The sequence below is a fragment of the Magnolia sinica genome, chromosome 10 (genome assembly GCF_029962835.1).
Source record: "Magnolia sinica isolate HGM2019 chromosome 10, MsV1, whole genome shotgun sequence".
NCBI lineage: Eukaryota > Viridiplantae > Streptophyta > Magnoliopsida > Magnoliales > Magnoliaceae > Magnolia > Magnolia sinica.
In genome coordinates, this window is record NC_080582.1 from 81,664,618 (window position 1) to 81,736,706 (window position 72,089).

The following is a 72,089-nucleotide window of genomic DNA, read 5'->3' on the forward strand; positions in this document are numbered from 1 at the left end:
TGTATGCCCATCCAATCCAGGCAAAATAAGTGCAGTATGCATACCACGCAAGTACATATTTCACACATAAAATTGATGTGCGGAACAAGATAGATGGGGATACTTGCCATTTTTGAAGAATCCAGTGTTTGTATATTCAATATCCATCTTAGGCTAAAAAAATCTTCTCGAAAGATAATATTTTGATGTGATGGTCTCATTTTTACAAAAACCGCTCATTTCAAGGTATGAAATTTCCCAAAATGATTGATGGAAGGGGAAAATTTGAAAAAAGAAAATCACATATAAAGACAGAAAAAGCCACACATAGTATGTCACCTTTATTGAAGAGAGCCCAAAAGTACTCTCATGTCTTGGCAACAAAGTCACCTTCCATTATTACAATCTAGGCAAAGCTTTCAAGAAAACATGGAAGAAACAATCCCATCCTTCATCCAAACAAGTAGAGAAAAACAAATAAAGAAAGAAACACTGCTACCATAAGGTAGCTTTGGATTGATAGAGGGAGCTCCCTCGTAGGGTTTCACATTTGATCCATCTTTCCTTGTTAAAACCCTGCAAAACCCATTTCTCCTCTCTTTCTTATATATAGCCCATGTCATAAATGAATGGAGTTAATGGCATCAAATTCAAGTAAAGAGAATCCACTAATTTAAGGAGGCATTGGTTGCCTAATGATAATAGGAGTCTTTTCTAAGGCAATCCTAGAAATGTGTCTTCAAGGTACTTTCTCTAATTTTGGCAAAGGCCATTATAGCGAGTGGAAAAGAGGGGGTGAAACAAACAAAGCTTGGAAAATCACAAAATCTCTACCCTACACATGGCTTGTCTGTAGCGATTGAACCGGTCCACCAATGGACTCTATTAAGGATGAGGAGCCAAGGACACCGATGCATGGACCAACCGGTCCACCAATGGAATCCATTGAGGATGAAGAGCCACCAAGGCATGGACCAATCCAGCCATCCAATCGATGGAGTTTTGCCTGTTTCGTCACAGGTTATTTGGCTACTTGTACTTCCACTGTCCCTTTGCAGACAATCCATCAGATAGTTTGCATCATCTGTGATTTAATAGCTAAGAACCAAACTTCCTTTTTTTAAAAATCAATGAAACAAAAGATTACATCCAATGCAAACTATCCTTTCAAGTTTACTAGGAGGATAAAAGTTCAATGCCAAGATAAGCCACCGAGATACTAGCCATGCAACATCATCTTCAAAAGCATAAAAAGCAACTCCACACAAGAAGTTTCTATCCTTATTCAAGCAATTGCCATTAAATGGCCTGCAATGGCGATGTGCTAGGAGTTGTAATGCAGTTATAAAAGGCTGTGGTAACACAGTATAATGCAGTAAAAGCCTACTGAGAACATTAAGCACGGGTCATGTGAGGGGAATATCTTATCACAAACAATCGGTACAAATGGTAGAATAAACCCCTCTTTAACAACAATTCACCACTCTTATAAAAACAGACCCAGCGTCATCATGCCTTTCATCTCGGGGTCATTCATTCAGATACAAACCAATACCAGAGTTGAGTATATCACTAATATGGAACCCAACTCGAGAATCTTTCATAAAAACCAGAATGGATGCAAATAGAAACACAATCATAATAAGAAAACAAGAAGGGTTGATAAAGGAAGAACATTACTGTACAGGCGAGCATTGTACAAGTGGGTCTCCAGCAGCATCCAATGGCTGTATAGCTGAATAAACCCAGCTCGATCAGAATCCCAACACTAGTAGAAGCCGAGCAAAAGCATATCCCCGAAGCCAGGATCTGATAGTTTGAGTTGAATCCTACAGCCTTTGCTTTTGATTAAACTGAGGGCCTGCCGCAGATATGCTGAGCCATCACACCAGGCCAAGGAAGACGTGCCCAATACCACAGCATCTGCCAGCCCACTCTGCTAATCGTCCAACTCGACAAGCTGAGCTCGCTTCTCAGCTGCTTTCTTCCTGATAAAGATTCCCCACCTCAGAGCAGCCTTGAGCTTGAGCCATCCTACCACAGCTTTCCCCGATCGGCCACGGTCCTCATCAAAGCCGTAGTTTGTCGGTGGTGTTGGCATGTACGAAGAATACACATAACCATCTTCGGACATGTTAACGTTGCTCCCACCCATGCTGAAGACGCGTAGCAGGTGCTGCATATCTTCATTCTCAATCATTTCGTGGGTCCTCATGCGGATCTCATCCTCCGAGAAGAAATCGTCGACCACCCTGTGGTCACGCTGGCGGGGCCAGTCATCGTACGAATTGAGATTTGATGAGTTGACCGATGGGCCTATAGACTGGAACCCCATGCCAGATGATTGTGGTGGGCCCAGTGCAAGCCCAACCATGTTATCGTTTCTTGTGACTTGATTTTGATGGGAGGAGCTCATCATCTGGTTCTGCCGCCCAAATGACGTGTTCTCAACATACCCTGTGGCTCCTGAGAAATGTGGATAATAATAAAAATGAAATCTGATGTGATTCAGTTGCTGTTGATATGCATGTTTTAAAGCGTGTGTGGAACTATGGACAAGTGTGCATGTAAAATCCACTAGGTAAAAACTTTCCCGAATTAATTAAAACTGTTTTCCTCAATAAAGCATAGAATAATGCATAATTTACTTTTAACTACCATAAAATGAGGCTAAAATTGGTGAATATAAATGCCCAATACTTTTTATACTTTTGAATACTTAGTTGTAACGCTGGGACTCCTCATTTGACATGTTACATTTGATGTTTTGCAAAAATGACCAGGTACCTAACTAAGGAATATGATTTTTTCGATTTTATCTTTTATTTAATTACATTTATTATTTAGAACCATACAAAAGGCATATTTCTAGTATCGACCCGAGACCAGATCCAGGTCTGAACATGAGCTTCTATACAAAGGCATATTTCTAGTATCGACCTGAGACCACATCCTCAAAACTAGACAGCCAATGATTTTAAATATGTCCTATACAACTCGGTATCGTTCAAGTTGTATCAGTTTCAGTCCGAAATGATACTAGTCACCACACCAATATTGGATCGAAATAAGACCGGGTTAGGGCAAGTCATACTGGTTTTGGTCCCCAAGTGAGTCGCACTCTGGAACTGGTACTTAAATCCATTATGGGTAAATTGAATCAGATTCAGATCAATATCTGATATATTGAACCTGTATCTGAACCCAACAAGACTTCAACCCAATTCTATTAGAGTCCAGATATAGGTACAACAGTGCCAGACCTAAACCCAATCAATTGACAGCCCTAATTTGTGATACAGAGTGGTCATAGCACCTTGTCTCTGAAATTATTGTCATCTTCAGCTCATTTTTCAAGCAAAACAAAGACAACATCAAATACCCATTTTTTCAGTACCCTCATGGCCTCATCTTTTATTAAAATCTCAGAAGTATCCCACGTATTCCCAAAGTCAGTATGCATACCCTCCCCCTAACATTGAGGGGTATTCGAGAGGGAAAATTGTAACGGTTGAAGTTCTTACCCCCAACATTTATTCCTGAATCCATGGAAGCATGCTCTGGAGGAACCGAAGATGGCAGATGTGGTATAGAGACTTGTTGATTAAAGGAGGGAGTATAATCTGGGGGTTCCACTGGGACTTCAACTCGGGAAGTGCTCACCCTCTTATCCTGTTTTGAGTTCAAAAGTGCCCCGCCATCATATTCTACAACATGCATCCAGTTATCATACGCCTTTTTTACCAATGTATCCACATAGACCTGCCAATACATTAATCAGCTTTCTCAAATTTTCTGTTGTCAATTGCTTTCCAATGCACAAAATTTAGAATTCAAGGCATATACCTGTGAGTAATTATCTGATCCTCAACCCTAGAAAAAATAGTATCCTCAGATCTTGAGTTACCATAGGTAGGGTCATTTTTTAATTGACCCTAATATATTCATCTGATTGATCCCACTGGTTGGCCGATGCCCAAAAATCTCCCCAAAATACAAATCATGGCCACCAATAGAATGCTTAAGTCTTCCTATCTGAGAGAAATTTGATGCATGCATCATCCATGTTGGGACACATTAGATCAAATGTACAGTTTCTCAAACACCCTGTAGTATGAACTCAAGACCCTAGGATAGAATTCATATTCCCAGATCGAGGAACATATGACTCCACTATAACTTGGAAGATCCAAGACGAATTGCATGAAAAGATGATGAAAAGAAGTACACACAGCACCGACCTTCTGACTGTCAGAAAGAGTCTCAGCAGGATAATATTGTAAGCCTGCAATAAGGCCACTCAACTCATAGATATTGTTGAAAACAACACCAGTGTTCCTCGTGTTGTCGGGATAGTAAACATAAAGCTTCCCACTAAGAGCACAAGTTTTCGCATGCTCTAGAAGGACCTCCCACATCTTATTCGACATGCCACTTCCAAGGATCTACAAACATAGGAAAAGACCAATCAGAGTAATACAAGCACAAGACATGGAGTTTTGTCATTCAAAAACTAAACCCCGTCTCTTACATTCCGCAATCTTTGAGGATCCCTGACTACAATCCGAAGAAAGTCTTCCACAGTGACAATCCCAGCCTTATGCAACCGCTTGTGGAAAGACCCATCTTTGCCAATCTTTTCCAATCTCCACACCTCATCATTCAAAGCAGGCGGGTAATGTTTCTTGTATACTGTAAAGATAAGAAAAGATGGAGATTTACAAACAAAGAATCTGATAGAAACTAAAGAAAATAAGGAATGCCCCACAGGATTAGATGGGACAAGCTGTCCGCTGACCAAAATGAAAATGTGATGAAAACTGCTAGGGGTCATTCAAATCACTTCTGCATTTTGGGCCCCCTTTTTTCTTTCTGTTTTTTTTTTGGAAAATGAGAACTTGTACATCCCACCTGTCTGCATTTTATGGAATGCACACAGCTGACACACTCCCCCAAAGAGCAGATGGCAGGATGCACTTTTCATCCCACAAGCACTTTGGATACATCCAAACAGGCCCTGAATATAGATTGAATGCAGAAAACCTACATTCGCCTCTGTGATCCTTAACAGTGAAAGCTTCTGTTTTTGCCTCACGAACTCGAACACTCTCACAGAAGCCGGAGGTAACTTTCAGGCCGAGTCGGAATTTTCTGCTTCGTATCCAGCTCGAATTGTCAGTGAATGTGAGTTCTCCAAGTGTTCCTACGCCCTCCTTCAAGGAAACCTGCAAGTCCCCGGTCAACAGCGGTCTTTTTCCTTCACGCTCTTTCACTACATGACTTTCAAACTCTTCCTGAGTCCAGTCATCATCATCTTCATTGTTGAAGTCGCCTTCAAGCACGACAATGTCTAGTTTCACAGATGACTCTGGCCCAGACGTTACGACACGGCCAGTGTTCGCATCAAGCAACACCACGTGAATCGCAGAACCCTGCTCCCCTTCTACTTTCCCTCCAGTGAAGAGAGGAAGAGATAACCCTGACCTGAAACGCAGATGCAAGTTTCTTCCGTCGGGCCCTTCTATTCGTTTTGGGGAAGACCTGCATTTTCTTGCAAATCAGAGGAAAACCCAACAAAGACACAAATACAGGGCGTGTGACAAAATATAGATATTTAACAGCTGAACACGGCAAAAATCACCATCGAAAGACAACCAGAAGAGCAAGTTGAAGACAATGAAAGCTTTCACATGGCAAACACATAAGATAGCTGACACTTGCTACACTATTGGAATTTAATTGGCTCCATGGCTACAGTTAATTCACGGATCAATATATTATTGTAGTATTACGATACCAGAACGTGGTTTCTTGAGGAATTACATGATCCTCAACACAGGGCTTTGGACGATATATTCACATTTTCAGTTCTGGTAAGTGGGATTCATGGTTCGGTAGTCCAGACCCTTGGTCTGTAGCATACCACCAAGGATGGTCAACACCCCAAAAATCTCCCAGTCCCAGATATGAAGATCCTAGCCACCAATTTGGCCCTCTTCAGTTCAATGTGGATAATTGCTGCATTTCTCTTTTCAACCATGTCAATTTGTAGGCTGTGAACCAAAAGTTTAGGACTATCCTACCAAGGAGGTTTCCGGGACATGATCCATGCACACTGGAGCTCCAAAGACCCACTGTCTGGATCACTGAGCCATAGGCCAAAGCCTGTTAGTAAAAATATACCGTCCAGAGTCTCAGGTTGAGAATCCTAAAATTCCTCATATTCATTTTTTTTTTCAATTCATGATGCATCTGTAACTATCATATTTCCCAAAAGAAAGGACACTATATAATTGGGATAACCTTGGTCCCATTGTAAGTTCTATCTTCTTCTTTTGTAGGGATTTTGAAATGATAGGCCAACTCATACCCTATTGTCAAACTCGTTATACAGGCTATTCGTGTAGATGATGCAACCGGGCCCTCTTCAAGAGGGAATTGAAAGAGGTTCAGGATGGCCTCAACCTGAACACACGTGTGCGTATGGGGCCCTATCATCACATGAATGATGGACTCAGTGTTCGAAATATTGGTATCGCATTACGTATTGCACTCTTGGGATGCGGATACATATCAGTTATTGCATGGGATGTATTGATTGTATCGCGTAATGTATTGTTGTTGTTGGCAACACAGGGAAAAATTGGAAAATTGGTTGAATTTTTCAATGAAACTTCAGTGATTGTTCAAAAAGACATCGAGACACACTTATAAATCAAAACATTACAAAAAACAAGTGCACGTAATAGGTTTTCTTTGTATAGGGTCCTAATCTATGTGTTATCTAACTAAATTGATGCAAGTATATTCAAAGTCTATTCATATCATTTATAAATGTAAGAAGACGTGTGGAAACAAAAGCAATGCATTCAAAAGCAAAAGAAGAATCACTAGATCAGGTTACATAAATGTTTGATTTTATGTTTGGACACAAAGATTGCAACCGATTTGCAAGAAATTAGAATTTTTTTATTTTTTTCAATTTTCCACTACTTGGTCCATCTCCAAATCTCGAAATCAAAGCTCCCACTCTTGATTTTTTATGTAAAAATCATAGATTTGTAACAATTTGACACTGATTTAACATGATTTACGGAAGGGGAGGGGGAGGGGGGAGATCAAAAATCGAAAATGCTCACCAGATTGAACATGTGAGATATATCTTACTACTTGTGCGTTTCGTATCACATAGGTGGGATACAAGATATATAGTGGGATATATCGGCCGATATTCTCAATACTTAAAATACTGGATGGACTTAATGCTCTCTTCTTCTTCTTCTTCTTCTTCTTCTTCTTCGCTGTCGTCTTCTCCTCCTTACTTTTGGCTTTATAGTTTAAGTCTCTATAGGCATCAGCATCAGCGAAGGCAATTTTGTCATTTCACTAGTATTAGGTTTCTCTCCTTTCATTTAAGCCTATATAAGGCCTCTATTGGAAATAGGGTGTTATTATGCTTGGTAGAATAATATTTCAGCTTTGGCTTTTGGCTTTATTGCTTGGCGGAAGAGAGTAGGATTCAATTGATCTAGTACTTAACTAGAGGGTTGAGCTTTCCCGAAAATGAGGCTTTGAGAAGGCTACACCCTTCCGTTGGAGCAAAAATAGAAGCTCCACCTGATCTGATTCCCTACAAGGACCTGAAAAGTCAACAAAAAACCCCACTATTGTCACGGAGAATACCCTGAATCCCAGACTGTTTTGGCCCTTGGGCATTCTCCCACGACCACAATTTGTTTCTCCTCATTGTTCGAATCTGGGCTTTTTGTAGCTTTCGATTTGAATTAGACCAGCATTCAAGATTGAAGATTTGGATTAGCGAAGTCTAGATATGAAGTTAACGACACTGCAGTTGAGCCAATGGATTTAGGACATTTGGAAAGAGAGGAGAAAAATAAACCCTTAAGGGGATGGATGCTACTCTTCAACAGTTTTAACAGACATGAGGCCCGATAAGGCTTATTAGATTTCAGATCATGAGTTCATGTGACAGCAAGGAGGTTATAATGGTTTGGAACTTCAAGTGCCATGAGAGTAACAGTGAAACCAAGATGTTAAGTTGGGCAGTTTTTCCATTAAGATGTTAAGTTGGGCCGTTACAGTCTCTCTTCTTCTTCTTCTTTTTGAAAAAACTGTGAGAAAAAAAAAAAAAAAACTGTATTGGGCCCATTACAGGGGTCATAACAAGTCTTTTTACCATAAGATAATGCGTAATGGTTTACTGTTATGTAACGCCCATTACAGCACACCATGCCAGCAACCCTATGTCTCAAGTTATCGGCAAGGAAAAATCTTCTTTAGCTAAGTGGGCTTCTTGTATAAATTCGTTAAAGGGCTGTAATCTTTTGTTTGCTTAGTGGGTTGTTGTCGGTGCACCATCTCCGCATTTTTAATAAAATTTCTTTTCTTTTCTTTTTTTGTAAAGTTGGGTATTTGAAGGCAGGCTAGTCAGGCAGTTTCCAGAGTTTCATTCATCTAAGGAAGCTAGTTTGAACTTTGAAGCTCTAATTACGAGAAAAGACTATTATATAGCGACTGTGCATAGATTTATCGGATCTGATTCTGATCTTTCCAGTTTGTTACTGGACTTTTGTAAGCCTGGAAATTGGCACACTATAAGTAACTTGGGAGTCAATTCTTCAGAATTTCGGCCACATTTTACTGTGTTGGACATCGCCCATGTTTCTCTATGTGAATTTAAAACAAACACAACAGCAAACAATGATACTTCTGGAACAAAACAAGCGCATAAACAGAACATGTAATACATTGTGTTTCAAAAGGCAAGGGGAATAAACTATTCACACGAACGCCGCTAGAGATATCCCTTCATTTATTGTAGTCATTTGATAAAATGAAGCTCTTACCTCCCACCAAGTCTAGCAGGGCCAGGGCCTAATTTTGCTAAAGCGCGCTCTACTTCTTCACTTACCTGTTTACTCACGCAACAAAAGTAAAACCAAATTAGACAAAACATGCCAATGCATGATGTGTTAGTATCAAATAGACAACAAAATTGCTAGAAGCTTTAACCATTTATCAAATGTCTCACTAGGAAATTCATAAAACAAGGACAACTGACTGTCATTCTCATCAATCACTCCATGCATTTGGCATTGAAATTCAAATGGTACCAAACACCAACAAAGAAATGATGATTGTATCTTTAAGACTAATATTCATAAGCATATTTTGAACACTAGAGTAACTGAAGGAAATAATAATAATAATAATAATAGCCCACGTATATTGGCTCTGATGACTTGCAATCTTGTAACTAATTTGACGTGAGCATTTACAACAAGCACTAACAAAAGTTTTCTATATACTGCTGTTGAAATTAGCGGATTAACCAAACAAACCTAGTTTAGAAGCAACAACCAAAGCATCTTTTCAAATGAAAACCATTAATGGCTGCTGGAATACCATGCCCAAATCACTCACCAGAATAATCAAGAAAACAGACTTCTTAAACTATCAAAAAATGGTACCAAATTCTGTAAGGGATGTTCATCAGAATCTTTGCAAATTTCATATCTCATGCTTATATTGAACCCTGACAATCATTTACATGTAAACTTTAGATCAAAAGTACAAGCTAGAAGAATTCAACATGAGATTCAAGTGGTGCTTCTAGAGCCTCAAACTGTCAAACATGATCATGTAAGATGTGAATAACCTTTTTTTTAATAAGAAATGAGAAGAAGAAAAAAACCATGTAAACATGCAAAGTTTTGGGGTTTGAACGACAGTCGATGTGCACCTACAATTTTATGGTCATGACCTGTGATTCAAGTCATAAAATTGTATGTCCGATTAGAATCGGAACCCAAATAATCAAATTTATTGCACCCAATGAGGAAAAAACCATATCAAAGGTTTCGGGTTGTCAAGCTAGCCATTTGAGTTATTTCAATTCTTGATATCATCACAAAAATTAAAAACAAACGAGTCTTTCCATTAGTATCAGTTGGATAACTCAAACATGAAAGAACAACACATATCAAATCCACCATAAACAAGGAAAGAGGATGCTGGAAAGTAAGGTCATTTATCTTACAACTCTACGGAGAATAGGCTCCAGTGATGAGCAAAGTTTCTGTAGACTGTCCACCTTGAGAGCTTCCACTATTACGCTGCACAAATTACTTACCCTTCAATAAATGGTGACTTAGATGCAGATCAATGACAAAAATAAAACTAAAATAAGCTTCAACATAACGTTGCGAGAACAAGAATAAATAGCACAACGTCTAGGAAAAAAACTGCTTTCACAGACATTACCAACCTGAAACAAAGATTATAAAGAAGAAAAACATATTTGGACATGGATATTGTTAAATTCAATAGACTGCATTGGAAGACATGGAGGGGAAGAAAGATAGAAGAGGAGAAAAAATTTATCCATCTCTCTTCCTCTAGTAGCACTTATTTATAGACCATTTGTTACAACTGATAAGCTCAAAATAAATGCAAATAAAATCTAAAAAATATATCATTATCTCCAAGGATATGGTGCAGGCCTGCATCACACGACAACTAGATATTTGTGTACTCTCACACTCAAATACACTGCAACATACGTGCACTGAAGACTGTGTAATCTTACACTCCCCCTCAAGCTGGAGCATGTATATCATACATACTAAGCTTGTCGATGATTCCGGAGATTGGGGCGAGAGGCTGACTACACTTCTGGTGACTATGGTGTTTGGGATTTGAATCATATGCACTTTCGGTGACTAGGGTGCGAGTCATGGGCATTTCCAGTGGTTGGCAAAGGATTGATCATTCTTCCAATGACTATTGTATTATACAGGGACACTTCCAGTGGTTGGAGGACATTCTCACAAAACTTCCCATGGCTGGAGGACATTCCAACAATACTTACGGTGGCCGAATGATGTTCTGGTAACACTTCCAGTGGCTGGAGGACATTCCGGGAGCACTTTCGGTGGCTGGATGAAGATCCAGCAGCACTTTGGGTGGTTACCGGCACATGACAGGGCCCTTCTTATTTCCAAGCAGATCTAGAGAGGCCATTAGATCTTCCAGTGAAGGAGATCCCTTCAAAACTCCATGAAAATGTTGCAAGAAAGGAAAAGGAGGGAAGGAAAAACAATAGATATTGGGAAGAAAAAAAAGAAAAAAAAAGGACGTTATCAGAACTCCGATACCATGTTAAACTCAAGAGACTACATTAGAAGATGTGGAGAGGATGAAAAGGGAGAAGAAGAGAAAACTTTCTTCATCTCTCTCTCTATCTACTAGTTCTTATTTATAGACCATTTGTTACAACTGATAAAATCAAAATAAATGCAGATAAAATCTAAAGATACACCATTATCTCTGAGGATATGGAGCACCATAGAACAACTGAATATTTATGTATTCTCACACTCAAATGCATGGCAATGCACAGACATCGAAGGCTATGTACTCTGACAGATCATGATCATCACGATCATCATCTAAGCCTTATCCCAATTACTTTGGGTCAGCTGCATGAATCTTGTTCCGCCATTGTACTCTATCAAGGGCAAAGAAGCCTCATTTGACTCATATATTGAAAGTCGGGTGTTGGAGATGGAACACAGCCAATTGACTCATATAGTTAGAAACCTGTCTCTCCAACATACTGATGGACCTTCTCTCAAACCATGAACAGAGCAAAGTTGCACAGATCATGGCAGTCCATTGCTATGGTCCCCATAAAAATATATTTAGCAGAACATAAATGTGAGATGCCTGGAAACATAAAAAAAATACAATGAAGCAAACATGAAACATACTGCAGATATGATCAAAGTTAAGAATGGAGTAAACATCAAATCCAAGACCTGGCAGAGAACAAGTTAGACTGAAAAGACTATTAGACAAACCACCAAAATAAAAATTAGAAACGTGGTTAAGAAAAACAGAGGGTGAAAGTATACTTTTCTTCCAAAAAAGGCAACCACAATTTATAAATCCAGTTTCTGATTCATGCACCTTTTTTCTACTTTTGTTAGCAGCATAGTACTATACTAACACAAATAGAGAGAGAGAGAGAGAGAGAGAGAGAGAGAGGCTTGCGAATAAAAAACATGGGGCATAAATATCATTTCCAAAGAAAATTTTCTTTCTCATTTCCCTATTCAATGATTTCTTACAATATCAAACTAATGGTGCATTTGGATTAACCACTGAATTGAGTCACAATTATTAGTCTCATAAGGTGGAAGTATCCAAATTGTTATCTGCTCTCCCCAGCCTTGATATTGAAGGTCGATCTCCAAACTGCAATTACATTAGTTTCAAGACCACTTGAAAGAAAAGCAACCGCAATTAAAGGGTTACTGATTTGTTCTAAACACTAAGAAACATTATTATATTTTGTTGTCACCTCTTAATTAAAGTCAATATTGCAATTCAATTCACTTCTCTAACCAACCTCAACCTAAATTTCCTACATCCAAACCAAGGTGTTCTGTAACAGTAACGGTGGCCGTAACGGCCACCACCGTTACCTTTACGAAACGGGTCGTAACGGCTGTTACGGCCCCCATAACAGCAATTACAGTCTCTTTTTTTATTGGGAAAAAAAATAATCTTGAAAAACTTATATTTGCCCCATAATGTTGATTAAAAAATATGGAAAACCTATATCTGCCCCATAACAGACAATTACGGGGCTGTTATGGCCTTTATAGAGGACGTAATGTGCCATCAATGGCAATTACAGGTCATTTTTTTCCATAATGGCTGTTACAGCCATTACGACCCTGTAACGCGTAACGGTTGCCATCGTTACCTTTACGTAACGGCCTTTACGACACACCATGATCCAAACAAATAAAGCACGTGTGCAGGTTGGAGCATAAATATTCCTTTTCTAACATATGGCTGAGGTTGTCTAGCCCCATATCCTTTAGATGCAGCACATGTGCAAAGAGAGCATAAGAGAGACCCTTGTAGATGATCTAGTGAAATACCAGTCAGGTAGATCACTCCTACACAAAAAGATTTGGGTGGTTAAGAAAAAAAATGCCAACGGTCCACATTCAACACAAACATGTAGCCCACCTGATGAATGGATTTGGGAGATTTTGCACCAGGCTAGGCTATCTTCGTGGTGGAGACCATCTTAAGCATTAAAGCAAAATGCCCCACACATGTGCCAAGTTGGCAACCACATTTAAAGGATGATAGTGGTGCTGGCAAACCTAAATATGTATGCACTTAAATTTAAAGCTACTTAGTGATTCGCCTAGAAACTGCACCTCATCACCCTTCATGATGGGAATCAGAAAAATCAAAAAGAGGTGAGTGACAGGGAATTACACCCAATGTTTTAAAACCCAAACCAGATTGGGCAATATGACCAATTAGGACTGGGACGGCTGGCTGATTAAAACCAAGTCAGTAATGGGGAAAAGTTTTTTGGTGAAGCAAAATGCCATTCCATCCGTCAAAGCTCAAACGGCACAACTTCTACTCAAAAATCAAACTCTAACTATTAGAGTAATAGGTAAGAGCAGATTAGCTGTTAATTCCCTCCGTCTTTTAATTATTGGGCAGATTTATGGGCCGAGCAGGTCTGACTGGGTAGGCCAACCCACCCACAAAAAACATGTTGATATCCAGTCCAAGCACTGGGGCACTGCCTCACCAAAAGCCCATTGCAAGGCTTGATCCCTGGTCGTACCTCAGGAAAGCGGTTACACTCACCAGCTCAGCTACCAAGCTAGGTGTGTCGGATGCAGGTTTTAAAACATTGATGATACCACAATGACATTGCTTGACTCCCAGTTATCCACTTAGCACGCACCTGACCTCCAATTAACAGACATTCACTGGTTAAATTTGGACCATTTAGTACTTCTATTTTTACCATCCATTAGAAAGCCACCAATATGCCAGCTAGGATCAAACTCTCAGTGTAACTTCTGGGTGGGCCCACTGTTTTGGCAGTCAGATTCGAGGCACACACCACATGTATAGTAGGGCAGCGACCACTGCATTGTGGCAGTTGTACAACACCCAGCACCCTGTCATTCCCCTCAGATACGATAGCCACATCAGTATTAGTCTATCTTATTATAACAGAGCCTGCACCCATGCATCCTGACATCTAATTGATGGACATTTGTTTGTTGAATTTAGGCCATTTACAACTTTGAATTTTCACCTTCCATTAGGCACCCACCAACCGGCAAGGTTATAATCCATCTACAGTGGGTCCCACTATTTGGGCGGCTCAGATTGGAGGTGTATGCCACATGTACAGTAGGAACTTCACTTACTCAACAAATAAAATATCCAAACGAATTCCATTCCATCCCAAATTCTAATGTGGGTCCCACCATTTGGGTGGCCCAGATTTGAGGTGCATGCCACGTTTACTGTAGGAGACTTCACAATTACACTGCAATTGAAATGTCAGAAATACTGAAAGAATCCGATTCCAGCTCCCATTCTAATCCATCATCACTACAAAATCTACCTTTTCTCAAGATTTCAATCAATTCAATGAAAAACCACATCAAAAAATTCAATAAAAACTCCATTTTTTAAAGAAATTCTGAAAAGAGAAGACAATCACCTCGCAAGCGCCGGAACCTTCTGCTTCTTCGGCTCGGGCGGCTCCTCAGCATCAGTCGTATCCAACCCTCGCTTCTCTCTCATCAGCACAGAATTCGATCGATCCAAGAACCGATTCGGCCGCTGCATCTCTCCTACCAAAAACCCCCCAGATCTGAAAATCAAAGCATCCCTCCAAATGAATAACACTTCCAGATTTCTCAAATTTCCACAAATTCAATAATAATAATAATAATAAATGATAACTGAAAGTGCATACACCGTAGCTTCAGTGTATATCTTTCTCAGAATCCAAATCGGATGTAATTTCGGACAAGCAGATTCTGAAAGTGTAGGGTTTCGATTTCGCTACTCCCGCTGTTTCTGCGATCGGTATTTGGGGGTATATATCAGCTGCGACTGACGGCTTATCTGGTAGGCATCTTTTACCTATCGGCGTTGACTAAAAAAGACTTGGTCTGCCGATCGTGCGATCTGGGCCGTCCGTTTTGTCGAAGTTGCCGGGGGTTTATGTGCTTGAAACTTCCTTGAAACGAGCTTGTACCTTCGCGGAACGACACACGTGCCTTCCGCGAATTTTACGGTGGACGGCTATGGCAGCACGTGGATTTTCATCCGGTTAATCTGGACCGTTTTTATTGGCGAGGGATGATGTTGCATGTATAGGAAAGCCAGTTTGTCCATCTCAGTGAAAGCCAGTCAAAGGGATTTATGAGCCATCTTATAGACGTGCACAGTGTGTTTGGAGATCTGTTGGTACGTATGGATATGATTATGTAATAATAGAGCTGTGACATTTTGTGTAATTAATCTACTTTTCTAGTGAGGTAATTACACTTTAAGTATAATCCTTTACTCTTTTTTCTCCGTACAATTTATATTTTAGAGTATAATTCATATTATTAACCAAGTAGTTGTTAATTTAAATTGTAATTTGAACGAGTATAACTCATATTATTAATCAAGTAGTTGTTAATTTTAATTGTAATTTGGATCTACGCTCATATGTTGGATTTAATTTTTCAACCACGACCAGATTTATAGTTGTCTTATATGACGGGCTTTAAGGATTCATTTTCTACTTTTCTTTTATCGATATTAAAAAGTCATTTCATATAGAAGACAAATGTATAACATATATGTAGAGGATTAATCCTGCCATCTGAATATCTATTGATCGTATTTACATATTAAGCGAATTGCTAAATAGGTGGCTGCTCATATCTAATCTCGGTCACATATCACGTATCTACTTATCTCAACACTTAGGGCTACAATTGTTCCGTTTGAATTGAGCTGCAAATCAACTTTGACATTCTCACACTTACCCACGACAAAGGTACTAAAAACAATGAGCAACAAGTTTTTGGCATGCTCAACTTTAACTTACCAGTATAACATTGCCACACAGTAGCAAACGGTAGAGAGAGACGCCCACCGTTGAAATCTTCCTGGCCTTGCCTTTATGTTAAACATACCATTGATGAGGTTACTTCTTTTGGAATTAATTGAAAAACCAAATATTAGCCTAATCTAAAACTTTTATGGGGCCATGAAGGTTTAAACGGTGGGCAGTGAATCCCCACTTATTCCTGCAATGTGCCCTGCTTAGGTTTTGTATCTGTTTTTTTTTAGATTCGTGTCCTAGCATGGGCCGGAGAAACTGATAGATGGGTGGATTTTGCACAGACATCATACTTCGCATTGCAAAACTTGTGCACATAGTTGGAACTTGGTGCCGCCCAGGTAGGTGTCCAGTGTGGGTGGGACCCCTTATTGTGGGGCTCACAGTGATGCGTGTGTCTTAAATCCACGCGGTCCGGCCATTTTGACAATTCATTTTAGGGAGTGATCCTAATAAATAAGATGATCTAAAAGTTAGGTGGGTCATTAAAAAATTCATGGAGTACACAGGAATATTTATTTGCTATCTAACATGATGATAAGTTCACGGAGACTTAGACGAAGAGACTACACGAGTATTATCTTCATCCAAAGCTCTTGCACTCAAAAAAGTTTTTAGAGTGAATTCACATGAAGTTTTTATGGTGAATTAACATTGTTTCCATTGCCGTGGACCATATGAGAATTGTGAATCTAATTCATTTTTTAGCTTGTGGCCTAAAATGAGCTTTCAATACGGATGGCCGGCATGAATGTATTAACCTACATCATGATGGCCCCCACAATCAAGGGATGCAGATTAGCTAGTGACAGGTTTTTTTTTTGTTTTTATTTTTTTTTATTTTTTTAAAAACACATGCACACACACCCTACACACTCATGCCGTAGTGGGATTTCACCATGTATGGATGCTCAAACCCGACCCGGTGTTGAAACTCCTAAGGGCCTGTTTGGCCAGACCTATCCCACGGTATGAGGATGGATGGGATCACGATATCCCGGGATATGCATGACAAGCCAAATGGACCGGTGAACCTGTCCTGGTATATAAGCAATCCCATGGATCTTAAAACAATCCATTGACATCACCATCATTATCTTAAAATTGATCCCATCTCTTGGTTGGACGGATTGGAAGGTAAAATCATGGGATACGCCGGGGCGTGCCAAACAGGCACAGTGAACTTGTACAGGGATATAGCAATCCCATGGATCTTAATCCAATCCACTGACACCACCATCACTGCCTTAAAATCCATCCCACCGAAGCAAAAGCAAGGAGCTACTGACAGGTTGAGTAGCCAGAGTTGCCACTGAAGTGGCCTCACCAACCTTTGTGAGTCCCACCATGGTGTATATTTTGTATTTACCGTGTTCATCCATTTGGGGATATCATTTTATAGCATAAGCCAAAGAATGAGCAAGATTGAGAGCTTGACTGGACCATACCACAGAAAACGGTGGAGAAAGTGACGCTCATCGTTAAAAAAGGGCCACGAAAGTTTTTGATCAAGCTGATATTTGTGTTATACCTTTGTTTATGTCTGTGTTAACTTACTAAAAGGTTGGATCTAAAATAAACATAATGGTGGACCTTAGGAAGATTTCAACTGTGAGTGTCACTTTCCCCACTGTTTTCTGTGGTGGGCTCCACTCTAGCTTTAGAATTGCCTCAATTTCTGGCTCATGTCCTAAAATGATCTCTACAAATGGATGAACGGTGTGGAGACAGCACATACATTACCGTGGGGCCCACATAACTCGGTGATGTCACTTCAGTGGCCGAGCCTGGCTACTCAACCTGTCATAGCGAATCCGCCCGAAGCCGCGCCCTATTTCACTCGGTTGGCGAGTTATCTAAATCGGGACAAATCTGTCCAAAAAATTAGGACGTGGATTGCCAAATCGTATTAGGCAGTAACACTACAGTGGCTAGTGCGATTAGAGGCTTGGCTGTTACGCGTAATCAAGCCATTAAGATATATGTTCTTAATTAGAGATTTTTATACCATTAGAATTTCATTCAAATCACATGGGGTCTTTAATTTTTTAGATGCATCAGGAAAATCATAGTCTTTTTTTTTTTTTTTTTTAAATGTGGGCCTTGCCATGCTATTTCACGTGGGGCATGATTTTTTAAAAAATTGAGCCTAGAAATAGATTATGTTAACTGATGGCCGAAGACGATTGGACATTTGCACCGTGGTAGGACCCATAGAAAATCAAGGGTGGGCGTCTCCCTATCAACCATTTCAACTGGTATGGCCCAACCTGAATCATGAATGTGTCTGATGTTTCGGTATTGGTCCTAACATACCTGACACATCCGATTGTCAAAGTGTATTTCAGAAACACATCATGGTGGGGCTCACACGAGCCTACCACGGGTAAGTGCTAAGACCGCAACCATATACGGATGCCGATTGTTTCCTGTGCTGGAAACCTAGATGGTCCATGCGTTTTTAGAGATCATTTCAGTACATGGGGCTGAAAATAAGCCAGATCCAATACTCAAGTGGTCCAAAAATGCAAGGATTGGACGTCAATATTTGAAATATTTGTGGGGCTAAAGAAGTTTTTAATTAGGCGTGGACCATCATCAGATCAGCTCTCTTTATGAAAGGGTTGCCGGGGTACTCAACGCATGCATGAGATATGGGTCATTAGGTGTGGGCCATCATTAATTTTCAGTCTTATTATCAAGAAGATCTATTTTAGGTGGGCCATTATCAATTCCATTGTCCATCGTCAATTCCTCTGACTTACGATTCATAATGACCCACTTGATAATGAACGGCCTAGATCTTTGATGCATGCCCCACGTTACCCCACATGTCTTGAACCGACTCTTTGGTCTCTCCTCGCAGAAATCTTCCTAACACTTTCTTTCTTTATAAAGGCACCAGCATCTCTTTTTTCATGAGGCCGCATAATCAATCGTGCGTACAAAATTCAATCCGTGCAATATACTTTACATTTGTTATACGACCTTATACGAAAACTCGCCTCAATCCAAAACTAGTGTGGGCCAATTCTCAAGGAATCATTTAAAAGAGATGAAAATTATAGCTTTTATGTAGGGCCCACCGTGCTATTTATGTTCCATGAAACCCATTAATAAGGTAAATCTCACGAGGATAAACTAATTTTATAAACATAGTCTCGGTACATGATTTATGAAGTCCATATTGATTGAACTTAAAGGTTTTAAAATATTTACTTTTTATTGGTTTTATTTTTGTCATGTACAACAAAATTCATAATTCTAACCTAATAAATGGAGTGGATCTTAACAATCAATATATGATGTGTGGCCCAAGGATCACGAGTGATTTTCCCCGTGCATGCCTTGGTGTTGTAAGTAGAGGTGGGCATTGAGTCGAGTCGGACTAGATTGGGTCCAACTCAATTCGATTCAATTTTTTTAAGATCTTGACCCGAACTCGATCCGATTTGGGACCGAGTCCAGCAGGGCTGACTCAATTCGATCTGAAGAACCGAACGGGAACAGTACTGTGAAAAACGGTTCGATTCTGGATCAGTTCCACAGTTCTGGGCTTTAAAAATCCAGCCCAATTACTTGATTTGGGGAAAAAAAAAAAGATGAAGAGAGAGAAGAAAAAGATGATCAATTATCCGTATTCGTTGCACCCATGCCACCTACTTGTTGAGTGTATCTTGTTGACTTTTGGGCAGCTCATATTCATGGTGTTGATGAGTGGCTCAGATTGCACACACGTACTATATTGGCATTGTGCTGCAAATTACAAGATGAAGACATTTCTGGCTCATTCCCCCATTCACGCACAGGTTGATACTTCTTTAGATAATCTTAAACTTTTGAAATAAATTTTGAATAAAAAGATGAAACCATGATTTTATGGACCGGTTCCCATACAGAACACCATTTAGTAGAAAGCAATATGAAATAGTTGAACAATTATGATGGAAGCAGGACTAATCACCATTAGAATTGATAGCAATGGGACCTTCCGTCAAAAGGAAGTTTAATACAACATGCACAAGACCCATCTGATATCATCTATTACCTTACCTAGCATATGAAGCTGGAGAAAAGCAAAATACCTGAAAATGAGAGAGAGAGAGAGAGAGGATTCGGATCAACGGTTCAGGTCATGGTTTGGATCAATGGTTCGGATCAATAGTTCGGTTCAGTTTTACAGAGCCTTAAACCGGAACCGATTCGTAACCAACGGTTTTGGAAAATTTGGAACCGGAACCGGACCATTAGCACCCTAGAACCGGACCAAACTAGACCGATCCAACGGTTCCGGTCTGATTACACGATTCCACCGATTTAATGTGCACCCCTAGTTGAGTCTAGGGAGAGAGAGGGAGAGAGAGGGAGAGAAAGAAGGCGGGAAATGAGGATAGAAGGAGTGAGATGAGGAAAATTGGGAGAGAGAGAAGGAGAAAAAGGAGGAGAGATGGGTGGGTGTGGCGCCTCCTTCGGGTAGAAAAAGAGGGGTTAGGATTCGTTCAGATTTCGGATCGGATCGGTTCGGATTAACCACGATCCAAACTCGATCCGATGTACAATCAGATCTGAGTGGTCCGATTCGATCCGCACCGATCTAGGCCTTCGGTTCGATTCGGATCAGGTTAGATCTACCGGATCGGGTCGGATTCTGCCCAGCTCTAGTTGTAAGGTGTATGGTCTAATCTAAAGTGCGCACAATGTGCACTCTAAAAGAATAAAAGAATTCCATCCATCTCCTTCAACTAGTTATAAAAATCTCTTATGTTAACTCCACTAAAACTTTATATTTGCAAAAAGTCTCCTATTCCAATAAGCAACCCAGCAAAAGTCTTTTACAAGATTTCGTGAACTAGAATTTGTGAATTGAAGTAAATGAGAAGTGAAATTGGAAGTAAATTAACTGGGAGCAAATGACCAATTAGTTGTGTTTGGATGAGAGTAGATGAAATGCATTTGAATTTAAAATATCATATTTTGATGTGAGTAAATTACATGAATTGGGATGCATTTGAAATTTTTTTATATACTCATGGAAACACAAGCGATGTTCTAAATTAAGTTTAATAGAATAGTTGTAATAAGTCTATTAATAAAATGATTGTAATAAGTCCATTAAAATATATACTTAACTAGAAATGAGAAATCTTTAAACCTTTAATGGGCCACAAATGTAATGATCACCAACAAGCAACCTGCCAATGTTTTTTAACCATTCGCTTAGACGGCCAACCTTTGGACAACTAAGATTATTTTATTGTTGTAATTTTAATGATATAGTTGATAATTAAATTGCTTCAAAGTATCATTCCTATACCACATGTGTGTTATATATGTGCGTAGCGACACCATTATTCACTCGTGTGACTTTATAAGAAAGTTTACAAAGGCATCAAACCCATTTACTCGAGAAATTATTTCATTATAGGCTTGTTTATTTCAATTTCGTTTAATTTCCATGAATCTGCTCCCATTCAAATAATCACAAGGGTGTGTTTGGGGCATCGGTTTATCCGGTATTAAGTGGGATGGGATTGTGAGATCCCCCATTCGATCCAACGGCCGTGTTTGGTCCAATGAACCATCAAAGTACCACCATAACCTTCCTTTCAATCCCAGCTTTGTATCCATCCCTTGTCCATCTCACTGTTTCGAGAGAGGGACTTGGAGAGATTTCCAAATCCTTCCATCTCTGCTCAAGGGATTCACCTAGACCGTCGGCGGATATACGTTAAGTCGACTCGGTCACCTTCTTCATGACATGGTGACTATCATCTTGCAAAGCACCCTCTATATAGCAATGACCGACCCTTCATCGCAAGGCAAGATTTAGTTTCGCGAGGAACTGACAGAGAGTTTTTGTTGTGTGTACTTTGGTGTGGAAAGCTTTGGGTGGATTCTTTCATTCTACAAATTTCATTTATTGCAATTTGTTGTTTTGCTGTATAGGTCGCCTGAGACCCATCACAACATGTATGTATGGGCCCACCAATGATATTACAATCGATATGGGTGGGGCCACACTAAATTGAAGCACTATGCAAATTGCTAGTGAAGTTTACATTTGCCTAACCCATCACAACATGTGCAGCTACTTAGATGAGGGGCCCACAATCAAAGACTACCATCTCAACATATGCGTCAGACTAGAGTAAAATACAAGGTCTAATGAAGAATTGTTTTCAAAGTATGAGAGCAAGTCTAGATCTATAAATTAGAAGTGTATTATGAGATAATTTAATAAACCCAATTCTACATGAAAAGACGATAGATTGTAATTTATTTGGAAATGAAGATGCAGATTATAAAAGGTCCCTTGAATTTTTGTTGCTTAAACTTCATGTGGAGAGACACCTTTTTAACATCTCATATTATCAATCATTCCCAACACTCATACTCCATATCTATGAGATTTGACTGAACCCCACGTTCACACCAAACGTGTATAAACCCTGAGCTGATAGGATTCATTGTATCCCACGAGCAATCCAAACATGAAATGGCATCAAAATCACTGGACCTGTCTAACAACTTCCACTCATCCAAACAAGCCGGCTACAAATCCATGTTCTCAGCAATCCTCCTACATCCACTGACATCCCGTAACGATTGCATTTTAGCAATTCCATCCCTTCAAATCCCATGGAATTGGACAGGCCAGACACGCTTGAGTGAATTAAGTACGGGGTGGTATCTTATTAAGCCCGGTGAACCCAGCTAGAGATAAACCGTCCCACCAGGGGTTTTATAGGGCCCACAATAATTTATATGTTGGGAAAAGGTTCCATGCGGCCGAGCTCATGGGAACTTCCCATGAGGTCAAACACTGTGGGCTCTACTGTGATGCGTGTCGACGATCAACACCGTGCATTTGATGGGTTTCCTTTAAATTATGGGATATACAAAAATCAGTCGTATACGGAACGCAGGTCGGCCATACCATCTAAAATCACGTGAAGACATGCTTAAAACATATAAAAGAACTTGGTGGGGCCCATATGAAATTTGGATGCATCTGAAACTTGTTTTGACCCCTCATCCAAGTGGGAAACACATAATGAATGGGCTGGATTTGTGAACCACATCTCGGTGGGCCCAATAAATGATTATTAATGTTTTAATGGACAGTAACCCCTCTCAACTTTTGTATGTGGTGTGGCACAAAAAAGTCACTGATTGACTTGATTTTTAATGGCCAGCCCCTACATGGAATGGTTCATCTGACTGATGGGGTAGATGGTTAACACACATTACGGTGGGCCCCACACAGATCAACCTTATAGGAAGTTCCCATGAGCTCGACCGCATAAAACCTATACCCTCGTATGTTTTTTCCACTATGTCTATCTATTTTTATAGATCATTTTAGGCGATGGGACCAAAAGGGAGAAAATTGAAGGCTGAGGTGGACCACACCACTTGAAGCAATGGGGATTAAAATCTTAACGGTGAAATTTCCTGAGGCCCACCTTAACGTTGAAAACTTCCTAAGGCCCACGGTGATGTTTCTTTGCCGTCCGTTGGTAAGGTCACACGTACATGTGTGAATGGAAAACATGAATATGAGCTTGATCCGATACTTCCGCGGCTCTTAGGAATTTTTCAACGGTATGCCTTAAATCCACGCTGCTTCGTGTGGTGAGGCCTACTTGAGATTTAGACCTGCCTCTTTTGAGATCATACCCTAAAATCATCTGACAAAATAGATGGACGGTGTGGATAAAACATATAGATCTCAGTAGGCCCCACAGAGCTCCTGACATGACAGTCAGTCTTTAGGGAGGTCCTGGTGGAAACGGATTGGCTACTCCCCCTGCCAGGCTGCCACCAGCCATTGGCTGACGGTCGGTACTCTGTCGGCCCCACCATGATGTATGTGTTTCATCCATTCGGTCCATCTATTTTCATACGTCATTTTATGGTATGAAGAAAAAAATGAGTTATATATCAATCTCAAGTGGACCACATTATAGGAAAAAGTGTTTAAAGAACGTTAACCATTAAAAACCTTTTGGAAGCCATAAAAGTTTTGGATCAAGATGATAATTATTTTTTCCCTTAATCTGCGTATTTATGACCTAATCAACAGATTGGATTTCAAATAAACAGTATATTAGGCCCTAGGAGGATTTTAATAGTGGATATCCAATCATTATTTGTTTCCTGTGGTGTGATCCACCTAAGATTTATATCCCTATAATTTTTTGTATAAATCACTAAAATGATCTGTAAAATTGGATTAACGGAATGGATGAAACACATACATCATTGTGGGCCCCACAGAGCACCGACCACCAGCCACGGGGCTGGTGTCAGGGGGAGTAGCCAATCCGTCTCCGGTCCTGGTGGGCGTAGTACCCGATTCGCGTCCTCCAAACCTACCTGGATTATGGGTTTACGCGTTTACTCCCGATTCTTCTATAAAACCCTAGGGGCGTTTTAGCAATTTTCCAATCTCCCTCCCAAAACCCTATAAAATGATATTTCTTTTCTTTCAAAGCCGTAGTTTTTATTTTTTTTATTTATAGCAATTTCCTTCTTCCGCCAAAAACCTAGAAATCCATCCAATTCAGGAAATCTCCTCCCGTATTCGATGGCATCTGAACCATCCGAACGGAAGAGCCGTCTCTATCATCCCTATCAAGATCTCGAAATGCCAATCCAGAACCTCTACCATCTCCCAACCTCACCGGAATTCCTCTTCCACGAGGAAGCCGCCGTCCAACGCCGCTCCTGGGGCGAGAACCTCCAGTACTACACTGGCTGCGGATACCTCACCGGCGCCATCGTGGGCGGTGCCAAGGGATCGATTGAGGGGTTCAGATCCGCTGAGCCCAGCGACACCATGAAGCTGCGGATCAACCGCGTCTTGAATTCTTCCGGGCATGCTGGGCGGAGCCTTGGCAATTCACTGGGCGTTGTCGGGCTGATCTTCGCCGGGCTGGAGAGCGGTCTTGTCGCGGCCAGGGGGACGGACGATCTCATGAACAGCGTCTTGGCAGGGTTGGGCACGGGCGCGTTTTACAGGGCCGCATCTGGGATGCGGTCAGCTGCAGTGGCTGGTGCGATCGGAGGGCTGGCTGCAGGCGTGGTTGTTGCGGGTAAGCAGGCAATCAAGAGATACATTCCTATCTAGAGATTCTCCGGTCATTTGAATTCCGATGGAATCGCATGAGGTTTTGGGTTTTCGGGGTGCATCCTGGATGTTTGATATTTGGTTTTGATCATTCGATGGGATTTTTATTGCTTTAATAGTAATATATGTAGAACAATTTGCCGATTTGACTTTTTGATACTGAAAATTTTGGAGGGCAGCAGTGCTTTATATTGATTGAGTTTCATGTTTTGGGAATTTGATTTTATCTGCACATATTGGATTAGGGCCTGTTTGGATGCGTGTCAAGATTCTCAAGAATGAGAACTGAATGGAATGAGGTGTGACCAATATGCGAGACAGTTTGGCCTACCCCGCAAAATGTGATGGTAGAATGCGCCGAATGCTCCGATCCTGCAATATCTGCTTCAGAGTGAGAATGTAATGACATCAAGCTGGCTATCATTGCATTCTCGTTCTGGGTGGTTTATGCATGGTTCGCCAAACAGTTTGAATCTGGTTCGAGTGTACATTTGTGTTTATTGGAATGAACTACTTGCTTGGGAATATGGTGTCTATTTTATAAGATATGAGATTAATAAGCTTGATTTATGAGCAACTGTCGGATAAGACCATTGCTCCGAGTATCGGCAATATTATCAATGAGATTGCCGATATTATATGGATATAGGTGACATATTGCCGATATATTGCAAAGTATCACCAGTGATATCACCAATGTATCGTGATATTTTTGACATACAAATTCCATATGTCACTTGTATCGCCAATATATCAGTGATATTATTGATAATACTGCCAATGTATCGATTGCCAAAAATCTATTTGGAATTTTTTTATGGGTTCATGGTTGTATGATGAAATGTAGGTATGCATGGATGGTTTGTTAGTAGGATGGATGGTTAGTTGGTAGGATGAATGGATGTGCATGTATGCATGCATGGATGGATGGATGCATATATGTGTGTATGCATGCATGGATGGATGGATGGATTGTGTATGTGTGTGTGTCAATGCATGGATGGTTGGATGAATGGTTGGATGGATGGATGGATGGATCATGTATGTGTGTTTGTATGTATATATGTGCATGCATGGATGGTTGGATGGATGGATGGATCTACCATTTTCTTTCTGTTTCCCCAATGTTTTCCTGAGTCAGTGGTACATGCTTTTATGCCACTATTAAAAGGAAGCTTATTATGTATGCAATTTTTTTTTGCTATTATTTGATTCCCAAATGTGGAAATATGTATATTTTAACATTTGTTGAAATATCATTGCGACCATTTTCCCCATGTTTCCGTGAGTCAGCATTGCATGCTTCTTGTTTCCGTGAGTCAGCATTGCATGCTTCTTTTAGGCTCCCATTAAAGGAGAACTTATTATATATGCATCTTTTTTACAATTATTTGATTTCTAATATGCAAATGTGTAGTTTAGCACCTCTTGAAGTTTCATTGAGAAATTCCCCCATTTTCCCCATGTTTCCCCAATGCTTCCCTCAATCAGCGATATATCTTCGGGTATCGGGGATAATATCAGCAATATCCTTATGTGTTTTCGTATCCCCTGCCAATGATACTGATACTACGAACACTAGATTGGACTAGTTTGTTCAATCTTGTAGCTTGCTAGTCATGCAGCAGTAGGGGCTTTTTCCTTTGATGAATTGCAGCTGGTGGGCTTTTATTTATTGAAAAGAAATTGGCATCCAACAAGACTAGATTCCTCATGCCACTTGCGGTCGCCAGTGCAGCCTCAACAAATTCGAGGTTCAGAAGAGGCAATCATCATCGAGAGACTGGTGGTCGCTAACAAAAATCAGATCCGCAGAAAAGACCCCCTTTCAATCTATTTTTGGATTGGATTTCTTGGGTTTTCAATGGAAGTATCAAGCAGTCATCAATGACATGGAAATACAACCAACAAATCACTACTACTAAAACCTCGCTGACAATCAATAGGTAATGTGCTGTAAAATGCCATAGCTTCTCAAGATAGCTTTATCAGAAGTTTAATAAATACAGTTATCAGAAGTTTAATAAATATAGCTTCTCAAGATAGCTTTATCAGAAGTTTAATAAATATAGCTTCTCGAGATAGTTTTATCAGAAGTTTAATAAATACAGTTATCAGAAGTTTAATAAATGCAGTTCATACATAGAAATGGTGAAAGCCTTTGGGTGCCACTTGTGTTGCAATAACAGATGAATTGCAAAGTGTTTTATCTCCAACAATTACTGACAAAGCCTCCAGTTAGACTTCTTCTTCTTCTTGTTTTTTTTTCTTCGTCTAGGGATGATAAATTCATCAAGCTAAAGCAAGAAAGGCTACACCAAAAAATACCGAAAGAGGGGGTAGTTGTGACCTCTCATCACCCCACCCTATGAAGTAAAAAAAGAAAAAAAGAAGGAAAAAAGAAGAGATCAGAAGGCCCAAAGGCAACAAAATGACCCACCAAACTAATGACCAACAAAAAACAAAAGACAAGCAGCCTCAATCCAATGAAATTTTTTTCCAGTGCCTCAAAAGCGATTGGAATGAGATCCCATCGAACTCCGGTAAGCCAACACCCACTCAACCGCTAGGATGATGCTGCGACAAACTACGGATTCCACTGGGGCTACTTTGTCTTCAAAGATTTTAGCATTTCTTTCTTTCCAAATTGTCCATAAGACAGCAAAAGGGATCAGCCTCCAATTAAGATTTTTTCTCAGTTGTTTAGCATGAAGCACCAAAACTCAACGATTTATCTTTTCTAGGAGCAAGATGGAACTAATTGACCTCCCTGGGCACCTCTCGGCAAGACAATTGGCATCAAGGTGCCACATTGTAAAAAATTGTAAATTTTTTTTTTATTTGCTTTTGTCTATGCAAACAGAATCTTGCCCATGTTTCATGAACATGAAGGGGAAAGCAATGATGTTTTTAGGAGGGCTAAATTGTTTGGAATAGATTGGGTGTTGGGATCAGATAGTTTGTTCCAATTCCCTATGGGTTGCTGCCTTTTGTTTTTGTTTTATTATTTTGTATATTTTGGCTTCTGCCCTTCAATGAAATGATCATCTTTAAAAAAAAATCAGAATCTTGCCTACAAATTTTTTTAACACCATGTTCCTTGAAACATGCAAAATTATCAGTGATCAGTCTATTATGCATCTCAGATTCTCCTACGAAACTGCATTGCAAAATAAGAATCGGTACTGGCTCTACTGTGACAAACGCAATTTCAAGGAGACCAAAACCATGATGCCTGACTCGACCCTAAAGACCTACCAAGGTGCTGCATCTGATCTCTTCCTCCAAATACCACTAAATGTAATGAGAAATGTGCAACCAAATTCAAAGTAAACCATTCCTAGTTAATTTTCTGAATTCCCATAAAATATTTGGAGTATGTGGCCACATTCACTCACCAAGATTTGTGCCTAGTTGTAATTCGCATATCAGCCAAAACCAAGGCTGTATAGTGGCATGGTTCAGATTTCACATCATATAACTGAATTAGGGTGGTGTTATCCAGAACTCTAATCTATATAAATTAATCAGAGCGTATCTGCTTAGTACTACAATTTTCAAAATTTGGTATTCTAAGTGCTCAAGTATATGGAACGTTTAAAAAATGATTTGCATACCATATTCAGCAGCTCTCCGATGATTAAAATCTGTACGTTTGTCGGTGTACAGTTCTAAATGTTCTGTAGGGCACCCATATTTGATGAATATCCATTAGATTTACTTGTATCTTAGGTTAAGCCTATCAGTATTTTATTATTATTATTATTTTATTTTTACAGGTTAAGCCAGTCAGTTGTAACAACCTATTCTATAAACAGGAGATTGTGAACAGGCAGAGATTATCAAATGCTCTCTTTCAAAAGAAGAAGAAGAAGAAGAAGAAGAAGAAGAGATCGAATACTCTTCCCTTCTCCCTGCAAATATTTCTCTTTCTTTCCTTCAACACTTCTTCCTTCATTTTCGTTCATCTCTCAATCAACAAAATCTATTCTTAAAAAAATACCAATGAGCAGCACAAAACACCGACAACAAAAAGATATCAACGGTTGAAGTCATAATTTCTTTGGTTTTTGAACAATTCGTGATCATCATTACCACCACCATCATCATAGCCTTGTCCCAGCCACTTGGGGTTTGCTTTAAGAATCCAATTTCTCCAACCACACAAGGTACCGTCCTTGATAACTGAACAACCCTTCATATCCCTTCGTAATAGTCACTTCCTCTATCCAAGTCCTTTTAGGCCTTCCTCTCATCCCCTTTTCAGGTCCTCAAAAAATAATCAATGTTCCCTCCTTACCAAAGCTTAAAGAATCACAGTTCACCAATCATTCTTAAGGCTGAATCTTTGGTAATTGAACAACCCTTCATATCCCTTCTCACACCACCATCCAAGTCCTTTTTAGGTCTTCCTCTCATCCCCTTTACAACCCTAATCAATGTTCCCCTCCTTACCAAAGCCATCACTAGTCTTAGTTGCAAATGACCAAACCATCTCAATCTAATCTCCACCATTTTCTCTCTTTACTCAGACTATGCTAGGCTATTTTAGACTTTAGAGGACCTCAGTTTTTGTTCTGTCACACATCCATCTCAACATTGTCATCCTGCAATACTCGATCTCGGCTCATGTTGTCTTCTAACTGCCCAACACTCAACCCCACATGGCACAGCCAGTTGAATAATTCCACTTTACCCACCTACTTATGATTCTACCGGAAACGTCATAATCCATCTTTCCATCCTTCTGAATAACAGGGCCAAGGTAATAAAACAAATCATTTTCGAACCATTGATTTTAACTAAATCGCCACTTCTGTAACAATTCCTACGAAAGTTGCATTCAAAACACATCATCTTGGTCATGCTAATTTTTGAGCCTCAACACTCTAAAATCGTCATCCAAACCTCACCTCTATAATTATTCCTATGAAACTAGCATTACAAATACTCCGTCTAGTTCTGCCATTTTTTTAGCTTCTAGATGCAGGAGTCTTCTTCCAAACCTCCAAGTAGCATTTCCCACTCTCTAATCTTGTCAGCCAATGCCATGTTATCCACAAACAACATATACCACGGGACCTCATAATTGAAATTAGTGGTTAATTCATCCATAAGTGCAAAAAAGGTTTGTTTCAATCAATGCATTAATAAAATATAACAGATGGTTATGTATTCCTTTGAGTTACAGTGTTTGATTTATATTAGTCCCAGTTCATAAGTGCTTAATTCTTTTCACATAATATGTTCGTCAAATTCTTCAGTTTACACAAGATAAATCTATGGCAATAATTCATAAATGATTCACTAAATATGGTAGTAATTCATAAATGTGAAGTCTGTTTACAGAGTGTCGATGGATAACGAGAGAATATGGCATTAAATTTTTTTTTTTTCTTGGATACTATTTACTATCTTTTACATTTCATTACCTGTACACTTTTTTAAAATAATACCTAAAAGTAACTTCATTCACCAGGGATTTGTTAGCCACGGCTATTTTTCAGGCAAAACAATGGAAGCAGTGGATGATCATCCAGCATATAATAAATAAATGAAAAGTTGGTCAAGAGACGTATTCGAGACTAACAGAGCTTTCATTTTATTCTTTCTTTGGTTGATAATGATGTGGGGGTTCTTGGAAACCTTTCCAAGCCTGGGTAAAGGGGGAGGGCTCATGTTAACAGGGCAGTGGATCGTAGTACTTTTGTCAATCAATCATGAGAATTCACATTTAGATATGGTTGGCAAAACAGGCTTTGTAAAGAAGCTAACAAGTGATTTATCCGTTTAATGACTTGTTAGTAGCTTTCAATTGTACTTGGCAGGAAGAAAGGAATGGGAGATGTTTCAAGGGGGAATCCAACTCGGTTGGGTCCATAGTGAAAAGAGTCCATTATTATATTTTCGAGTGGGCCTCCAATGTGTTTTGTTTCAAGGATTGTAATTTGTTTTTGTATGGTTGGTAATTGATCCACTATCTCAGCAGGTTGATCCCCTCCTTGTAATCCTCAATCTTTTAACGCAAGTTTTCTGTTCCTCTATCTTTTAACGCAAGTTTTCTGTTCTCTCTCAAAAGAAAAAAAGAAAAAAAAATTACTTGGCAATTTCTCTCGAACAAAGAGTCACTAGTGAGCCAATATTTTCTGAAATCATCAAGGTGTGTTTTCAACTTTAAATCAAGAAACATCATATATATACCCATTATAGAATGCATTTGTCCTCCACTTTGTCATGGTTTTCTCTTACTTGTGCATAAGTGTAACAAAGTCCATAGAAGTTCCACTTTTCACTTCCCATTTTATAGCAAGTGAGATAACTATTTAAATATCTTCTCACCTCCACTTTTCACTTCCCATTTTATAGCAAGTGAGATAACTAATTAAATATCTTCTCACCACAATAAGCACAAACTACAATTTGATTCGTAAAATACTGCTATAACATCCTTTTAAAGAAAAATAACTGAGACAATCAGAATATTTTATGAGATCGCAAGGAAAATGCCTTCTATGAAGAATGCCTATCCCTAACACGCGTTTTATGGGCCAGAATCACAAGCAAAACATTGTTCATTTGTTTCTCCACTGTGATGTAGCCAAGGATATTTGGGGCAAGTACCAGTGTTGTCAAAATCCTATGATTTAGGATTTGAGTCGAATCTTTAGCAAAGCGATTTAAATCCCACCTTTGAATCCATTTTTATATGAATCCTACAATTTTATAACTTAAATCTTGCTATTTACGATTCAAATTATACTTGTTCTCTTCTATTTTAAGCTTCACTTGGCTTTCATTTTATGACAAAAAGAAGGAGATATTTCTTATTAAGTTTTCTTCTATTTTAAGCTTCACTATTACTTGGTGCATATTGATGGCAAAAAGGATGATTGCTGAGTTTTTAAAATTTTCCTATTTATTTATATTTTTCATATTTTAAGAAAATCATAAAAATCTTACGATTTGCGATTTGATATGATTCAATCCCTTTTACGATATGCGGTGTGATAACGATTTTGACAACATTGGCCAGTACCACCAGTCCTGTTTTTTTTGAAAGATCAGCTCCTCCACTCATTCAGGAACTCCCCTATGGCATTTTGTCGGATCTTTGGCAGAAAAGGAATGGAAGAGTCATTGACGTACAGCTCTCCTGAATCACCGAAGGGCACTACTTCCACGATCAGTAACCTGGCCCTATTAGGCCTGAGTTCATGCGCTGGTCCTTCAGGGAGTTTAGGAGTATTTGGGCCACCACTGAATTGCAATGGGGCAGCATCTGGTTGTTTTCTGTGGGTCTTTTTGTTTGTCTGCTGTATGTTTTTGTTCTTCTTGCTTTGTCAAGTTACTGATGAGAGGATGACTAGCTTTAATGAAATCTCATCATTGCTTTTAAAAAAAAGGACGACTAGCTTTAAGCCTGTGATTCTCGTCTTCTTTGTTCAATCAAGTATCTTCCTTCTTCTTTTGATAAGTGTTCAATAAAGTGTAACCATTCAAAAAAAACAAAAAAAAAATGATGGGAATTAAGCTTAAGAAAACCAACACAACAAAGAACTTTGCTATACTGATATGTAGCTGAATTGTTCAATGAAAAGCTAGTACTTAGTTATTTAGTGCCATAAGGATTGGATGATAGTTGCATGTCACCCACACAGATATTTCAATGCATTACATGCTAAAGAATCCATATATGTTGTCTTCTTCAATAGGCCCACTTGAAAAGGAGTCTACTGCATATGCTCCCATAGAGGAGTTTTAAATCATCCGTCTGTCTTGGTGCATGCTTTTAGGCCACCACTAGAAGGAACATTGTTGTGTATGCATCTTTTTTGCTATTATTAGATTCCTAAATATGGAAATGTGTATTTTAGCATTTGTTGAAATATCATTGAGAAATTCCACCATTTTCCCCATGTATGCATCTTTTTTAGGCTCTCATTGAATGAAAACTTATTATGTATGCATCTTTTTTTACAATTATTTGATTTCTAAATATGCAAATGTATAATCATCTCTGAAAAAAAATGCAAATATGTATTTTAACACCTCTTGAAAAATTTCCCCAATGTTTTCCTCAATCAGTGATACATCTTTGGATATCGATGTGTTTTTGTATCCCTGGCTAGTGCTACATGTAACAATGCTGATACTATGAACAGTAGATTAGACTAAGTTTGTTCAATCTTGTAGCTTGCTAGTCATGCAGCAGTTGGGGCTTTTTTCCTTTGACGAATTGCAGCTGGTGGGCTTTTATTTATTGGAAAGAAATTGGTATCCAACACGACTTGATTCGTCATGCCACCTGTGGTTGCCGGTGCAGCCTCAACAAATTCAAGGTTAAGAAGAGGCAATCGTCATCGAGAGATTGGCGGTTGCTAACTAGAATCAGATTTGCAGAAAAGACTCCCTTTCAACCTATTTTTGGATTGCATTTGTTGGTTTTAGGAGGGAGGGAAAGTGATAACCTGCCCTTTTGGGTCCTGCTTATCACATTTAAACATTCACCTGTCCAGTACAAAACAGGATTACCCCATCTTCAGATGTAACCGGATGGCAATTTCAGGCATTTCCAGGCTAGGGTTGCAACTCGGGTGGGTTAGGTCAAGTTTAGAATTAATCTGAGACCAATCTGACCTCAAGATGACACCAAGCCACAACCCGACCCAAACCCAACCCAACCGAAGTGAGGGAGGGAAGCCCATCTGCAACTGCTGTAGTTGAGGTTAGCCTACAGAACTAATGTTGCATGTGAGATGTATTTATAGACATCTAGAATTTATTAATATGCCTATAGAAAGTGCTTATTCTCATTTTTTGGCTGGTTGTCCATTGTTTTCTATGCTGTGGCCCAACTGTTGTTTGGATGGGCAAGGAGGGGTTCAACCTGCATGGAAGCCCTACACTATGGTGGCCCCCACATGCATCTAGTTTTATTAAACAATTTTTATTTTTTATTTTTTTTTAATGGAACCATTTTATTAGTGATTAGGCTCTTTTGCCCCTTTTTTTTTTCGTTTACATATTGCCAGGGACTGTATGCATGGATGGATATTGAAAACATTTTGAATATTGAAATCTGTCCAATCTGGATTGGGGGCTGTTTGGATTTATGGAAAGTGAAGGAAAGGAAACCCGCCTTCTCTTGTTTGTCAAGACTTTCCTTCTTGGAATTTATGAAAACACCTTTTCCCACTCTTTGTTGAAAAATAAACAAATGTATTTTTACCACCTCCGTCTCTAAGAAAGTTACTTGAAAAAAAAATTACCGTGGGAAGAAAATGGAATTTTCAAGTGTTAAGTCGTCCAAGTATGCCACTATCTTCAATTGGCCTACATGTGGCACATTGTGCCACGTGTCAATGTGCCAAATGAGTGTTTGTTTGTGTTCGGTTATGCCCAATGTGTTACAGTGTCACATGTCACCATCCATCTCTTCTTGCAGCCCACGTGTAAAGCATTGCATGTGTTAATTTGACACCATTCATCTCAAAATAATAAAATAGGCAATTAGCCTTTGTTTTTAATTCATTATTCCATTATTGTTTTATTGAGAAACTTGAGAACTGTGATTAACATTGAAAAAAAAAGTCTATAATGTAAAAAGATCCCATTCAGAGTGATCAACCCTCCCCCCTCCCCTTCTAAATTGTCTGATAATCATGTCAACTTTCACAAGTCTGATACTATAACATTGGTGGTTGGATAGTCATGTTGACCTTAATAGGTCTGATACCATGATTGGTTTGGAGCTTGAGGTCTTAAGCATTCAATTGAAATCGAGTTAAGTACGACTAGCAGGCCCGACGCTTTCTTAATCACACACGTTTGATTGAACCGTGTTTGATTCAATAACAACATTAACTATCTAATTTTCAAAGGTAGTTACCTTTAAATTGTCCATTTAATATCCATTAATTAAATGGTTGGGCTTGTCTGATCAATGTGACTTCAGATATTTGATCCATCCACAATTGGACGGTTTAGATGGTTAAACATTGGCCCGAATACGAGGAGGAAGAGTCACCACCACGTTTTAAATGGTGCAAGGTCTAATGAGACTAGCAGTGGACATTTAATTCACATCCCGTCCAACCAGCCTGATTTTTGGGCCACCAACATTTACGATTGGATGGGTCACCGGATAGCTCATGGATCCGTTGTTACAGATCATTTTATGGCATTGTCCCAAAACTGAAGCAGATCCAATTATCAGGTGGACCATACCATAAGAAACAGTGTTGATTGACCGTCCCACAATTAAAAACTTCTTAGGGCGTATTTTAATGTTCTCATAGTGTTTATTTACCATCCAATCTGTTGATAAGGTCACATATGCCTGGATGAAGGGAAAAAATAAATACCAGCTTGATCCAAAACTTTCGTGGCCCATTAATTGTCATTTCCCACTGTTTTCGATAGTGTGGTCCACCTGATAATTGAATCTGCTTCACTTTTGGCATAGTGCCCTAAAATGATCTAGAAAAATGGATGGACGGCGTGGATGCAGAATACATACATCAAGGTGGGCCCCCCGCACCGTCTTGTGTGAGCCCAGGGTCTCACCTAATCCGCTCCCTCCGGGGAGTTACGTAACAGACTAACAGCTAACATCCCTTGTTACGGAGGTCTTAGACCATAGTGCGATCAGATCCGCACGTGCCATTGTGGCACTCGTGTGCAAGATCCAAGCTGACAGGCAGGCAGGCCGCATCCTGCAGATGATCTGACAAAATCGGGACAGGTCGCTCACCATCGATTAAGTTAATTAGCCTTCCCTCGGATGCCGATTGACTTCGCAGCCTCCCGTGTAAACTTCGTGCAACAAGAAGCTAGGTGGGGCCTACTTTTAGGTGTACGCGAGTCGAAACTGAGTCGAGCTTGGCACAGTTTTACTCGGCTTGGCCACTAGCTGACCCCAGCTCAAACACGGTCAATTCAAGTCGAGTTCGAGCCAAAATCGAGTCTTTGCAGCATTTTCTCAAACACATAAAGTACACCTTCAATTTCTCACAGAATGTAAAGCAACAACATTGGTTTACAGGTATTTCATCAAACACTTGGTAGACAACATAAAAATCAAGATACAAGGGTATTTGTTTCATATCCATACCTTCCTCATCACCAACCGACACTTTATTGAGTCATTTCATCAAACACTTGCTGAGCAACATCAATATTAAAATAACCGAGGCACCAAACTGGTTTGATTCGAGTCAAGTTGAGCTCAGGCAAGCTTGAACTCGGCTCAAAGTTTTTTTGAGCTCAAAAAATCAGCTTGGCTCGAACTCAGTTTCGAACGGAGCCAAATTGAGCTTTTTCAAGTCAAGTCAAGCGAGCTAACCGTGCTAACTCAGTTTTTGTACAACTCTAGGCCTATCATGATGTTGTGAGAAATCCACCCGTTCATCCATTTTTTTATATAATATTAGGACATAGGTATGTAGACACTAGGATCCCAGGGGCAATTGACTCGATGCCGCTTTTTCACTTGTTGTCTTTTTTTAGGGCTTTGTATTATGATTGATTGATTATGTTTGTCGAGATTTGCCACTAACTAATTTTTTCGTGTTTACAGTCGATTAGACCATAAAAAAACATTAGGGTAGGGATTCAAATATTTATTGACCTAAGATGTCTCTTTGGTTTTACGATTAGAGATTCTGAGTAAGGAAATACGGTTACAAAGAGGAAAATTGTTAAGCACTTACTATGCTTGTACATATATACGGCCTTTACTTCACAGGATTTGACTGTTCTTGAGAGTTAAGATTCAGTTCTCATATGCGAATGCATACAATGCTTATGACAAAATGTAAAGTAATTGACATGTTTTATGTTAGGTATGTTTTGATTAAATTGACAAGCCTCAGAACATACTTTCGAGCCAATTTAGTGTAAAGTGTGTTGAATGATGAAATGAGTGTTGCACTATACAAATGCTATAGTTAGATGAAACTTGATTGAAAATAGTTAAGTGAACAGTAATGTCACAATGATCATATCAAGTAGCTTGGATTAAACTTGAGTCTGACTCAAAAGGCTAATGTTAAGGCCGGACCTTGGTTAAAATCTCTTCCTCACTCTTACTCTCTTTAGTGGGGTGGATGCTTGATTGTGGATGGATAATGATTATTGTGGATTGGTAATGAATGATAATAGATGATTTGAAATGTGAATGGAAGGGGTATATTTATAGCCTTTTAGCATGGTTTCTGATAATTCATGCAAAGCTTGAGGTTAAAAAGGGTTTGGATGGTTGGGATTTGAGATTGCTCTATGGAAAAATCTCATATGTTAGTTTATATGGCATAAGACGTAATTTTGGCTTAAGTGAGGGGCATTAGAGCAATTTTTAAGTTTTACACATGCATGAAATTGGCAGGGAGGACAACTGCACAAGAGTGGGTAGCTGGCCAACGTACGGACCTACGGCCAGTGTCACATGGTGAGTGGCACCTAGGGTGCCGCTCATCCTTCCTTAACTTCAGAGGAAGGTTCTTCCTGTACACGTGGACAACTTTGATTCCTTGAAGTTACTTTATTGTCTCCCATTTTTTACGAATTGGGCTTTGAAATGGGCTTGGGCCAAAATGGGTTAAGAACTTAACAAGGTGAGTTGACCGGGTAGGCGATGTGGGTTAATCAGCTGAGTTGACTCAGTGGGTTGACTTAACGAATCAACTCAATGGTTGATTCAATGGGTTAGGTTTTTCCAAACATTTAGGTTCGGGATTAGTTTTAGGGTTGGTTTTCAGGATTTAAAAGTTTGGATTAAGGTTTTGATCAGGATTTAGTGTTTAGTTTCTGATTTGGCTTAGGGTTAAGGGTATGTATGTAACACGTCGGATTTTGGGGACGGAGTAGATACTTGGCTCCCGATATCCCGGGTGTCACTTATGCTTTGCGGACGCGGGGTTCTATACTTCGTTTTACCTAGCATTTGAGCAATTTATGGGATTAAAGTCGACTATGCAAAGTACTCTAGAATAAATGTAAATTTTAACACAAATAAATCAACCAACAAGTAAAATATGTTTATCCAGAGTATGAGACTACAAATGAACAATTTATACAGTTTTAAAAATGTAAAATATATCAACTCAAGAATCTCATCGACGTCCTAAAAGTGTCCTACATCGGTCTATCAAGCTACTGGAAGTACAAGGACTCCTCCGAGTCTGTGTGAGCCTCCTCCAACGCATCAGATTCCTAGTACCTGTATCTACGAAAGTATTTGGTTAGTGTTTTAAAACAACGTCCCAGAGTAGGAGTGAGTGATCAACTCAGTGGGATCCATTAGCAATAATTACACGAGTTATCAATTCCACAGGCGCAATTAATGAAAAGCATCAAATACAAATTTCCTAGCTACTTTTTTTTAATGCATATGCATGTTATTATGATATGATGCATGCCCTCACCATCCAACACTCCCTCGAGAGACACTATTTAATGTTCACAATGCCCAATACTCCTTCAATGTGACCTTGACTGCCGAGTCGCCAACTTAACTAATGCGATGTGATAGTGAATATGTTAGTCGAGTGCTTAGTTACATCCATTCATCCAGCAGTTTGGGACAACTGGGACACCCTAACAGGGTCAATGCCCTATCCTGATCATGAGACTCAGGCGGCCACGGTGGCCTTGCGCCTGCGTTCCTTGATCCGTTTGGGTTCGTCACTCCCAGAAAGCGCATACGAAAGACAACTTGTAAAGTAGGTTTATTCGCAGTCACTATGAAGAGGTTCATCACCCCAGCGTAGGCCGACAGTTCGAGTATTGTAAGGCCCGTATCCTAAACCGTATCGTTCTGTAAGCTTCCGCGGTCCTCACGGTCGAATTCCGACAACCTGCGACCTGTAATCGGCATTTAAGCGCAACCCTGAGTTGTATCCCATATTCCAGAGTTAGCTCAACTCGAGACTTGTATCCTTGCGACCGCGCCGTCGCCGCGGTTTCAACGCCGCGTCTTGCACATCGATACGATACCCAGGCCAGGAGATGTGGACACGCATTCATTTCAAGAAAAACGTCACGCATTTGTAAAATCCAAGAGAACCTTTCAAATTAATCCTATCGATCAAGTACACATCACACCTCAAGTCAAGTACAAGCAACCTATACCCTACCCTTACCTCTCTCTTTCACAAGGACCCTAAAGTCAACTCTTTCTCTCTCCACCCATCACTCACTCATCACTCCATACATCACCCATCCCTTACATCACCTCTCTCTCTTCACTCCCAAGTAACCCTACAAAGATCATCTCAATCATTGAAATTCATCCCTTGGAGCTATAGAATGCATCGGTGGAAAGATGAGTCCAAGATCTAACAGTGGGTGATCTAGAATTTTCACCATGGATTTGTATGATTGAGGGACCACTTGTGGTGGGACCCATTTGTGTATGCATTGTATCATGTGTAAGAGGGGCCCATAGTGGTAGGGTCCCTCAACTTCATCGTCTCTCTCTCTCTCTCTCTCTCTCTCTCTCTCGTATGATGGCCCACCTTGATCTATGTGTGATATCCACACCGTCCAGCTTCGATATCCACACCGTCCAGAAGCTGGATGTGTGGGGCTTACCATGATGGACGTGTTGTATCCTTACCGTCCAATCTCTGGATGGTGGGAAGTTTATTGGCCGAAGCAACTCACACCAGTAAAATAGCTGCTGTATTGGTATCACCAAATTCTGTGGGTCCCACGTGGATCTGTATCCAGATCGTCCATCAATGGACGTCCAGAGCCTGGACGATTTTTTTTTAAAAGGAATACACACACACACACACATACATACAACAGACGTAGATTAGTTACTAGCAGGGTGACACGTCACCAAGGGGCTGTGGGGTCAGCCATGATGTATGGGTCTTATCCACACCGTCCAGCATTCTGGACAGGTGGGGCCCATTGTATTGATGTGTGGTACATCACACCATCCATAGCTGGACAATACTATGTGGGGCGCACAGTGATGTTATCTGCACCGTCCATCTGACGGTGTGACCCACCGTGGTGCATGTGATTACCCACATCGTCCACTATTGGGACGGTGGGAACCCCACCTGGACTTATGTGTTATATCCAAACCTTCCATCCACCTTATAGCAGCTATATTGCTATTGTCATGACGTCAACAAGTTTCTGTGGGACCCACCTGTATTAACGTCAGTAAGTGCTGTGGGACTCCACCGTAATGTGTCTGCACGTCCATGCAATCTACCTATTTTGGGAAGATCATGGGGCCCACCCCATATGTGTGGGGGTGGGGTCCACCTTGATATATGTAATTATTATTATTATTATTATTTTTTATTTTTTTCTAGCCAGCAGGGCCATCCATCTGTGTACGCTGCTGGACGTCAAGGCCCACTGTGATGTACCTTATCCACACTGTCTAGCAGCTATGGGACCCACCTGATATGTATGTGCTTTTTATCTACACTATCCATCTAGAGATCTGTTGGGGCTAGGGTCCAAATGATGGACAGATCCAGCGGTTGGGATCTGCCACCTGCAGTCCTACTGTGAGCTGTATGTGCTTTCTTCACTTCAACTGTCCACACCCACATGGACCCCACTGTAATTATTATTTGTCCTCCAATCTGAGGACTGTGGGACCCACCTTGAGGTTTGTGATGAATTCACACCGTCCATCAGGTTGGACATGTGGCCCACCTTGATTGTATGTATTCTATAGCTACACCGTCCGTCCATTTCCTGGACGTGGATCCACCATGTGTATGTGTTTTAGCCACGCCGTCCAGTCCGCTGGACGTGTGGTCCATTGTGATATGTGTTGCCCATTTGGCGAGGCCCATGGATGTATTTATGGCCCATTCGGCGAGGCCCATTGTGATGTATTTATGGCCCATGTGCGGAGGCCCAAGTAAGAGGCCCATTAAGATGTATTTGAGGCCCAGTTAAGAGGCCCATTGTGATGTATTGGAGGATCAGATATCAGACCCCAATGAGATGTATATGCGGCCCATGAGTGAGGCCCAATGTGATGTATTTTGTGGCCCATTTGGAATGTGCAGGGCTCACCCTAATGTAATGCAATTATGGCCCATTATGATGCATTTAAGGGCCAGGCGATGGGGCCCATTGTGATGTATAGTAGGCCCGTGAGTGGCCCATTGTGATGTATTTGTGGCCCATAGATGTGGCCCATTGTGATGTATTTGCGACCCGTGTATAGGGCCCATTGTGATGTAATTACGGCCGTGTATGAGGCCCATTATGATGTATATATGACCCATGTGATAAGGCCCAATGTGATATACTTGTGGCCCATCGTGATGTATATTAGGCCTTTTGTGTGAGGCCCACTATGTTGTGCATGAGGCCCCTGTGTGAGGCTATGGGCTCACTATATGATTGACCCTATAAGGGCCACTCCTAAGGAGCAATGATGGTCAAATGTCCACATTGATGAACAATGATGGTTAAATGTCCACATTGTGACCTTCCCTTAGGCCCTTTGTTAGGCCAATTATCGAGGCCGATTATCGGTGTCGGTTATTAATGCCGATTATGAGTATGTGAAAGCATGACATCATGATACATGCCCATACGCATCATTTGCATGTTTGTTATGAGGTGTGGTTGACCATTGCATTTGCTATAGTGCAGGTTGTTTATGAAACTCCCTGATAGGCGAAGTCGTCTCACATGAGCGCACGGTATGCACAAGATTGATGCATGATTGGACTGTGTGACTCATGCATCATGCATTTTGATATATGAACACTGTACGCCCTAGCAACATCAGGGTTGTGGCCTCCACAAACATGTCGTGGATGGCTAGATGGGACACCGAAAATATTTAATTTTAGTATACGAGCACCATAGATGTCCCTGGGTGAAAATCTCTAAACCTACATGGCCAGGAGATACCCCAACGTTAAGACCGAGTGGATATTTATATGAGTGCATGAGGGTCGTATACCAGTAGGCCGAGTCTCCCACTGTGTCGTGGTCAATTGGGAGGGGGTGTGACCTTACCCGCCTGAGTGAGGGGACAATATCTAGGTTGAATTGACCAGCTTGAGTAATGGGTCCACTGTCGACGAGTTGGGCCCGTTATTAGCAAGTAGATAGTGAGTTCTCTTCCACTTACACAATTGTGCGCTCGGATAGGGGCGATAAGCTGGCATAGAGTGTAATAGACCCTAGTGATGATCCCAGAGATGTATAGTACTGATATGTGGACTTATTGAGCAGGAGTTGTATACTCAGCATTTCACTCATTCATTAATTCATTCACTACACACTCGGGCTGGTGGTTCGTAAATAATTGATATGTGTACCTTCGCAATGGCCAGGATTTCGGTTGGGGCGCGTGACTAACCTGAAATCAGGAGTTTACTACATTGAGTTTGGCTATCCAAATTTAGGTATGAGACTGGTTTGGATAAAAGTCTCTTGTAATGGATCCCATAGCCTGCGATACTACGTACTATCATCCTGACTTCACACTCCAGCTTGGTCATTTCATTCGCACCCATATTGCATTACATCTGTGGTATATGGTATTCCGGGTTGCTACGTTTCTGCATTTATATGACATCGATGATCCTGACGGTATTTGTGGACTCATCAGGATTTGTATACTACATTGCTTCCTCAGTATATGGTATTGGCTTATTATGTTTTTGCGTCGCATAGCCTAGATGAGGCTGATGATATTTATGGACTTACCAGTATGTTTCCGTATTACTTTGATATTGTACGATTTATGGATTGCCAATATTTCTGCTTTCTCTGATATTTATATGCTCGGCACGTGCATCGCACACACTTACGCCGCCCTCTAAGCTTTCTATAAGCTTATGCACGATAGATGCGTGCAGGTGGCGTTAGGTCATAGCAGCATTGAGCTTGGAGCATGCAGCTCTCTTATGGAGCTTTGATTATTGATATATGTATTTCTCTTTCAACACTATATTTAACTGTTTATATTAGTGTATATGTGATGATGATGTTGTCTTTGTGATTTGGGTAAACTTGTGGTTATGCTTGTTATGAAACAAATGTACGTTGAAACTCCTCCTCGTAGGATCCCAGGATCGGAATCTAGCGTATGGGTGCTAGAAGTCGAGAATAGGGTACTATGGAGGATGTCGGCACCGAATTTGGCGATCAAGAATTTTGTGAGCCCGGTTTCCGAGTTTGGGGCGTGACAAGCATAGTGTCCCATTCCACCATGCCCGGCTCACAAGGCGGTTTTATACCCTGGATTGCTCGCGGTCACTACGGAGAAGCTCGTCACCCCAGCGTAGGCCGACAGCTCGAGCATAGTGTCCTATTCCACCATGCCCGACTCTCGAGACTTGTGAATCGTATCATAATGGTTATCAGTGGGTACTATATGGACGTAGGGTGCCCTAGGTTCAAACAGGCGTGAGCATACATGGTTAACAAATATGGTCTGTCAGCTAGTGGGCCAATCTGCCCCATTCAGGCGAATTGCAGAACTCACGGCATCAAGTGTAAGCATCCCATGTAGTCATACTATTGCTGGCTATCCGTACTCGACCTAAATGGGTTATGTTGGTTGTTGGGCAGCCCTACTGATGGGGTTGCCGAAACAGACTTCGAAGTTTTGCTGGCCAACCTGACAAGAAGGATTGAATTTCTTGATATTGTAAAGGGAATCATCTTCTACTTTTAGTTGCAGAAAATTTAGGCATGCATAAGTATAAGATTCAATTACTTAATATCATAAGAGATCACGAATTACTTCTAATTGCAAGAAAGATCTAATCAAGCATGTAAATGATTTTCAAGTTGCTTAATATTGTGAGAGGATCATGTTCAACTTTTAATTACAGAAAATTCGGACATGCATGTAAGTAATTTCACAATTAATTGTCCTAGTTTAAATGTATAGGAGACATGCAACATATTTCCCCTCAATTACCTCAGATTTGGGAATGAACTATACTCAATTTCTCATAATTGAAAGGAAATTAAATTGAAGGCAGCATTATAGTGGCTTGGAATTAAACACTTCTTACTCTAGGCAAGTTTAATCAGGTTAAGACGAAATATCTACCAATAGATTCCTTGTAAATCAACATGTAAAACAAAATTTTCATACACAATCATTAATTCTAGCCTAGGTTCGATAAATGGCCACCTAAGGATAATGGTCCGCACTTAGGAATGGTTTGATGGTTTGCGGAGCTGCTCCTTAAGTGTTGGTTTTGTGGGTTGGTGTATCGGAGCTCTGCGCCAATAAAGTTTGCATGTTAGAGCACATACAAGTGGGTTAGGACACCTAAAATTTGGAAAGGGGGCTGGATTGATTACCTTCTGATTGCTGGTGGGCCTCTTCTATGATGGCGGAGTCGTGGGCCCCGATGTGAGTTGAGGTAGGAAGGAGAATTTTTCAAAATTCAGCTCCTTTAGAGCTCTCTCTCTTTCTATTCTCCCCACTCTCCATCTCTTTCTTGTAGCAAAATTCATATGGGAGTGAAGGAGTGGATTTCTTAGACTTATATAGTCTGAAATTTTCATCTAAATGGCCCTAGGAGGTCTTATTCTAACATGCATGTATTAGTGGGTTGATTTCTGGTCCCCGGGGCCATTCCAGTGGCCTCCTTACCTATTTTGTCATGTGGCAGGTGTTACATTATCGAATGAGTGGTTGGTTTAAATTTGGCGGCAAACGGATAACTCGATTGGCCGCGGGGGCCTGAATTGCGATCAACGATCACTGATGTTCGATCAGGGCCCCAGTTATACGGATATGAGTAGGGAAATATCCCTGACTCATGGCCCGAGTTTGATTGCAATTCAACGGTTGAAAAGTCGCAACTTCGCCGTTTTAGTGGCGAGGCTAACTCACTCAAGTTTTAGGTTTCAAGTCCCAGAGAGTCGCGCCTTTCAAGCTCTACCTTCACAGTCCAAGTTGTGCGGTTCGGGGCATCGTTTGGGCCCACTGTCCACGATGGACATTAAGCCCAATGAGACAGATATTATTTTATAATTTCGGAACTAGTGGGCCAGTAACGAGTGGTCTGGAGCTTGTTCGGATAATCGAGGCATTTTTTAAATAAATTGGGTAGGGAGATTTCTTGAACGCATTTGTTATGGTCTGGATTAACTAAGTTCACAGTGTGACTTATTCGAAATTAGCGAAAATGGTGATTCAGTCATGATCACTATAAACCGTTGGTTCTTTGACTAAATGAGTAAATAGGTTGATTTAGTCTATTAGTTAAGATCCGGGCTATAGCTGGCTCGGCTTTGGATAGATTTTTAATTTAGTTACGGTTGTTTTAATTAGTCAATAATTGGTTGGTTCGGCTAGATGAATAATTCACGAGGCTAGACTTGAGGTTTAAGTGATCAGGCAGATTAGTTGGCTTCATACGGTTGATTAATCGAATTTGTGTAATTTGTTTTTTTTAGAAACTTTCCTAATTTGTCTTTCTTAGAAACCTTCCTTCTTTCTTTTGTCAAATAGGTTACTTATATATATATATATATATATATATATATATATATATATATATATATATATAAAGAATTGTTGACAATCCAAGATAGCAAAAATTCAAGAGGTTACAATGTATTAGGGTTTGACTTATGGTTAAGGATATTGATTATGGTTTGATTTACCGTTAAGGGTATGAATGGAGGTTTGACTTATGAGTTCGGGTTGAGTTAGGCCTAATATAAAGGAAATCAGACCTAGACCTGCTTAGCAACTGGGTTTGTCCTTAGACCCAGACCTATACCATTTAACAAATGGGCCGGGTTTGGGTCTAGTCTAGGTATCCCATACGGTGGGTCGGGTGACGGTCTAGTCTAGGTACCCCATAAGGTATGCTGACCCATTTACATCCCCACATGAGCATGACTTCTATAGATCCCCGGATCCACTGAGGTGGGTGGAGCCTACCGTGATATACGTGCCTTACATCTATACCATCTGTGGGTTTTGACAGCCCATTTCAAGGCATGACGTGATCCATCAAAGAAATAAATCCAAATCTTATGAACCACACCATAGGAAACAATAATGACTCAGTACGATGCCCATCATTAAAAACTTTTCAGGGCCACCGGAATCTTCATTTGCCATTCAACTATTGATAAGGTCACAAAGACTGGGATGAAGGGACTACACAAATATCAGCTTGATCCAAAACTTTTGTGGCCCAAAAGAAGTTTTTAATGGCCAATCACCACTGTTTCCTATGTTGTGGTCCACTGAGAGTCAGATATGCTTCATTTTTGGGATCGTAACCTAAAATGAGCTGCCAAAACTGATGAATGACTCAGATACAAGGAAAATACATCACAGTGAGCCCCACATCCAGGGATCCACCGCACTCATGCACCATGTAGTATACACTAGGGTAATGAGCCGGGCCAAGCTGGCTGGGCTGGGGCTAGCTTGCACCAAAATGCGGGCCCAGATTGTAAACCCGAGCCCGGTCTTCGGGTCGAGTTAGTGGGCCAAGCCCTAGCCCTTAAAGGGTGGGTCACCCGGCCGGCCGGACAGCCCGGCCCATTGCCACCTCTACCGCCGACTCTGTCTCTCTTTGCGTCCTCTTTTGGAAATACAGAATAAAACGTATTTTAAAAAAATAAATAGTTATTAGGGTTTTGATTGCGTTTTTTATAAGAAAGATGAGTGGACTCTGAGCGGACTTTTGAGAGCTCTTTTTCTGTCGCTTTTCTGGTATGATGGAGAAGAGGGAGCCGGTGTGTCAGATTCCGGCGCCGGAGAGTGGCGAGAAGGAACAGTTTCCTGTGGGAATGCGGGTGTTGGCTGTGGACGACGATCCGACCTGTCTGAAACTGCTCGAAACCCTTCTTCAGCAATGCCGTTACAAAGGTCCGTTTCTTTCCTTGCGAAAATTCTCTATTTTATTATTATTTTTTATTTAATCTGAAGATTCTTAGATTTATTATTATTTTAATTTTCAGATTCCGTTTGATTTTTTTAAGAATGTGTTTGTTAAATTAGCATCAATTTCCGAATTAATTATGCGTGGGTGTGGCGGGAATTCCGGCGCTTTTGAAATTAGGATTTGGAAGATCCAGTTTTGGAAGCGTGTGGGGATTTACGTGGAGTGGCTTGTTTGTGATTGTAAAGCAGAGCTCTTCTTCAGATCAAGACCCAAAGTTTGATTTGATTTCACATTTAGCTACAGTTTTTTTTTTTTTGGTGAAAGATGGAAATATTATTGGGGCTAAGACAGTGAAAAAGAAAGAAAATATACAGGCGAGAAACACAACAGAGAATAAGAAAAAGGGAAAAACCATACAATCAGGCGATCCAATCCCTTGTAAACAAAGTCGCCCTATTACAGATAACCTCGCGAGAAGACTTTAAATTCCGAAAGCACCTATTGTTCCTTTCTAACCAAATTGCCCACAAGGAAGCAAGTAACGCCACCTTCCATCTTCCTTTTCTCGAGCAGCCTACCCCACCAAAATGCCAAGATTGATAGAGAGATTTGATCGAGGCGGGCATCACCCAGACAACATTAGCCAGCGGGAGGATACTAGACCATATATGGTAGAGAGGATGGTGAATGAACAAGTGGTCGGCAGTCTTTGTAGCATTCAAACAGAGGAGGCACACATTGGGAAGGCACATTCCCCTTTTTTTTGGAGATTATCAATAGTCAAAATACTATTTCTCCTAGTGAGCCAGGAGAAAGCTGCAACTTTCGAGGGAGCTCCATAGCACCAGAGCTTCGATGTGTGACCTTCTTCTCCTCTCCGGCCTTCTCCTATTAGGATCGAGTAACAAGATTTGACTGAAAAGATCTCAGATTTGCTGTGTCTCCAGACCAGGGTATCCTGAGAACCTTAGAAAGCTGGATCCCCTGGAGAAGGGAAAGAAGAGTAAGAAGTTTGTTAAATTCCTCGTTATTCAGACTTCTATGACAAGGGGGGAACCAAACTCCTCCCATTAGAAAAACACTAGGCAACTAAAAGATTCTGAGTTGGGAAACGTCAGCCGACTTTAGAAAAGTGTTGCGCCAAGGGATGTCACCATACCAAACACTGTCCCAAAATCTAACTCTTGTTACCTTTTTTGTTTTTTAAAGATGACAAATTTTATTAAAAAGAAGCACAAAACAAGAAACAAGAAACAAGGAGGGGAGAAAGGATGCCGAAACAATGACCCAACTAAAACCATGAGAAATCCAAATTACAACTCTTGAGTTTGGGGGGCAGCCACAGCCCATTTACAGACTAGCAATCTAATTTGAAGAGAAATACTATCTGCCAACTTGTTGGTGTTATCGAAGCACCTTGCATTCCGCTCTTACCAAACTGCCCAACAAAAAGCAAGTTGGATCATTCTCCAAAGAGTCTTCTTAAAGTTGGGAAGACGAACTCCATGGCAAGCAAGCATCGATCCACCGAATTCGACATGGTCCACCCGATTTGAAAACGACCCAAAACATCCGACCAGATTGGAGTCAAGAATGGACAATGCATAAATAGGTGCTCCATTGACTCCCCATCTTGTACACACATGCAACAAAAGTTCGGGATAATCATAGCCCTTTTCTTCAAGTTATCAATAGTTAGGACTCTTTTCCTTCCCACTAACCATCTGAAAGCAGCAATTTTTGGGGGGAATGGAATAGGACCAAACATATCTAGTGACTCCCACCTCGGCAGGATTAGAAGATCTGCTTTGAATGGAAAAAAAGATTTCACTGAGAAACAGCCCGAACTCTCTGCTTTCCATACCCATCTGTCCGCTTCAACTTCACTAGGAACAAAAGCTTGAATACATTCCAAGAGGTCAGCATAGTCATCTACTTCCTCATCACCGAGGAAGCGTCTGTAACTGTAAGGAGCTTCCCACACTATCGTGCCTCCAATGTGAGAGAAACAACTTGCTACAAAAACTGAGGGGTCCGGTGCCAAACTAATGATGGAGGGAAACTCATTTTTTAAAATGATAGAGCCCACTCACTTGTCCTCCCAAAATCTGATTTTTTCGCCATTGCCCAAAGAACACCCCATTCCTTGGAAGAGGTCTTCCCTTACCGACCAAACTCCTCTCCACAAAGCTGAAGCCCTATAGAGCGATGATTCTCTTGCCTCCTATCCCCCACCGATAGACCATATTTGCAAGCAGGAACCTCTTTCCAGAGGGCCCCGTCCTCCTTTGCAAAGCTCTAATGACACTTCCCAAGTAACACCATATTTATCTGTCCAACAGGAAATTTAAAACCAGCAAATATACCAAGGGCCACTGCTGCCAGCTGCCACTGACTTTCATAAGAAAGAAGCCCTATAGAAGGAGGAATCCTGAGTCCACCAGCCGTCGAGGGAAGAGCCATACTTGGCTTCGATAATTTTTCTCCACAGACCGGACTCCTCCACCTCATGGTGCCAGACCCACTTGCCAAGAAGAGCCTTATTAACACAGCCTAGCTGTTTGATACCTGCTCCCCCTTCTTGAATAGGCTGGCAAACCTCAGACCAATTCATTAGGTGCAATTTCTTACCCTTGTCACCCCTCTGCCATAGGAAGTCTCTTCGTAACCTTCAATGTGAGCAATGTCAGATTTCAGACACTTAAAGAGGGAAAGAAAGTAAACATGAAGATTTGAGAGAGAATGCTTCGTAACACTGATTGCCAAATAAATAACTTATTTTATTTTTGAAATATCAAATGTTACCATGCGTTTGGGCCGTGTGGGGCCCAGTGTGAGTTGCGAGTGCCATCCAACTCCTTTCATCACATGACATCAAATGTTAGGTCTCAATGCTAATCCAGCTTGATCCATTCATTAGTCAGGTGGGCCACACCAAAGGGAACAATGGCGGGCATTAGGGAAGGGAGACCCACTGTAGAAACTTCCAGATGGAATATGGGGTCCACCGTGTTCTATATGTGCCATCCAACCTAGTCATTAGTTGTGTTCCACCAGGATGAAGGGCTATTCAAAAAATTAGGTGGCACAACACATGAATATATAGGTCTTGGGCATAATTGTACATTGCTCCTTGTGGTGTGTCCACCTGAGTTTTGGATCAGGATCATTCTTGGGATGTATGGTGAGATGAGGCGCACCAGAGGCATGGTTTGATTGCTCATACACATAATAGCTGGGCCCGTCATTGCTCCTGTGTATGGTAATTGCTGTAAATTCAAACATATGTGATCGTTCCCTATTTTCTTTTGACTGTATTTGCATATGAGAGGTACATGTGTCAATATAACAAGTGTGACTCATCAGAGCTTTCCATCTGGGCCACCATGTGATTCGATCTTCTGCCTCAAAATTCAGGCTGTTTTAACTTCTCAGGTGGGCCACAGTGTACATGATGGACTGATGGGTGAAATGATTTTTTCCAGCCATCAATTTGTTTTGTATGCTCTGGCCCACCTCAGTAGTCAAATGCTCAACATTTGGGCCAGATGATCTAACAGTGTAACCAATCTGATGAAAAGCTCTGAACAGTCACATATGTGCTATATCAGCAAGTGTGCCTGCATTTCGATGGGCAGGGCTTGCACATGCCTGTAGGATTAGTGAACTCCATATGTGGGATGTTTGTTATATGGGGTGATGGAGTGGGGACCCACCTACGAGGGAGGTCTGAGGTCCATCCATGTAGCTCAAGCAGCGGGTGCCACTTGTTACCATTACCATTGTCTAGTGTTGACCAAATGCTGATGAAATAGTGTGGCACATACTTGAATCAATCCAGACCGTCTAAATCATGGGTCTATCTTGCTGATCGATGGCAATTAAAAAGAGATGGTTTAACAGCAGAAAAGGTCAATTGTCTGAGTTTGATTTGCGAGATGAAACAGTTATGAATGTCTGAACAGTGTGATTTTTCTGCGGCACGCCACATTAACAATGTGACTCATGATTTTGATAGTTTGGATCAATCTACATGCGTTACAACTTACAAGTGTATAGATTAAGTGCCACATTTATCCAATTTCGTTCAATAGATTCACTCGTTATTTGGAAGAGGTTTTCTTTATTTATACATGTCTGAAATTCTGTCCATCCACACACAGGCATGCACCTGACATCTGAGCTTTCATCTGATTAGTAACAATGATTAGATATCCAGCCTCGAAATTCATGGCCTTTTCAGTCCTCAGGTGGTCACCAATGTACAAAATAAATTGACGGTTGAAATGAGTTTTTTTTCTGCAATATTGTTTTGTATGCAGTGGCCCATCTGAAGAGTAAAATGCTTTGATTTTTAGGCCAGAAGGTTCAGACAATGTTTCAATCAGATGGAAAGTTTGCACCTCACATGCATGTCATTCATGTGGCCTTAGCAAACCTCTATCTTGAAAACATGATACAATTTCTATTTATCATTTTCACGCACTCTTTTGTTTTTGTTTTTGTTTTTTTTTTTTTTTGAAGATGCCATGGATGACATGAAGAATTCTCATTCTTTATTTTCTTTTAGTCTTCTTTGTTTCATAAGTTAGTTTTAGCCAAACGATTGTAGTTTGCTAATGAAATCTATGCATTAGTTTTTGTTCATTGAAGTTTTGTAGCTTACTTGTCGCTTATGATATTGCAGTTACAGTAACCCCTCGAGCAGTTACAGCTCTCAAAATGTTGAGAGAGAGCAAAGAAAAATTTGATATTGTGATTAGTGATGTTCACATGCCGGACATGGATGGTTTCAAGCTCTTGGAGATCGTGGGTCTTGAAATGGACCTACCAGTTATCAGTAAGCACACTTCCACCTATTTGGTTTTCTACCTTGGGATTTTTACCGCAAAATTCCTCTAGGATTTGAATTTTATCAAATAGTGCCTTGAGGAACCGATATTCCTATGTAGTGCTTTTTCAGAGGAGAAATTACATTACTGTCCTTCTTTATTTTTTCTTTATAACAAAGTGGAGAATTGAGAATTGTGGGGCCCACATGTTATGCGTCTCACATCCACCTCATCCAACAAATGTACACCAGCATTATTATTGGACAAAACAAAAATTTGGTGGATCCAATTATAAGGTGAGTGGCTTATATCTTGGCATGTTGTGAATGTTGGGAAGGTGAAGAAGGCTTCATGGAGGCTTTGTTTGTTGGTAGGTCTTTGGGTGATTTGGGAAGAGAGAAATGGAAGGTGTTTCCGTAATGTTAGCCATAACATTGAGTGGGTCTTAGGGTTTTTGTTCGGAAGTGGGGCTATGGTTATAGTGGGGAGAAGTCCCTAGTGCCTACATAATAGGGTGGGTGGGTTGGTTTTTTTGTGCTTTTGTATTCTTTGTCGCCTTTTGGTGCTTTTTTAACTTTCAAAAAATGAAAAAGAAAAAGAAATCATAAGGTGGGCCAATCAATAAAAAATAAAATACACCATTCAAAATATCCCAATTCATGTGAAACCCATCTCATGATATAATTGACCTGATGTTTTGTTTGTGTTATCACCATGGTGGGGGTATACATTGGACAGGCTGGATGTTATACACATACCACATGGGCCCCACAAGTTTTGACTTTCACTTTTGTAAGTTCATCCCTCAAAAAGCCCTCGTAATTTCTAATCGTCCAAGCATTATTTGGTAAAATATTGATTCCTCTGGAATTTTATGGTAAAAATCACTTATATATTTTTCCTTAAACATGAAATTCATGGGCTATTGCCATTTTTAAACCTTTGGACGAAATTATCTAATAGCAAAAATGAAATTAATGCAGTGATGTCTGCAAATAGTGAAGTCAGCAATGTGATGAAGGGTATAAAGCATGGGGCTCGTGACTATTTGCTGAAGCCCATTCGGATCGAAGAGCTCAAGAACATTTGGCAGCATGTAATTAGGAAAACTTTGCTTGATCCCAAGGAGGGAAATGATACTACTGACAAAAACAAATGCGGAATGGCTGATGGGGGCCTGAAGACCAGCAGGAAATGCAGAAATCAAAGCAAGGAGAAAGAGAATGAGGACAACGAACAGTCTGATGAGGACCCGACTGCTCAAAAGAAGCAGAGGATTCTTTGGTCTGCGGAGCTACATTCGCAATTTATTTCAGCTGTCGAACACTTGGGCGTAGAGAGTAAGTATAGTTGTAACAGTGTTACTTGCCTTATTCGAGCATCTTTATGGTTCGTTTGGGTATGAGATCCTACTAAATCGGGATTCGGCCTAATCTTGATTTTGGTAGGTCCCATGATGTTGGACAAACCTCTTAATACGAGGACCGAATGCCCTCCACTGATGTGCATCCAAAGAGGACTGTTATAGCTGAAGAAAGTTATAGAGGGACTACTACAGGTGGTAAAGGGTGGAATGAAGGGCTTAAAGGGTTAATAGGGGCAGATTTATGAAGAAGGTTTTAAAGCTTGAAAGTTAAGGGTTGAAGGTCTAATTAGTAAAATATGAGGAGTAAAACTAAGCAAGGAAACAATGAGTATATAAATCTTTCAAAAAAAAAAAGAAAAAAAAAAAGAGTATAGAAGAGAGAGTAGGAATAATGGGGAGCATTTTTACACCGGGCTTGAGTGGGGTGGCCGTGGGATGCAGGGGCACACTTGGGGTGGGCGGCCTGCGGAACCCATGGATTTGGGGCCTGTGTGAGGTGGAACCCATGGATTTGGGGCCCACGAGGGGGCGGAACCTATGGATTCGGGCCCCCAATGAGTGTTTGGCTGAGGACCTAACCCATAGATTTGAGGCCTAGGCTATGAGATAAAAGGATTAATTCGCCATGCTCTATCAGTTCGAGCTTTTAGATCAAGTGGTTAATTGTCCCGCATCAAAGAAGAGTGAAAGATATATTTTTGTCTTACTATGGTTTTCTAAAGTCCCACTTAGAAGATTTTAATGGAGTGACACTATTAACAATTGGAATGGTTTAAAATGACATGACCTCTACCTTTTATAAACTCAATAGAACTTTTATACATTAACTCAAAGACTTTGGAAAACACTCTAGTTTTTAGGAGAATTAATGACTTACACTCAAGGACATGGGAAGACTCTCTAGTTTCAAGGAGGTTTTTTTTTAAAATTTTTAAAATTTTAAAATTTTAAATTTTTTAAAATAAATTTTAAACATTGATAATTTTTATTAATAAGAGGCCAAAGCCTAGAAAAATACATATACCCAAAAACGTTTAGAAATTACAACTTTAGCCAGCTGTCCGGAAATTGAACAATGGCCCTTGAGGCTATCACTTATTCCATTACATGTGATTTAGCCCTTATAAACACCTCTGATACTTGTCCCTCACGATTCTTGAACCATCTCTCATTCCTTCCTAACCATAGGAACCATATACTCGCTAGCAAAACCGCCAAACTTTTCTTACCTTTTTCCTCACCATGCCACATAAAACATAAGCATTCAATAGAAGTTGACGTCATCCATGCTATATCGACAACTTGAAAAAACTATCTCACATACTTTTTGCAAACAAGTAATGTATAGAAAGATAGTCCATCGATTCCTCGTCTTGATAGCATATTAAACATTCATTCGGAAGGATCATCTTTCTCTTGCGAAGATTCTCAATTGTTAACGCCTTCTTTCTTCCCACTAGCCAAGCAAGCGCTACTACCTTTGGAGGAGCACCGTAACGACATACAAATGCTGTCGGACTGATCTTTTTTGCTATTGCAATTCCCGCTTAGCATTGTATAAAAAGATTTCACTGAGAACTTCTCAGGCTTATCTTTTAACCATTTCATCGAGTTTGATTTTGAAACCACCCGATACACTTTGGATAACAACTCAAATAGATTGATAAGCTCCTCAATCTCTTCATCCTCTAAATTTCATCTATATGGCGGAGCCTATATAACCACCTTTCCTTGGATAGAAAAACATTTATCCACCCTTAAGTCTTACCTCTGCTGTCACCCCCTCTTAGTGTGGGAAAACTTCGTTCAATTTTTGGTTCCTCAACCATATGTCCTCCCAAAGCCTAATCTTCCTTCAATCTCATAAGGAGAATCCTACCTCTACCCAAACTTTACATTTTATCAATGTCACAGATTTCCAAAGATATAAAGCTCTGTACATTGATGACGACCTAATCCACCTACCCCTTTCATCCTCCCTATATTTCCTACCTACCAACTCTCTCCAAAAAGAGTCCTCTTCCACTTCAAACCTCCAAACCCATTTTCCTAGTAAAGCTAAATTCATTAGCTCCAAACTTCTTAACCCAGCTCTCCTGACATCCTCCCACTTCATAGGATGGAATTTGTGTTTATTTTCCACTTCCTTCCACAAAAGTCTTGCCTATTCTTTTCAATTTGTTCAATACCGACTTTGGGCATTTGACTAGCAACATATAATAAACCGCAAGGTTAGACATCGCCACCTTGATCAAAGAACTAGAGGACTATGAATAACCTATGAAAACTAGAGGATTAATAAATGACAACAACTTCCTAAGTACATCTTTCTAGAACAAAGACTCTTTTGACTTCCTAGAGAATTCTTAAATGAGAACAACTTCTAATAAAAATATGAACCTTCCAGAAAATAATTTGAATTATGGGCCAAATATGGGTCTTTTGGATAGCCATGGGCGTTCCCGGGCCTGCAGCTATAAGTTTTAAAGCTTATGGGCCTGGTCTTTGTCAAAGGGCCCACATCATTCTCATTAGTGTCTGCTCTCCTGCTGTAAACTTTAAGGGGCTGACCCCCATCACCAGTTGCCCTCGGCATTGGATTTGGTGAACTAAAGTGGTGCTTTCTTCTGCATAAACACAATTACCAAAGTTTTAGAGAAAACTTAAAATGCTGCTAATTGCATTTATGTGGAGGAAAGCACCACTTAGCGTGGTGAATCCAACTTGGAAGTTGTGGAGGGCATGGGCCCCACCAAAATCGAGATTATGCTTAATCCTGACAATGCAAGATCCCTACCCAAACGGACCCTTAATGAATAGTTTAAACCTTCCTTGCTCTTCTTTTTCCTAAACAGAGGCAGTTCCGAAGCGGATTCTTGATCTTATGAATGCCCCAGGTCTTACTCGGGAAAATGTTGCTAGTCATCTGCAGGTGAATCTGTTCTTGCTTCAATGCCATTCTCTCTTCCAGTAGGCCCTGTAATGTTTCAAGGATGCTAAGGAGATTGACATGAAAGATGATGATGGTTTTCTTTCTGTTGCACTTGCCAACATGGTCAGGTGTTCCAGATTGAGCCTTTCATCAGGTGGGGCCCACTGTTAACATGCCCTGATCTGTAAATCAGGCCCGCTGGTTCATCATTTGGGCCACATTTTGTGTATGTCAAGTCATTTTGTTCTAACCATCCAATTTTCTCATGCATGTGCCATAAAGGCTTAGTTTGGAAATAAATTTCAAAATCGGTGATCTGTATGCTTGCTGATCCTTCAAAATCCTTTTACTAACAACATGAAATTCTACACTAAAATCAGGTGTTTGATGTGGTGAAACTGATCAGATTTCTTTCTTCTTCTTGTTCTTCTTCTTCTTTGTCTTCTTTTTAATTACTGCAGAAATTTAGGAAGGGCCTAACAAAGAACAGTGCTAGAAAGTACCAAAATAGCACTGCTTCAAACAGAATTGGCGGGAATCCTCCGACTACTGCTCTTCTATCTTTTGACAAGCAAGGTCCCAATACCGTAAATTGTCAAGACAGTTTCAGAATTGATGGATATAGCAATAATTCTGAAAATATTCAGTTCTGTCATCTCCGAAATGTTGGCAACCTTGGCGTTTCTCTTGCAAACTCGCAGTCACTCCTGCTCCTTCAGAACCCACAAGATGGATTACTTCAACAGTATACAGAAGCTCCCGAAGCGGATCAGCTGTGCCATGGAATGCAAAATCCTGCGCTTGGAGTTGTCTCATCAGACGGGCTAAATTATTGTTCCATTTCTCCAAGGCCTGATCGATTGGAAGCTTTTACGCAGATTTCCTCTCATATTCCCAGTTATAATACATATAGCCAAGGTGGGAATTTTGGTCTTTGCTTGCCTGAATATGCATCCAATGCGCACCACCATCTAGACATCTCCTTCGATGTTGCTGATTCACCATGCTCAATAATGAGAGACATCATTGCAACTGATCTGGGTGCAATTGCTTCACTCAGAACAGTTCAAAATTCGCTTCCAGGTAATTTAGATGAAGACTCGAAGGGTGAAGATACTTTTTTTTTTCTTCTTTAATTTGTAGTGTTAAGTCTCCAAGCATGTGTTTTGGTGCACAATGACTTACAGTTGGCAGAAATCTGAGCAAGTATATGCAAGCGGTATGTAAAAAGGAAACTGCATTAAGCAGGCTTCAATTTTCCCACTTTTACTGCCCCAAAACACAAGGGAGTTGCATGCAGGAAGGTCTTGAATACATCTCACTTGTGTTTTGCTGCTAGCCTATCCTGTCGTCCTTGGGAGCTGGGAAGATCCAAACATAGGTAAGATAAATGAGGCTACTTCCTATTTGGATAGAGAGAATCCAAAACATGGATGTGGAGAACTATAGATTTATCCGGGAATGGAAAATTTGGAATCCAGTAATTATTTTTTTGTTTGGTTTGGAGTGTAGTTTCCTATGGAAATTTTAAAAGGCCAATGGGCAAATGGTGAGAGTTGACTCTAATATCTTTGGAAATCAACATTTAACATGTTTTTTGGGAGAAGTCAACAGCCAAGCTTTTCGAGTAAAGCATTGGAAATGGAAATTGAATTCCACCATTATGTTTTTATACAAACAACGGCAAACTCGATTTCCATGAGTATTACCTCAATCCAAGCACTATAGGCCTGTTTGGGTGCCCCTTGAAAAAAAAAATCATCTCGTTTTAGTTAACCCTAATTATGCCTTAGAGATTATGATTGTTGGTTATCAAGATTAGTTTGGTGGCTTTGGTGGTTCCAATACCATTGTAAGCTTATGGTGGTACTAACCAGGGAGATATGGAACTCAAGTGATGTATTCACTCCATCCAACCCATCTATCAGATGCATTATCTTAGAAAATCTCTAGCACCCAAAAATCAGCCTGATCCAAAACGAAGGTGGTCCATGAAAAAGGTAACAAGCCGGCAGGGAATGCCCACCCTTGAATTTCCCGGGGGCCCACATGAATTGCAGAACAGCATGAATCTTGGCCCAACCCTTCATCTCGGCAATATGAAGGGTCTGAGCTGCCTTGATTATGCATACACAACACGTGGGCCCCGCACAAATCAATGTTGGGTGTTCCCTCTCAACACATTCGCTATTATGTGGCCCATCTGAGTTTTGAATCAGGCTGATTTTTGGGCTCTGGGTTCTTCGAAGGTGACACATCTTATGGACGGGTTGGATTCTGTGAGTACATCCCTAGGCCCTACATCTTCTCAATACCACTAGAGTGAGCCCCTAGTTTTAATACTTACCAAAAAGGAAGTATGATATCTAATACACATTTACCAGTCTTGAAAACGAGATGAACTTGTTATTATGTAGCACCCAAACAGCTGCAAGTTTTCTCTTTTCTCTTTAAGGCTACTCGAAGTTTTTCGTCTCCTTACTGTCAAACTTTGCTGCCTTTAGGACAACACGAGGCACAAAATGTTAGTGATTACAATGAAAGGTTGAATTTGGATCCAGGCACTTCATTGGACATGCAGGGTTGCATCAGGGACAACTTTATGGGAAGTGGCCAGTTGGAGCCGGTCGACAATTGTCATCCTCCAATGGACTTGAGAACAGAGAATATCTTTGACCTAAGCGGTAACCGCTTTCCTGAGGACCTTGGTGCTGTGGTGAAGCAGGTGTCCCTCTTTTTTTCTCTTTTCATTTTTAAAAATGATTTCATGGGAGTAATCAGTATTTTACACTTGTTCTAAAACCTGCTGACTGCCACTCACTCTTAACTCAAACGAACTGCTTGCTTGCCTTTTATTTGTTGGTCTCTTAAATGGTTTTGCAGTTTCATCAACGGCACAATTTGTAGGCCATGGGCCATGACTTTTCAATGTTTCAGTTGGTTGTGTCCCACAAGCTGACACTACAAATCACAAATTGATGATGCCCCAAACAGGTAATGTTACCCTTATACCATGATGAAGTAGCAATCTTAGTTCTGTATCCTACTCAGCACTCACCCCACGTGTACTATGTTTCATGGTCCACAAATCAGGCTACATGGTCAACCAATCATTGTAATCAACCAATGTAATAGACTATTAGATAGCACTTGATTGTCATCAACCTATGTAATAGTCTATTACATTGCGCCTATGGGAATTTTATGCTTCCATTGCCGGTCCTCAGCCTGGACGAAGGAGGGTTGCGCCAGGTTGGCAGCTGGCGTCAAACTTGCGCCATAAACTTCCAACATGAATCCGATATGACATTCCTCAAAACCCTTGATAGAGTGGAATGTCTCGAAAGGATTCATATAGCTGACCCCAGTAAGGCTTAGATGCTGATTATCAGATGCAGGCAAGGTAGATAAGGCTTAGAGGATGATGATCAGATGCAAGCAAGGTACCACAGCTTGTCGTACTATACCATCTTTCGTGCTAACATGGCACTTGTGCAGGACATCAGTACCACGAAAATGGTAGGCCTCAATATTAAGATGACCTGGGTCAAAAATCACGCAGTTCTACTAATCAGGAGGCCACACCATTGGAATCAATAGGCAACCATCTGAATCAATGTACAGGTGTGGTCCACCTATGAGTGGATCAGCTTGGTTTTTAGAGGAGGATGATCTTGATGGTGGGGGCCTATCTGTTTCATGGTCCTGATATCCTACACAAGTGGCATTTGGTGAGAGAGAATGTGTGGTACTGCAAGTAGCGGTACTGTTGCCTGTATGGGATCAGTCCTCTTTCATTCAACCATCTGATTTCTATCATACACAGATGGTCCACCTGATGACCGTACCAATTTGGCGTACACTGCACATTTATGTCAGATCTGACTTATATGTTAGGGCTGACTGGATGAGTGATTCAGGTATTGTGTATTTGAGGGGTCGTTTGCGAGCGTGTATTTGATATGTATTGGCAATTACCATGGAAGGCATGTAAATTGGAATCACTAGTCATGTATCGCAACCTGTAACAGGAATTCACGTGAATGTGTTTGACAGCCCATATTTGGAATGCATTGGTGGAGAGTGGGGGAGAGAGGATGGTTTATTTGCGAATCAGTGGTGATTGGAATCCATGTGAAATGAAATCACATGGTTTTACCGTGGTTTCAAAAAAAGGAGCTTTGATGTATTTGATGTGTCCAATTCACATGAAATACACACTCCCAAATGCACAAATTACCACTGATTCACACCAATTACATGCTCCCAAACAACCTCTAGATGGCTGCTCGCGGCTACTAATGTGGATTGGCAGCTCACCCGGTTTCCTTTTTGATATATGCAGGCAATGCGAGGAGAATTAGTCTATTTATGGATATTTCTTGAGCTGATTTGTAACGGTGGGGCCCATCAGCTATCACATATGATCCAAAGCGTCTGATTGTCTGTGTATTTCTAAATCTACAGTAAAGAATGCAGTTGTGCGTACCGTGGTTTCATAGGAGATCGGATTCTGTTCTGGTCCAATCCTCATGGATGCTGCCTCTGCGGTCTTGTACCATATGTAATTTTTTCCTAAACTGTATATGCATTCCATTTTGAGGCTAGTCTGCTTCTAGTTTTAAGCGGATTGAGAAAATCTGGACCATTAATTTGCCTGAGGATTTTGTTTTAATCTAATTGATCATTTTTTTTCGCTGCTGAATTAGAAGTTGTTTCACCTTTCATCCTGTTCGTACTTTACTTTTTATACCGTGAGTGTCATGGATGGACCGTTGCCTGGAAATCTTACTGAATCAAATGGATCCAAACTGTTATTTCACAAAATTAGCCAAGGGCCCACATCTTATGCACATGTGCCACGTGTGTGGTCTTGAATGAAGGGAAACTGGCCTTTGTGACTCTCAGGACATTGAGAAGTGGCTCTGTGATTTATTGCAGGAGAGATTTAGAGGCAATCTGCAGCACGTAGCGGCATTGCACGCGTGTGTGAGATCTAGACTGTTTATCATTTTGATGCCACGGTGAACATGCCTATACTGAAAATGAGGCTGGCCCACTCAGTCAGGTGATGTGCAAGTGCGAGATAAATGGATGGTTAGAGAAAAGGGATGACCATCCGTTCATATTTAATGTTTGTCTGGCTCACTTGGTAACTATGCCTAGATTTTTCCAACACTGCCTTATGAATGGTCTGGGCCTCGTACATGTGTGCCACATTGGCTCGTGCAGTTGGAATGGCCCCTTTAATATCTTTCCTCGTATTGGCATGGTTGAACCCTACCCAACTCAACCGGCTGATTAGGGCTGAAAGCCGGGTGGGTTCCCGACCGACCTGAATGCGATTGATATATAAGTTACTTATAAATTATAATTGAGTGCGGATTGTTTGTGTTGAAGGCATAGAAAATTTCAGTGCCATCGGTTCTCATTGGTCCATGTCATTTCCAGCTACACAATACGGCCTTTAAGGGAGTAGTAGTCCTGTATTTTAGCTTGTTTGTTTATAAAAAATGAAGTTCTTTACAATAAATAACTACATATATAATTAATAAAATCATAGGTACAAAAAATAAAACAAGTATTGAAATATAATATAGTAATGTAATAACAAAAATATTAGCATGTATCCACCCGACCAACCGAGCCCGCTTGAGTTGGGCTTAGGTTGAGAATTCCCAACCCTAGGTTGGGTTGGGTTAAGGTTTAGGTATAGGAACATTGGGTTGGGCTAGGGTTGAGTACCAACTCGACCCAACCCGCCGGACTTTCAGCCCTACTGCTGATGTCGGTCATCAATGGGCTGGGCCAGATGACCCGAATGGGCCCCACCCAACACTCGAAACAAAAATAGCAAAAGAAACGCAAAGATACATGTATAATTAGGCCGGGTTGGATATATCTTAAAAGCAGAATCAGGTCATGCCCGCTGTCTTCTGTCTGGTCACTTGGGCCTGACCAATTAAATTGGGTTGGTCCTGGGCTCGATGAATTTCAAGTGGTCCAGTTGGAGCAGCAGGGAAAGGGATCATTGGTAGTGTTTGGGAAAATTCTTCAATTGTTTTTTACAAATTTTGGGCTTGGGCTGACTCCAACCTAACCCTAATTGGACCCATTGCCACTGCTAATGGGAAAATGGTCTCAGAGCACAAGTTCCAGTGCTCCTGGTTGCATAAGGACATGTGGTAGGATGGTTAGAATCATCTAATCAAATGGATGATATAAAATCATAAGCAATCCATTGTAGGCCCCACTAATAGATGGTTGAGATTTTTAAGCGGACCCTACTTTCCATATATAATATTGTAACCGTGAGTTCTACAGCTGGGTAAAAGGGGAAGGTTCATGTCTGGTGGGCAGCTGATTGCAAAACTTTTGTCAATTTGCTGTTTTAAAGCCTTCCTCAGAATGAGAAAGGCTCTGCCAATTTGTCATTTGAAATTAGGGCTATCAATGGGCCTAGGGTTGTCTTAGGTCGGTCCGGTTTTGAATTATCACAGCCGGTCCGCCAGGCCAAGACTATTAAAAAATGTGTTTGCTGGGCCCAGGCCGGCCTGTTGGCAGTGGTGTTAAAGGGCATCCTTTAAATTGGTAGGAGAGTCTAAGATGATGATTAGAATGATGATGAATCTTCAAGAGTCATTTTAGAAGCTATTGAAGGGATGTTTAGTATCACCTAATTATGATTTTTGCATGGTGGTCAATGAATTGTTGGCTGGGCCTAAACGACGAGATCATCGAATTGCATGGTGGTCAATGAATTGTTGGCTGGGCCTAAACGACGAGATCATCGAATCCTTGCGCCTTTTGGACCACTATGATCTCCCATCCATTTTGGCTTTCTCACCATGAAAATATGCATTCTTGAAAGTACGGAGAGTTGGAGCGGAGAGGTTGTTTGAGTGGTTGATTGCATTAGAACCCTTATATGATTTTGAGTTGACGGACCCATCAAACCGGACGGGTTTAATCATTCAGTCGTTTTGCAAGATGTGAGAGAGGGAAGAATAAATGGTTGTAAAAAGTATTTCTCTTTTACAGTAAGTTCGCTTGATACATAGATTCAAGGGTGCATGGTTTTAGCAATTAAAAAAACTAGTTGTGTGTGGTCAGTATAGGATGGGTCTGAATGGTGTGGTTGTTATACTGTGATCCAATCTAGATGGGTGCATGCACTAGATGGAATGTCGTTAAATGTGCAATGGTTTAGGTAGATAGGTATGAACTTCCAATTAACATGATTTTTGAGCTATAACTATTCTGGTACACCCAAGATTTAGCCCACTGATTGGACGGTCCCAACGCATGATTTTACAATAAACATTGGTATGTACCATTTATAAGGTGGTACAAAATTTATCCAACATTCACTAACTAATATATTAATTAATTTGTGATAAGTTCCAAAATTTTTGCATGAATGTATGCAAAAATTGAATGTGTATGAGAGAGAGAGAGAGAGAGAGAGAGAGAGAGAGAGAGAGAGAGAGAGAGAGAGAGAGAGAGAGAGAGAGAGAGAGAGTTTTATCAAGTCCACATTAAAGGGATCAGTTCAATCTTTAAGGTGAGAACACAGATCTAATACAAAGCTTTGAACATGTAGGATGTGTTTAAGCGTGTTTGAGTGCATTTAAGTTAGTCTGAGGGTGGTCTAAGTGCATTTCTCTGTCTTAAGTTCATCAAAGTGCACTAAACCTAGAGGCAGTTAAACTTACCTAGATTCCAATTAGATGCACTCAAACATGCTTAGATACACATTGCAGATTGACAAAGCTTTATATTTGATTCAGACTCATTGGTAAATAACACAGAGAGAGAGAGAGGGAGAGAGAGAGAGAGAGAGAGAGAGAATCTAGTCCGCACCAACAGGACTTGAGAGATTATCTAGTCCATAACAAAAGAACCATTTACAATCCCTTTGGTAACTAGCCCTGACAAAAGCACAAAACCAACTCCACTTCCACACCTCAACATCTATATAGAATAGCAACAAACCCAGACCAAAATATTACTAGACCTCCCCTCCCAATGCAAAAAGCACAACACACATGCACACTACTCCTCTTTAGACAATGGGCTTTCTCACAAGCACTACTGAATTAATTACCTCATTGGTTGGATGGAAAACTGACAGAATTTCAAACCCACCCAAATCCTCATCTTCCACCACTGGATACAAAAATCCTCTACTCCCATTTGCACTCCTCACTACCAATACACTTCCACATTTCATGTACTTCCTCATATGCCCAAGTATCCTCACCTTCTCTTCCCTACTCATCCCAACCAATGCTGCAAGAAACATGCAATCAAAACCACCCAATTCCTCCCTCACATCCATCACATCACATGTTTTGAATCTCATCCTCCTCCCTAGATCACTGTCCACCCCAACAATCCGTCGCGCCAGCTGGTTCGCCGACTCATCGATATCGTAGTTATCGAAATACGTTGATTTCATGTAGTGGGTGGCCATGATAATCGATGTTAGGGGCATCGAGCCGGACCCCACAAAGGCCACTCTCTTGAATTGCACGATGCCGTTGTCGCAGAGGATCTTGTGTTCGATATGGGCGAGCTCGAGATAGTTAGTATAGTAAGGGTAGAGGTTCAAGTGGCTCATTGGGTGGGGGAATTTGGTTATGAGAGAGGAGACTTCGAGTTCAAGTAGGCCTTCAGCCCGCCCGCATAGTCGGATGAGATTTTTGCGCATTTGTTGTGCTTCTTCAGGTAAGTTCTTGATATCTATTGAAGATGGGAGGGTGCATAGCTTCACTAGCTGGGTTAGGAGGCTATTTACATGCTTGGATGGCCTAAGGTTATCTAGCTTGCAAATGCTTACATGAATTTTCGTGACGGCGGCAATCAGAAGATCATCGGACATGTGGTTTTCGCCGATGGATGGCTGGAGAGAAGCCATTGATGAATGCTTGTGGGAGTGTTTAGATCATTTGAAGAGATCTAATGGAGTATTTATAGAGGAAAGTCAACTTACATAGCAAAGCTTTGCAGGTTAAGCTTAAATTACAATGCTATGTGTGAGGCCCACCATGATGTTTGCATGACATCCAAACCGACCATCATGTAGGTCTTCTTGGTGCCAACGATCTATGATCCCATATCACAGGAACGGTTGGGATGGGCGCTTGCAGTTAACATCCGTCGAGATTGTATGTTTCCATCCAATCCGTTTGGAAGATGTGCCCCACCAGGATGGATGGACACCTCAAAGATAAGGCCATTCCAAAACTTGGGTGGGCCAAACCATGTGATTTTAGATGTTTTAGGCATGATTTTACATGTGTGGCCCACCTGAGATTTGGGTTGGCCTGATTTTGGAGCATCAAGGAGAACATGAGGGGTCACACATGATGGATGGATTGGATTTCATTCACATCACGGTGGGCCCCAGTCATCCCATTATAGATTTGGCTTTATCTGACAAACCTTTGCAATGGATCTGGACTCGTTACTATAATTTGTGTGTGAGAATGATATTTATATTTTTAATAAGAGATCAAAATCTCTACTAGTGACTATTGGGAAGTTACCCATTGCGCAAGGAGTTTGTACGTGTGGGACCCATGGTCTGGTGATATAGGCCATTGAACTTGATACTTCCATCGAGGATGGACCATGGCCGAAGAATCTCCTAAATCGGAAAAGACAAGAAGAAATACACCAATGGCCCATTCAATGGGGAAAAGGCCAGAAATTGGATGGATAAGATCTTCTAATTTGAGAGATTTTCAAGGCACGGCCTGTCCACGATGAGGGCCATCAAATCAATGGCTTGGATAATCCAAACATGGCCCCATACGACCAAACTCTCTGCGTGATATGGAAGCTCCAGACCCTTTGATTGCTACAAGTAGGACCCATGATTGTTATCTGGACCATTGATAAAATCAGGTCCAGCTAGATAGATGGCCATGGCAAAATGTCGAGACTGGACGCACGCATCCATCCAATCCTTTTCTTTTCCTTCTTTTTTCGGTGGAATGAGTCTTTGTAGCCGTTTATTTGTAGAAAGCCTATTGAAGGGTGAGGATTGTTCAATCTAGAAGATTTTTGTGGGATCTTCCCCATCCATTGTGGCCCATCGAATCAAACGTCTGGATCCGGGATTGACGGCCCCCACTTATCTAAACTAAAGGGTAGAGGATGGGGTCCACACCATCTACTCAAGGATCATATGGACACATATAATAATCCTAAGCATTAATGGTGGTGGGATTCTTTTCACACTATATAGATTGAGGTACATAGAAGGTCAGATCTACCATGAAGCTTTGTAGGTTAAGCATAAGATACAGCTCCATGTGTGGGGCCCACCATGATGTATGAATTAAATCCAATCCGTACATAATGTTATAATCATAATTTTATCCTTGCACACAAACAATAAAGATGATCCAAGCTAGGTGGGCCACACCACAGGGAACAGTTATGATAGAGGCGTCCCATTAAAACTCTTCCAGATGGTGTGTTGGGCCACATGTTGTATATGCCATCCAATCCATTCAGAAGAATTTTTCCACTAGAATAAATGGATTCTCCAAACATCATTCAATCCCAAAGCTTAGGTGGCCCACACCATGTGATTTTATAAGTTTCAGTAATGAATTCACATGATGTGGCCACCTAAGTTATGGATCGGCCTAATTTCTGGGATCCAAGGAAAAAATAATGGGACAGATACAATGGATGGATTGGATTTCATGGAAAAATCACGGTGGGCCTCACACATCCTGCTGTAGGTTATTGTTAACGTACAAAGCTGTGCGGTTGATTCGGCCGGCCTCGGTGCAGATACGAAGATGGTTTGTCTTCACGCTACTGATGGGCAAATTATCTTAATTTAATGGTCATCCGATTATCCACAGCTTTCCCTAAGCCAAGAACAATGGCGTTTGGGTTATGAATAGTTTTACTTGATTTTTTAATACTCTGGCATAGTGTGATGGATGATATACAGGTACTTAGAAATTGCAATTAATTTAATTAAAATTTAAAAAATTACAAGTGCTAGTTTAGATACATGTGTGTGGGCTTTTTTTCTTTGGTTCCCCCAGAAATGTGGGCTACTTTTGTTTCTCTCTCCTCTTTCTTCCTCTCTTTTCGTAGCTTAGGTTGTGAGCTACCAGGGTTCTTATTAAATTGGTACACAAGTTGAGTTAGCTCGATTAGCTCTCTCGGTTCACCTTGGCTTGAAATTAAAATCAGACTAAGCTGAGCTAGTTTTTAGAGCTTAAGCCGAGCTCAAGCTTACCCAAGCTTAACTTGACTTGACTCAGCTTAAACCCCGACTTGATTTGACTTAAACCAAATTAGCCCAGTGACTCAGTCATTTTGATCTTGATGTTACTCGTCATGTGTTTGATGAAATCCTCAATGAAGTGTTGTTTCTTGTATCGCTTCATATTAGGGTATTTTTAAAATGAGTATTCAAGGGAAAATTGAAGAAATAAATTCTAAAAAAAAATTACATTACAGGACTTTCTTCAGATATTGATCCTGATACTATTTCTCGAGTGTTTGATAAAATTTTTGTAAAGTGCTTTTACTGATTTACATTTGAAGTGTATGAGATTGAAGATGCAATCTATATGTTTGAGAAAATGTCACACAGGCTCGAATTCAACTCGAGCTGGCTCGAGCCACTAACTAAACCGAGCTGAGTTGGCCAATCAAGCTCGAGGATCGAGCCAAGCTGAATTTGAACTAGGGTTGGCTATTGGCCAAGCCGAGCTATGCTAATCTTGACTCGGTTCAACTCATGTACGACTCTAGTCTTTACTCATGCCCGAGCGGCAGACTCACAAAAGTATTACAACAAGGTTATGGGTTTGAGTACCCATTGTGGTAAAATCCCATTGTAGTGTGAGTGTGAGGGCATGTGTGGGGTATGAGTGTGTGTGTGTGTGTGTAAAAACAAATAACAATAAAATAAGAAAGGGTTGTGGGTGGTGGACACCATTTGGCTAGTGACCCCAACACCATCCCAATAACTAATGTCAAGTTAGGTAGGCACCCACCATGATGTATGCATTTTATCCATGCCATCCATCCATTTTGCTAGCTTGAGGCAAATCCACATCTTGGGTGGACCACATTATAGGAAAATAATGTTGATTGAATGTCAACTATTAAAAACTTTTGGGGCCTACCGTGATGTTCATTTGCTATCCAACTAGTTGGTAAGGTCACATAGATTTGGATAAAGGAAAAATAAAAATATCAACTTGATCCAAAACTTCTACAGTCCTCAAGAAGTTTTCAATGGTAAGAATTCAATTCCTACCATTTCCCATGGTATAGTCTACCTTACCTCATTTTTTAGGCCATGCCCTAAAATGAGCTGGCAAAATGGATAACAACATGAATAAGACACATACATCATGGTGGGGCCACAAAGCTTTGACACCAGCTATTGACTGGTGTTGGGGTCACTAGCCAAACTGTGTCTTTGGGTGGCCCTCATTTGAGTCTTTTTAAGTTGCTTTTGAATTTTACTAGCTATACTGCATCTTTAGGTAGCTCTCATGTGAGTCTCTTTAATTTCCCTTTGAATTTTGCTATTTTTATGTAGTTTTTGGACCATTGACCTTTTGGAAGTAATATATTTCAACAAGCAAGTGTTGGGCTGATTTCTGCAATACAACTTAGACAATGAATTCTACACTTTATTCAGTTTATTTTGAGTAAATATATTTCTCGTACATCATTCTAAGTATGTTCATAACAAGTAGCTAGAGTATGAAATATTTTTTAAAAGGGAAGAAGGTTTGCAAGAATATATCTCAAAGTATCATAATAACATACATCCATGCTATGTGGGGCCAACCATGATATTTTTGAGAATCCAATGTCTATTCATATTTCAGTATCATATTCAGACATGAGCTCAAAAATGACGCAGACCCAAAACTCAAGTAGCCCCGTAATAAGAAACAATGAGGATTGAATGCACTACAAGAAAATGAGGTTTTAGCCTCGGTTAAAAACTGTGGCTAAAAAAGTTAAAAACTGAGGCTAAAGCCTTTAGCCTCAGTTATCCAAACCGAGGTTGAAACCCCCGTGGCTAAAGGCTTTAGCCTTAGTTTTAGCAACCGAGGCTAAAATGACTTTTATAGCCTCGGTTCTTCAAGTGAGGCTAAAAACCTTTTTAGCTTCAATTTTCTCGAAATGAGGCTAAATCAAAATTTTAGCCTCCATTGTTTTCAACTGACACTAAATCCAAATTTTAACCTCCATTTTTTCAACCGAGGTTAAAAAACTATGGCTAAAGGCCCATTTTCTTGTAGTGATGTCTACGTAAGGCCACAGAAGTTTTGGATCAACGTATATCTTTGAATTTTTAGTTCATCCTGGAACAAATGACCTTATGAATAGTTCGGATGGCATACAAAAATTAACGGTAAGCATTTTCCTACCCAATTTTTCTAGTCGTGGGCCCCTTGAGTTTTGGATATGTCTCATCTTCATGCCCATGTCCTAACATGAGCTAGCAAAATGGATGGATCAGATGGATTTCTCACAAACATCAGTGGGCCGGACGTTCAAAATTAACCATTTTCAATGATCCAAAATGTTTATTTGATAGGACTTCCCTTGAATTAGATGCCTATAGAAATTCTTGGATTAAATATTTCAATGCATTGATTATATAAAGGTTACGAAAACCGTTCATGATCAAAGTAAAAGAATCAAATTATCTAATGGTTAAAATCATTTGAGACTTATCATATAAACGGTTTAGATAATTGTGGGATGACTCGGATTCAAAGGCTACATTGGACATACCATGGAGAATACATGGTTTTAAGCCTCGTCCAGCTGGGTGTGACTTAGACAAGCCACCTACGACTCGGTTTGAGCTGATACCCGGCTTGGGCGAGTCCCAACTCAACTCGATCAGGGGCCGAATGAGTCAAGTCTCAGAGTCTCCATCTTAGACGACGATACCTATGTTTCGAGTTTATTTATAATATCCATGAGCCGAGATCTAGCCAGAAGGGTGTGACCTTGACTATGGGCCCACCTTGATGTATATGTTGTATATCCTTGTTGTCCATCTGTTTTGCTAGTTTATTTTAGAGCCTTGACCGTGATTTTTTTGATGATTACAGTTCGATGGACAGACTTTTGGACATTATTGAAGAGCTGCATCTGATAATGGGGTAACATTAGAAGTGTGTGTACATGCTTGTAATAAGGGATGTGATAGGTCAAGGTCCCAAGAATAAAGCAGTTACAAATATCAGGTGGACCCCACCATAGGAAATAGTAGTCATTGAACACCCACCATTAAAAATTATTGTTTATTCGTCATTCAACCTGTTAATAAAGTCCCCTATACCTAGATAAAGGGAAAACATAAATAATAGATCAATCAAAAGCTTTTTGTGGTCCCCAAGAAGGTTTTAATGGTGGGAAGTCAATTTAATTGTTGTGGCCCACCTTGATGTATGTGTTGTATATCCTTGTTGTCCATCTGTTTTGCTAGTTTTTTAAGAGCCTTGACCGAGATTTTTGCGATGATTACAGTTATATATAGACGGACTTTAAGACATTATCGGGGAGCTGCACCGGGTACTAGGGCAGCATTACAATGCGTACATGCTTGTAATAAGGGATGTGATAGGTCAAGGTCCCAAAAATGAAGCGGATACAAATCTTAGGTGGACCACACTATAATAGTCATTGAACACCCGTCATTAAAAAGTAATGTTTATTTGTCATTGAACCTATTAATAAAGTCCCCTACACCTAGATGAAGGGAAAAGATAAATAACAGCTCAATCGAAATCTTTTTGTGGTCCCCAGGAAGGTTTTAATGGTGGGAATTCAATTCCTACTATATGGTTTACTTGAAATTTGTATTTGCTTCATTTTTGGGACATTGCACTAAAATAAGCCGTCAAAATTGAATCAAGGAGTGAGTATACAATACATACATCAAGGTGGGCCCCACAGTAACAGTTGCACCCAGCTGATTGGATACGGAGTTGCAGCTAATCCACGTCCACTATACATGTGGGCATGTGTACGGTGATCCGAACCATTTATCATGAGGTCTAGATATGCAACATATTACAGCGCGATAGAGAGTACACTTTCCCAAGTATAGGAAGTTGTAAAGAAGAGCTATTGTTTTTAGACCTTTCATATTCTTTTTGTTAACATTAACAAGCTGACACTACAAATCGCTCCATTCAAAACTTATGTGGGCCTTGAGAAGTTTTCAACTATAGGCATTCAATCCTCACCGTATTCAAATGGTGTGGCTCATAAGCTTTGAATGTATGTCAATTTTTAGCTTATGTCCTGAAATGAGGAGGTAAAATGAATTGACGGACTGAATAAAATGTATATATCATGATGGGCCCACACTGTCCAGTCACCAGGGATATCACGGTGTTGGAATAACGATCCGATTGCAGATTCGGTTGGACATGGACAGGGGGAATTGGGTCTACCCCCACTAGGACGTAGTTAAAGATAGACAGTCCTCGGAGCTTTGTAAGGCCCGCTGTGATGCATGGATTTTATCCGCACATTTACCCCTTTTATCATTTTAAGGCATTTGCTTATAAAGTAGGTAGCTCGTAAAAGAGGCAGGTCGAAGACTTTAGTTGATCACATCACAGGAAGTAGGGGTGATAGTAATGCTTACTATTGAAACCTTCCCGTTGGTTTATTTCATCCAACTAGTTCTTAAGGCCAAACGAACTTGGATGAATGAAGGGAAAACATAAATATCAGCTTGATCTAAAACTTATGTTGCCTTAGGAGATTTTGAACTCTATAATACATAAACATATCATCTCCATTGTTTTCTATGGTGTGGTCTATTCAAGCTTTAAATATTGGCTGATCTTATTAAATAATCCATCAAAGTAGATAAACAACATAAATAAAACACATAGAGAACCGTGCCAGGAACAACCTCTAGACCGACCTCTAGCTAGGGCC

General features: G+C 40.5%; 4 protein-coding genes and 1 long non-coding RNA gene across 8 annotated transcripts in view; 2 read left to right on the plus strand and 3 right to left on the minus strand.

The window, feature by feature from the left end:
• Positions 1–1,390: 1,390 nt before the first annotated feature.
• On the minus strand, positions 1,391–14,985 carry LOC131217150 (calmodulin-binding protein 60 D-like). Of its 2 annotated transcripts, none has more exons than XM_058211941.1 (9): positions 14,822–14,985; positions 14,564–14,696; positions 10,040–10,115; positions 8,847–8,911; positions 5,027–5,520; positions 4,511–4,671; positions 4,221–4,424; positions 3,504–3,741; positions 1,391–2,445 (listed from the first exon to the last, which is right to left on the minus strand). In XM_058211941.1, exons 2-9 carry the CDS (start codon positions 14,689–14,691, stop codon positions 1,919–1,921), a joined length of 1,893 nt encoding a protein of 630 aa, XP_058067924.1. In that variant the 5' UTR covers positions 14,692–14,696; positions 14,822–14,985; the 3' UTR covers positions 1,391–1,918. The 2 variants fall into 2 exon arrangements, with proteins under 2 accessions (XP_058067924.1, XP_058067923.1); XM_058211940.1 differs by having other exon boundaries at positions 14,564–14,716; positions 14,822–14,983.
• LOC131217151 (uncharacterized) lies at positions 11,161–14,556 on the minus strand. Its single transcript, XR_009157208.1, has 2 exons — positions 12,800–14,556; positions 11,161–12,427 (listed from the first exon to the last, which is right to left on the minus strand). It is a non-coding gene; the product is annotated as an uncharacterized LOC131217151 (long non-coding RNA).
• Positions 14,986–24,298: 9,313 nt separating the features above from the next.
• On the plus strand, positions 24,299–25,299 carry LOC131217152 (mitochondrial import inner membrane translocase subunit TIM23-2-like). Its single transcript, XM_058211942.1, has one exon. It carries the CDS (start codon positions 24,558–24,560, stop codon positions 25,098–25,100), a length of 543 nt encoding a protein of 180 aa, XP_058067925.1. The 5' UTR covers positions 24,299–24,557; the 3' UTR covers positions 25,101–25,299.
• A 21,350-nt stretch (positions 25,300–46,649) lies between these two features.
• Positions 46,650–72,089, plus strand: part of LOC131217153 (two-component response regulator ORR23-like) — a 26,934-nt gene continuing 1,494 nt past the window's right edge. The window contains exons 1-8 of one of the 3 annotated variants that reach the window (XM_058211945.1): positions 46,650–46,965; positions 51,669–51,821; positions 52,797–53,153; positions 56,035–56,111; positions 56,573–57,194; positions 58,673–58,836; positions 58,995–59,105; positions 60,457–60,782. In XM_058211945.1, the coding sequence (XP_058067928.1) occupies positions 46,812–46,965; positions 51,669–51,821; positions 52,797–53,153; positions 56,035–56,111; positions 56,573–57,194; positions 58,673–58,836; positions 58,995–59,018 (1,551 nt within the window). In that variant the 5' untranslated portion in view covers positions 46,650–46,811 and the 3' untranslated portion in view covers positions 59,019–59,105; positions 60,457–60,782. Of the gene's footprint in view, positions 46,966–51,668; positions 51,822–52,796; positions 53,154–56,034; positions 56,112–56,572; positions 57,195–58,615; positions 58,837–58,994; positions 59,107–60,456; positions 60,783–72,089 lie in introns of those variants that run through there. The other 2 variants (XM_058211943.1, XM_058211944.1) reach the window with 2 other exon arrangements.
• On the minus strand, positions 64,177–65,076 carry LOC131217155 (nicotianamine synthase-like). The gene has a single exon (XM_058211946.1). It carries the CDS (start codon positions 65,029–65,031, stop codon positions 64,177–64,179), a length of 855 nt encoding a protein of 284 aa, XP_058067929.1. The 5' UTR covers positions 65,032–65,076.

Bases quoted from the DNA above. Each gene is read 5' to 3' on its own strand.
- LOC131217150 (XM_058211941.1), bottom strand. From the start codon at position 14,691: ATGCAGCGGCCGAATCGGTTCTTGGATCGATCGAATTCTGTGCTGATG. The intron at 8,912-10,039 runs GTAAGATAAATG...GTGAGTAAACAG, and splicing joins AGCCTATTCTCCGTAGAGTT to GTAAGTGAAGAAGTAGAGCG. The intron at 5,521-8,846 runs GTAAGAGCTTCA...AAGAAAATGCAG, and splicing joins CCTGCTAGACTTGGTGGGAG to GTCTTCCCCAAAACGAATAG.
- LOC131217152 (XM_058211942.1), top strand. From the start codon at position 24,558: ATGGCATCTGAACCATCCGAACGGAAGAGCCGTCTCTATCATCCCTAT.
- LOC131217155 (XM_058211946.1), bottom strand. From the start codon at position 65,031: ATGGCTTCTCTCCAGCCATCCATCGGCGAAAACCACATGTCCGATGAT.